This window comes from Narcine bancroftii, unplaced genomic scaffold (genome assembly GCF_036971445.1).
Source record: "Narcine bancroftii isolate sNarBan1 unplaced genomic scaffold, sNarBan1.hap1 Scaffold_296, whole genome shotgun sequence".
Taxonomy (NCBI): domain Eukaryota; kingdom Metazoa; phylum Chordata; class Chondrichthyes; order Torpediniformes; family Narcinidae; genus Narcine; species Narcine bancroftii.
In genome coordinates, this window is record NW_027212032.1 from 251,131 (window position 1) to 322,114 (window position 70,984).

Here is a 70,984-nt window from a genome sequence, read left to right on the forward strand (position 1 = left end):
TGGAGGGGACGGGGCTGTCACTGTGTAACATAGGGGTCCAGTCCTGGAGGGGACGGGGCTGTCACTGTGTAACATAGGGGTCCAGTCCTGGAGGGGACGGGGCTGTCACTGTGTAACATAGGGGTCCAGTCCTGGAGGGGACGGGGCTGTCACTGTGTAACATAGGGGTCCAGTCCTGGAGGGGACGGGGCTGTCACTGTGTAACATAGGGGTCCAGTCCTGGAGGGGACGGGGCTGTCACTGTGTAACATAGGGGTCCAGTCCTGGAGGGGACGAGGCTGTCACTGTGTAACATAAGGGTCCAGTGCTGGAGGGGACGGGGCTGTCACTGTGTAACATAGGGGTCCAGTCCTGGAGGGGACGGGGCTGTCACTGTGTAACATAGGGGTCCAGTCCTGGAGGGGACGGGGCTGTCACTGTGTAACATAAGGGTCCAGTCCTGGAGGGGACGGGGCTGTCACTGTGTAACATAGGCTTCCCGTCCTGGAGGGGACGGGGCTGTCACTGTGTAACATAGGGGTCCAGTCCTGGAGGGGACGAGGCTGTCACTGTGTAACATAGGGGTCCAGTCCTGGAGGGGACGGGGCTGTCACTGTGTAACATAGGCTTCCCGTCCTGGAGGGGACGGGGCTGTCACTGTGTAACATAGGGGTCCAGTGATGGAGGGGACGGGGCTGTCACTGTGTAACATAGGGGTCCAGTCCTGGTGGGGACAGGGCTGTCACTGTGTAACATAGGGGTCCAGTCCTGGAGGGGACGGGGCTGTCACTGTGTAACATAGGGGTCCAGTCCTGGAGGGGACGGGGCTGTCACTGTGTAACATAGGGGTCCAGTCCTGGAGGGGACGGGGCTGTCACTGTGTAACATAGGGGTCCAGTCCTGGAGGGGACGGGGCTGTCACTGTGTTACATAGGGGTCCAGTCCTGGTGGGGACGGGGCTGTCACTGTGTAACATAGGGGTCCAGTCCTGGAGGGGACGGGGCTGTCACTGTGTAACATAGGGGTCCAGTCCTGGAGGGGACGGGGCTGTCACTGTGTAACATAGGGGTCCAGTGCTGGAGGGGACGGGGCTGTCACTGTGTAACATAGGGTTCCCGTCCTGGAGGGGACGGGGCTGTCACTGTGTAACATAGGGGTCCAGTCCTGGAGGGGACGGGGCTGTCACTGTGTAACATAGGGGTCCAGTCCTGGAGGGGACGCGGCTGTCACTGTGTAACATAAGGGTCCAGTCCTGGAGGGGATGGGGCTGTCACTGTGTAACATAGGGGTCCAGTCCTGGAGGGGACGGGGCTGTCACTGTGTAACATAGGGGTCCAGTCCTGGAGGGGACGGGGCTGTCACTGTGTAACATAAGGGTCCAGTCCTGGAGGGGACGGGGCTGTCACTGTGTAACATAGGGGTCCAGTGATGGAGGGGACGGGGCTGTCACTGTGTAACATAGGGTTCCCGTCCTGGAGGGGACGGGGCTGTCACTGTGTAACATAGGGGTCCAGTCCTGGAGGGGACGGGGCTGTCACTGTGTAACATAGGGGTCCAGTGCTGGAGGGGACGGGGCTGTCACTGTGTAACATAGGGGTCCAGTCCTGGAGGGGACGGGGCTGTCACTGTGTAACATAGGGGTCCAGTCCTGGAGGGGACGGGGCTGTCACTGTGTAACATAGGGGTCCAGTCCTGGAGGGGACGGGGCTGTCACTGTGTAACATAGGGGTCCAGTGCTGGAGGGGACGGGGCTGTCACTGTGTAACATAGGGTTCCCGTCCTGGAGGGGACGGGGCTGTCACTGTGTAACATAGGGGTCCAGTCCTGGAGGGGACGGGGCTGTAACTGTGTAACATAGGGGTCCAGTCCTGGAGGGGACGGGGCTGTCACTGTGTAACATAAGGGTCCAGTCCTGGAGGGGATGGGGCTGTCACTGTGTAACATAGGGGTCCAGTCCTGGAGGGGACGGGGCTGTCACTGTGTAACATAGGGGTCCAGTCCTGGAGGGGACGGGGCTGTCACTGTGTAACATAAGGGTCCAGTCCTGGAGGGGACGGGGCTGTCACTGTGTAACATAGGGGTCCAGTGCTGGAGGGGACGGGGCTGTCACTGTGTAACATAGGGTTCCCGTCCTGGAGGGGACGGGGCTGTCACTGTGTAACATAGGGGTCCAGTCCTGGAGGGGACGGGGCTGTCACTGTGTAACATAGGGGTCCAGTGCTGGAGGGGACGGGGCTGTCACTGTGTAACATAGGGGTCCAGTGCTGGAGGGGACGGGGCTGTCACTGTGTAACATAAGGGTCCAGTCCTGGAGGGGACGGGGCTGTCACTGTGTAACATAGGGGTCCAGTCCTGGAGGGGACGGGGCTGTCACTGTGTAACATAGGGGTCCAGTCCTGGAGGGGACGGGGCTGTCACTGTGTAACAAAGGGGTCCAGTCCTGGAGGGGACGGGGCTGTCACTGTGTAACATAGGGGTCCAGTCCTGGAGGGGACGGGGCTGTCACTGTGTAACATAGGGGTCCAGTCCTGGAGGGGACGGGGCTGTCACTGTGTAACATAAGGGTCCAGTCCTGGAGGGGACGGGGCTGTCACTGTGTAACATTGGGGTCCAGTCCTGGAGGGGACGGGGCTGTCACTGTGTAACATAAGGGTCCAGTCCTGGAGGGGACGGGGCTGTCACTGTGTAACATAGGGGTCCAGTCCTGGAGGGGACGGGGCTGTCACTGTGTAACATAGGGGTCCAGTCCTGGAGGGGACGGGGCTGTCACTGTGTAACATAGGGGTCCAGTCCTGGAGGGGACGGGGCTGTCACTGTGTAACATAGGGGTCCAGTCCTGGAGGGGACGGGGCTGTCACTGTGTAACATAGGGGTCCAGTCCTGGAGGGGACGGGGCTGTCACTGTGTAACATAGGGGTCCAGTCCTGGAGGGGACGGGGCTGTCACTGTGTAACATAGGGGTCCAGTCCTGGAGGGGACGGGGCTGTCACTGTGTAACATAGGGTTCCCGTCCTGGAGGGGACGGGGCTGTCACTGTGTAACATAGGGGTCCAGTCCTGGAGGGGACGGGGCTGTCACTGTGTAACATAGGGGTCCAGTCCTGGAGGGGACGGGGCTGTCACTGTGTAACATAGGTGTCTAGTTCTGGAGGGGACGGGGCTGTCACTGTGTAACATAAGGGTCCAGTCCTGGAGGGGACGGGGCTGTCACTGTGTAACATAGGGGTCCAGTGCTGGAGGGGACGGGGCTGTCACTGTGTAACATAGGGTTCCCGTCCTGGAGGGGACGGGGCTGTCACTGTGTAACATAGGGGTCCAGTCCTGGAGGGGACGGGGCTGTCACTGTGTAACATAGGGGTCCAGTGCTGGAGGGGACGGGGCTGTCACTGTGTAACATAGGGGTCCAGTGCTGGAGGGGACGGGGCTGTCACTGTGTAACATAAGGGGTCCAGTCCTGGAGGGGACGGGGCTGTCACTGTGTAACATAGGGGTCCAGTCCTGGAGGGGACGGGGCTGTCACTGTGTAACATAGGGGTCCAGTCCTGGAGGGGACGGGGCTGTCACTGTGTAACATAGGGGTCCAGTCCTGGAGGGGACGGGGCTGTCACTGTGTAACATAGGGGTCCAGTCCTGGAGGGGACGGGGCTGTCACTGTGTAACATAGGGGTCCAGTCCTGGAGGGGACGGGGCTGTCACTGTGTACCATAAGGGTCCAGTCCTGGAGGGGACGGGGCTGTCACTGTGTAACATAGGGGTCCAGTCCTGGAGGGGACGGGGCTGTCACTGTGTAACATAAGGGTCCAGTCCTGGAGGGGACGGGGCTGTCACTGTGTAACATAGGGGTCCAGTCCTGGAGGGGACGGGGCTGTCACTGTGTAACATAGGGGTCCAGTCCTGGAGGGGACGGGGCTGTCACTGTGTAACATAGGGGTCCAGTCCTGGAGGGGACGGGGCTGTCACTGTGTAACATAGGGGTCCAGTCCTGGAGGGGACGGGGCTGTCACTGTGTAACATAGGTGTCTAGTCTGGAGGGGACGGGGCTGTCACTGTGTAACATAGGGGTCCAGTCCTGGAGGGGACGGGGCTGTCACTGTGTAACATAGGGGTCCAGTCCTGGAGGGGACGGGGCTGTCACTGTGTAACATAAGGGTCCAGTCCTGGAGGGGACGGGGCTGTCACTGTGTAACATAGGGTTCCCGTCCTGGAGGGGACGGGGCTGTCACTGTGTAACATAAGGGTCCAGTCCTGGAGGGGACGGGGCTGTCACTGTGTAACATAGGGGTCCAGTCCTGGAGGGGACGGAGCTGTCACTGTGTAACATAGGGGTCCAGTCCTGGAGGGGACGGGGCTGTCACTGTGTAACATAAGGGTCCAGTCCTGGAGGGGACGGGGCTGTCACTGTGTAACATAGGGGTCCAGTCCTGGAGGGGACGGGGCTGTCACTGTGTAACATAGGGGTCCAGTCCTGGAGGGGACAGGGCTGTCACTGTGTAACATAGGGGTCCAGTCCTGGAGGGGACGGGGCTGTCACTGTGTAACATAGGGGTCCAGTCCTGGAGGGGACGGGGCTGTCACTGTGTAACATAGGGGTCCAGTCCTGGAGGGGACGGGGCTGTCACTGTGTAACATAGGGGTCCAGTCCTAGAGGGGACGGGGCTGTCACTGTGTAACATAGGGGTCCAGTCCTGGAGGGGACGGGGCTGTCACTGTGTAACATAAGGGTCCAGTCCTGGAGGGGACGGGGCTGTCACTGTGTAACATAGGGGTCCAGTCCTGGAGGGGACGGGGCTGTCACTGTGTAACATAGGGGTCCAGTCCTGGAGGGGACGGGGCTGTCACTGTGTAACATAGGGGTCCAGTCCTGGAGGGGACGGGGCTGTCACTGTGTAACATAGGGGTCCAGTCCTGGAGGGGACGGGGCTGTCACTGTGTAACATAGGGGTCCAGTCCTGGAGGGGACGGGGCTGTCACTGTGTAACATAGGGGTCCAGTCCTGGAGGGGACGGGGCTGTCACTGTGTAACATAGGGGTCCAGTCCTGGAGGGGACGGGGCTGTCACTGTGTAACATAGGGTTCCAGTCCTGGAGGGGACGGGGCTGTCACTGTGTAACATAAGGGTCCAATCCTGGAGGGGACAGGGCTGTCACTGTGTAACATAAGGGTCCAGTCCTGGAGGGGACGGGGCTGTCACTGTGTAACATAGGGGTCCAGTCCTGGAGGGGACGGGGCTGTCACTGTGTAACATAAGGGTCCAGTCCTGGAGGGGACGGGGCTGTCACTGTGTAACATAGGGGTCCAGTCCTGGAGGGGACGGGGCTGTCACTGTGTAACATAGGGGTCCAGTCCTGGAGGGGACGGGGCTGTCACTGTGTAACATAGGGGTCCAGTCCTGGAGGGGACGGGGCTGTCACTGTGTAACATAGGGGTCCAGTCCTGGAGGGGACGGGGCTGTCACTGTGTAACATAGGGTTCCCGTCCTGGAGGGGACGGGGCTGTCACTGTGTAACATAAGGGTCCAGTCCTGGAGGGGACGGGGCTGTCACTGTGTAACATAGGGGTCCAGTCCTGGAGGGGACGGGGCTGTCACTGTGTAACATAGGGGTCCAGTCCTGGAGGGGACGGGGCTGTCACTGTGTAACATAGGGGTCCAGTCCTGGAGGGGACGGGGCTGTCACTGTGTAACATAAGGGTCCAGTCCTGGAGGGGACGGGGCTGTCACTGTGTAACATAGGGGTCCAGTCCTGGAGGGGACGGGGCTGTCACTGTGTAACATAGGGGTCCAGTCCTGGAGGGGACGGGAATGTCACTGTGTAACATAGGGGTCCAGTCCTGGAGGGGACGGGGCTGTCACTGTGTAACATAGGGGTCCAGTCCTGGAGGGGACGGGGCTGTCACTGTGTAACATAGGGGTCCAGTCCTGGAGGGGACGGGGCTGTCACTGTGTAACATAGGGTTCCCGTCCTGGAGGGGACGGGGCTGTCACTGTGTAACATAAGGGTCCAGTCCTGGAGGGGACGGGGCTGTCTCTGTGTAACATAGGGGTCCAGTCCTGGAGGGGACGGGGCTGTCACTGTGTAACATAAGGGTCCAGTCCTGGAGGGGACGGGGCTGTCACTGTGTAACATAGGGGTCCAGTCCTGGAGGGGACGGGGCTGTCACTGTGTAACATAGGGGTCCAGTCCTGGAGGGGACGGGGCTGTCACTGTGTAACATAGGGGTCCAGTCCTGGAGGGGACGGGGCTGTCACTGTGTAACATAGGGGTCCAGTCCTGGAGGGGACGGGGCTGTCACTGTGTAACATAGGGGTCCAGTCCTGGAGGGGACGGGGCTGTCACTGTGTAACATAGGGGTCCAGTCCTGGAGGGGACGGGGCTGTCACTGTGTAACATAGGGTTCCCGTCCTGGAGGGGACGGGGCTGTCACTGTGTAACATAGGGGTCCAGTCCTGGAGGGGACGGGGCTGTCACTGTGTAACATAGGCGGTCCAGTCCTGGAGGGGACGGGGCTGTCACTGTGTAACATAGGGGTCCAGTCCTGGAGGGGACGGGGCTGTCACTGTGTAACATAGGGGTCCAGTCCTGGAGGGGACGGGGCTGTCACTGTGTAACATAGGGGTCCAGTCCTGGAGGGGACGGGGCTGTCACTGTGTAACATAGGGGTCCAGTCCTGGAGGGGACGGGGCTGTCACTGTGTAACATAGGGGTCCAGTCCTGGAGGGGACGGGGCTGTCACTGTGTAACATAGGGGTCCAGTCCTGGAGGGGACGGGGCTGTCACTGTGTAACATAGGGGTCCAGTCCTGGAGGGGACGGGGCTGTCACTGTGTAACATAGGGGTCCAGTCCTGGAGGGGACGGGGCTGTCACTGTGTAACATAGGGGTCCAGTCCTGGAGGGGACGGGGCTGTCACTGTGTAACATAGGGCTTCCCGTCCTGGAGGGGACGGGGCTGTCACTGTGTAACATAGGGGTCCAGTCCTGGAGGGGACGAGGCTGTCACTGTGTAACATAAGGGTCCAGTCCTGGAGGGGACGGGGCTGTCACTGTGTAACATAGGGGTCCAGTCCTGGAGGGGACGGGGCTGTCACTGTGTAACATAGGGGTCCAGTCCTGGAGGGGACGGGGCTGTCACTGTGTAACATAGGGGTCCAGTCCTGGAGGGGACGGGGCTGTCACTGTGTAACATAGGGGTCCAGTCCTGGAGGGGACGGGGCTGTCACTGTGTAACATAGGTGTCCAGTCCTGGAGGGGACGGGGCTGTCACTGTGTAACATAGGGGTCCAGTCCTGGAGGGGACGGGGCTGTCACTGTGTAACATACGGGTCCAGTCCTGGAGGGGACGGGGCTGTCACTGTGTAACATAAGGGGTCCAGTCCTGGAGGGGACGGGGCTGTCACTGTGTAACATAGGGTTCCCGTCCTGGAGGGGACGGGGCTGTCACTGTGTAACATAAGGGTCCAGTCCTGGAGGGGACGGGGCTGTCACTGTGTAACATAGGGGTCCAGTCCTGGAGGGGACGGGGCTGTCACTGTGTAACATAGGGGTCCAGTCCTGGAGGGGACGGGGCTGTCACTGTGTAACATCAGGGGTCCAGTCCTGGAGGGGACGGGGCTGTCACTGTGTAACATAGGGTTCCAGTCCTGGAGGGGACGGGGCTGTCACTGTGTAACATAGGGGTCCAGTCCTGGAGGGGACAGGGGCTGTCACTGTGTAACATAAGGGTCCAGTCCTGGAGGGGACGGGGCTGTCACTGTGTAACATAGGGGTCCAGTCCTGGAGGGGACGGGGCTGTCACTGTGTAACATAGGGGTCCAGTCCTGGAGGGGACGGGGCTGTCACTGTGTAACATAGGGGTCCAGTCCTGGAGGGGACGGGGCTGTCACTGTGTAACATAGGGGTCCAGTCCTGGAGGGGACGGGGCTGTCACTGTGTAACATAAGGGTCCAGTCCTGGAGGGGACGGGGCTGTCACTGTGTAACATAGGGGTCCAGTCCTGGAGGGGACGGGGCTGTCACTGTGTAACATAAGGGTCCAGTCCTGGAGGGGACGGGGCTGTCACTGTGTAACATAGGGGTCCAGTCCTGGAGGGGACGGGGCTGTCACTGTGTAACATAGGGGTCCAGTCCTGGAGGGGACGGGGCTGTCACTGTGTAACATAGGGGTCCAGTCCTGGAGGGGACGGGGCTGTCACTGTGTAACATAGGGGTCCAGTCCTGGAGGGGACGGGGCTGTCACTGTGTAACATAGGGGTCCAGTCCTGGAGGGGACGGGGCTGTCACTGTGTAACATAGGGTTCCCGTCCTGGAGGGGACGGGGCTGTCACTGTGTAACATAAGGGGTCCAGTCCTGGAGGGGACAGGGGCTGTCACTGTGTAACATAAGGGGTCCAGTCCTGGAGGGGACGGGGCTGTCACTGTGTAACATAGGGGTCCAGTCCTGGAGGGGACGGGGCTGTCACTGTGTAACATAAGGGTCCAGTCCTGGAGGGGACGGGGCTGTCACTGTGTAACATAGGGGTCCAGTCCTGGAGGGGACGGGGCTGTCACTGTGTAACATAGGGGTCCAGTCCTGGAGGGGACGGGGCTGTCACTGTGTAACATAGGGGTCCAGTCCTGGAGGGGACGGGGCTGTCACTGTGTAACATAGGGGTCCAGTCCTGGAGGGGACGGGGCTGTCACTGTGTAACATAGGGTTCCAGTCCTGGAGGGGACGGGGCTGTCACTGTGTAACATAAGGGTCCAGTCCTGGAGGGGACGGGGCTGTCACTGTGTAACATAGGGGTCCAGTCCTGGAGGGGACGGGGCTGTCACTGTGTAACATAGGGGTCCAGTCCTGGAGGGGACGGGGCTGTCACTGTGTAACATAGGGGTCCAGTCCTGGAGGGGACGGGGCTGTCACTGTGTAACATAGGGGTCCAGTCCTGGAGGGGACGGGGCTGTCACTGTGTAACATAGGGGTCCAGTCCTGGAGGGGACGGGGCTGTCACTGTGTAACATAGGGGTCCAGTCCTGGAGGGGACGGGGCTGTCACTGTGTAACATAGGGGTCCAGTCCTGGAGGGGACGGGGCTGTCACTGTGTAACATAGGGGTCCAGTCCTGGAGGGGACGGGGCTGTCACTGTGTAACATAGGGGTCCAGTCCTGGAGGGGACGGGGCTGTCACTGTGTAACATAGGGTTCCCGTCCTGGAGGGGACGGGGCTGTCACTGTGTAACATAAGGGTCCAGTCCTGGAGGGGACGGGGCTGTCACTGTGTAACATAGGGGTCCAGTCCTGGAGGGGACGGGGCTGTCACTGTGTAACATAGGGGTCCAGTCCTGGAGGGGACGGGGCTGTCACTGTGTAACATAGGGGTCCAGTCCTGGAGGGGACGGGGCTGTCACTGTGTAACATAGGGGTCCAGTCCTGGAGGGGACGGGGCTGTCACTGTGTAACATAGGGGTCCAGTCCTGGAGGGGACGGGGCTGTCACTGTGTAACATAGGGGTCCAGTCCTGGAGGGGACGGGGCTGTCACTGTGTAACATAGGGGTCCAGTCCTGGAGGGGACGGGGCTGTCACTGTGTAACATAGGGGTCCAGTCCTGGAGGGGACGGGGCTGTCACTGTGTAACATAGGGGTCCAGTCCTGGAGGGGACGGGGCTGTCACTGTGTAACATAGGGGTCCAGTCCTGGAGGGGACGGGGCTGTCACTGTGTAACATAGGGGTCCAGTCCTGGAGGGGACGGGGCTGTCACTGTGTAACATAGGGGTCCCGTCCTGGAGGGGACGGGGCTGTCACTGTGTAACATAGGGGTCCAGTCCTGGAGGGGACGGGGCTGTCACTGTGTAACATAGGGGTCCAGTCCTGGAGGGGACGGGGCTGTCACTGTGTAACATAGGGGTCCAGTCCTGGAGGGGACGGGGCTGTCACTGTGTAACATAGGGGTCCAGTCCTGGAGGGGACGGGGCTGTCACTGTGTAACATAGGGGTCCAGTCCTGGAGGGGACGGGGCTGTCACTGTGTAACATAGGGGTCCAGTCCTGGAGGGGACGGGGCTGTCACTGTGTAACATAGGGGTCCAGTCCTGGAGGGGACGGGGCTGTCACTGTGTAACATAGGGGTCCAGTCCTGGAGGGGACGGGGCTGTCACTGTGTAACATAGGGGTCCCGTCCTGGAGGGGACGGGGCTGTCACTGTGTAACATAGGGGTCCAGTCCTGGAGGGGACGGGGCTGTCACTGTGTAACATAGGGGTCCAGTCCTGGAGGGGACGGGGCTGTCACTGTGTAACATAGGGTTCCCGTCCTGGAGGGGACGGGGCTGTCACTGTGTAACATAAGGGTCCAGTCCTGGAGGGGACGGGGCTGTCACTGTGTAACATAGGGGTCCAGTCCTGGAGGGGACGGGGCTGTCACTGTGTAACATAAGGGTCCAGTCCTGGAGGGGACGGGGCTGTCACTGTGTAACATAGGGGTCCAGTCCTGGAGGGGACGGGGCTGTCACTGTGTAACATAGGGGTCCAGTCCTGGAGGGGACGGGGCTGTCACTGTGTAACATAGGGGTCCAGTCCTGGAGGGGACGGGGCTGTCACTGTGTAACATAGGGGTCCAGTCCTGGAGGGGACGGGGCTGTCACTGTGTAACATAGGGGTCCAGTCCTGGAGGGGACGGGGCTGTCACTGTGTAACATAGGGGTCCAGTCCTGGAGGGGACGGGGCTGTCACTGTGTAACATAGGGGTCCAGTCCTGGAGGGGACGGGGCTGTCACTGTGTAACATAGGGGTCCAGTCCTGGAGGGGACGGGGCTGTCACTGTGTAACATAGGTGTCCAGTCCTGGAGGGGACGGGGCTGTCACTGTGTAACATAGGGGTCCAGTCCTGGAGGGGACGGGGCTGTCACTGTGTAACATAGGGGTCCAGTCCTGGAGGGGACGGGGCTGTCACTGTGTAACATAGGGGTCCAGTCCTGGAGGGGACGGGGCTGTCACTGTGTAACATAGGGTTCCCGTCCTGGAGGGGACGGGGCTGTCACTGTGTAACATAAGGGTCCAGTCCTGGAGGGGACGGGGCTGTCACTGTGTAACATAGGGGTCCAGTCCTGGAGGGGACGGGGCTGTCACTGTGTAACATAAGGGTCCAGTCCTGGAGGGGACGGGGCTGTCACTGTGTAACATAGGGGTCCAGTCCTGGAGGGGACGGGGCTGTCACTGTGTAACATAGGGGTCCAGTCCTGGAGGGGACGGGGCTGTCACTGTGTAACATAGGGGTCCAGTCCTGGAGGGACGGGGCTGTCACTGTGTAACATAGGAGTCCAGTCCTGGAGGGGACGGGGCTGTCACTGTGTAACATAGGGGTCCAGTCCTGGAGGGGACGGGGCTGTCACTGTGTAACATAGGGGTCCAGTCCTGGAGGGGACGGGGCTGTCACTGTGTAACATAGGGTTCCCGTCCTGGAGGGGGACGGGGCTGTCACTGTGTAACATAGGGGTCCAGTCCTGGAGGGGACGGGGCTGTCACTGTGTAACATAGGGGTCCAGTCCTGGAGGGGACGGGGCTGTCACTGTGTAACATAGGGTTCCCGTCCTGGAGGGGACGGGGCTGTCCACTGTGTAACATAGGGTCCAGTCCTGGAGGGGACGGGGCTGTCACTGTGTAACATAGGGGTCCAGTCCTGGAGGGGACGGGGCTGTCACTGTGTAACATAGGGGTCCAGTCCTGGAGTGGGACGGGGGCTGTCACTGTGTAACATAGGGGTCCCGTCCTGGAGGGGACGGGGCTGTCACTGTGTAACATAGGGGTCCAGTCCTGGAGGGGACGGGGCTGTCACTGTGTAACATAGGGTTCCCGTCCTGGAGGGGACGGGGCTGTCACTGTGTAACATAGGGGTCCAGTCCTGGAGGGGACGGGGCTGTCACTGTGTAACATAAGGGTCCAGTCCTGGAGGGGACGGGGCTGTCACTGTGTAACATAAGGGTCCAGTCCTGGAGGGGACGGGGCTGTCACTGTGTAACATAGGGTTCCCGTCCTGGAGGGGACGGGGCTGTCACTGTGTAACATAGGGGTCCCGTCCTGGAGGGGACGGGGCTGTCACTGTGTAACATAAGGGTCCCCGTCCTGGAGGGGACGGGGCTGTCACTGTGTAACATAGGGGTCCCGTCCTGGAGGGGACGGGGCTGTCACTGTGTAACATAAGGGTCCAGTCCTGGAGGGGACGGGGCTGTCACTGTGTAACATAAGGGTCCAGTCCTGGAGGGGGACGGGGCTGTCACTGTGTAACATAGGGTTCCCGTCCTGGAGGGGACGGGGCTGTCACTGTGTAACATAAGGGTCCAGTCCTGGAGGGGACGGGGCTGTCACTGTGTAACATAAGGGTCCAGTCCTGGAGGGGACGGGGCTGTCACTGTGTAACATAGGGTTCCCGTCCTGGAGGGGACGGGGCTGTCACTGTGTAACATAGGGGGTCCCGTCCTGGAGGGGACGGGGCTGTCACTGTGTAACATAGGGGTCCCGTCCTGGAGGGGACGGGGCTGTCACTGTGTAACATAAGGGTCCAGTCCTGGAGGGACGGGGCTGTCACTGTGTAACATAAGGGTCCAGTCCTGGAGGGGACGGGGCTGTCACTGTGTAACATAGGGTTCCCGTCCTGGAGGGGACGGGGCTGTCACTGTGTAACATAGGGGTCCAGTCCTGGAGGGGACGGGGCTGTCACTGTGTAACATAAGGGTCCAGTCCTGGATGGGACGGGGCTGTCACTGTGTAACATAGGGGTCCAGTCCTGGAGGGGACGGGGCTGTCACTGTGTAACATAGGGTTCCCGTCCTGGAGGGGACGGGGCTGTCACTGTGTAACATAGGGGTCCAGTCCTGGAGGGTACGGGGCTGTCACTGTGTAACATAGGGGTCCAGTCCTGGAGGGGACGGGGCTGTCACTGTGTAACATAGGGGTCCAGTCCTGGAGGGGACGGGGCTGTCACTGTGTAACATAGGGGTCCAGTCCTGGAGGGGACGGGGCTGTCACTGTGTAACATAGGGGTCCAGTCCTGGAGGGGACGGGGCTGTCACTGTGTAACATAGGGGTCCAGTCCTGGTGGGGACGGGGCTGTCACTGTGTAACATAGGCTTCCCGTCCTGGAGGGGACGGGGCTGTCACTGTGTAACATAGGGGTCCAGTCCTGGAGGGGACGGGGCTGTCACTGTGTAACATAAGGGTCCAGTCCTGGAGGGGACGGGGCTGTCACTGTGTAACATAGGGGTCCAGTCCTGGAGGGGACGGGGCTGTCACTGTGTAACATAGGGTTCCCGTCCTGGAGGGGACGGGGCTGTCACTGTGTAACATAGGGGTCCAGTCCTGGAGGGGACGGGGCTGTCACTGTGTAACATAGGGGTCCAGTCCTGGAGGGGACGGGGCTGTCACTGTGTAACATAGGCTTCCCGTCCTGGAGGGGACGGGGCTGTCACTGTGTAACATAGGGGTCCAGTCCTGGAGGGGACGGGGCTGTCACTGTGTAACATAGGGGTCCCGTCCTGGAGGGGACGGGGCTGTCACTGTGTAACATAGGGGTCCCGTCCTGGAGGGGACGGGGCTGTCACTGTGTAACATAGGGGTCCCGTCCTGGAGGGGACGGGGCTGTCACTGTGTAACATAAGGGTCCAGTCCTGGAGGGGACGGGGCTGTCACTGTGTAACATAGGGGTCCAGTCCTGGAGGGGACGGGGCTGTCACTGTGTAACATAGGGTTCCCGTCCTGGAGGGGACGGGGCTGTCACTGTGTAACATAGGGGTCCAGTCCTGGAGGGGACGGGGCTGTCACTGTGTAACATAAGGGTCCAGTCCTGGAGGGGACGGGGCTGTCACTGTGTAACATAGGGGTCCAGTCCTGGAGGGGACGGGGCTGTCACTGTGTAACATAGGGTTCCCGTCCTGGAGGGGACGGGGCTGTCACTGTGTAACATAGGGGTCCAGTCCTGGAGGGGACGGGGCTGTCACTGAGTAACATAGGGGTCCAGTCCTGGAGGGGACGGGGCTGTCACTGTGTAACATAGGGGTCCAGTCCTGGAGGGGACGGGGCTGTCACTGTGTAACATAGGGGTCCAGTCCTGGAGGGGACGGGGCTGTCACTGTGTAACATAGGGGTCCAGTCCTGGAGGGGACGGGGCTGTCACTGTGTAACATAGGGGTCCAGTCCTGGTGGGGACGGGGCTGTCACTGTGTAACATAGGCTTCCCGTCCTGGAGGGGACGGGGCTGTCACTGTGTAACATAGGGGTCCAGTCCTGGAGGGGACGGGGCTGTCACTGTGTAACATAAGGGTCCAGTCCTGGAGGGGACGGGGCTGTCACTGTGTAACATAGGGGTCCAGTTCTGGAGGGGACGGGGCTGTCACTGTGTAACATAGGGTTCCCGTCCTGGAGGGGACGGGGCTGTCACTGTGTAACATAGGGGTCCAGTCCTGGAGGGGACGGGGCTGTCACTGTGTAACATAGGGGTCCAGTCCTGGAGGGGACGGGGCTGTCACTGTGTAACATAGGGGTCCAGTCCTGGTGGGGACGGGGCTGTCACTGTGTAACATAAGGGTCCAGTGCTGGAGGGGACGGGGCTGTCACTGTGTAACATAGGGGTCCAGTCCTGGAGGGGACGGGGCTGTCACTGTGTAACATAGGGGTCCAGTCCTGGAGGGGACGGGGCTGTCACTGTGTAACATAGGGGTCCAGTGCTGGAGGGGACGGGGCTGTCACTGTGTAACATAGGGGTCCAGTCCTGGAGGGGACGGGGCTGTCACTGTGTAACATAGGGGTCCAGTCCTGGAGGGGACGGGGCTGTCTCTGTGTAACATAAGGGTCCAGTCCTGGAGGGGACGGGGCTGTCACTGTGTAACATAGGGGTCCAGTCCTGGAGGGGACGGGGCTGTCACTGTGTAACATAGGGGTCCAGTGCTGGAGGGGATGGGGCTGTCACTGTGTAACATAGGGTTCCCCTCCTGGAGGGGACGGGGCTGTCACTGTGTAAAATAAGGGTCCAGTCCTGGAGGGGACGGGGCTGTCACTGTGTAACATAGGGGTCCAGTCCTGGAGGGGAATGGGCTGTCACTGTGTAACATAAGGGTCCAGTCCTGGAGGGGACGGGGCTGTCACTGTGTAACATAGGGGTCCAGTCCTGGAGGGGACGGGGCTGTCACTGTGTAACATAGGGGTCCAGTGCTGGAGGGGACGGGGCTGTCACTGTGTAACATAGGGTTCCCGTCCTGGAGGGGACGGGGCTGTCACTGTGTAACATAGGGGTCCAGTCCTGGAGGGGACGGGGCTGTCACTGTGTAACATAGGGATCCAGTCCTGGAGGGGACGGGGCTGTCACTGTGTAACATAAGGGTCCAGTGCTGGAGGGGACGGGGCTGTCACTGTGTAACATAGGGGTCCAGTCCTGGAGGGGACGGGGCTGTCACTGTGTAACATAGGGGTCCAGTCCTGGAGGGGACGGGGCTGTCACTGTGTAACATAAGGGTCCAGTCCTGGAGGGGACGGGGCTGTCACTGTGTAACATAGGGGTACAGTCCTGGAGGGGACGGGGCTGTCACTGTGTAACATAGGGGTCCAGTCCTGGAGGGGACGGGGCTGTCACTGTGTAACATAGGGGTCCCGTCCTGGAGGGGACGGGGCTGTCACTGTGTAACATAGGGGTCCAGTCCTGGAGGGGACGGGGCTGTCACTGTGTAACATAGGGGTCCAGTCCTGGAGGGGACGGGGCTGTCACTGTGTAACATAAGGGTCCAGTCCTGGAGGGGACGGGGCTGTCACTGTGTAACATAGGGGTCCAGTCCTGGAGGGGACGGGGCTGTCACTGTGTAACATAAGGGTCCAGTCCTGGAGGGGACGGGGCTGTCACTGTGTAACATAGGGGTCCAGTCCTGGAGGGGACGGGGCTGTCACTGTGTAACATAGGGGTCCAGTGCTGGAGGGGACGGGGCTGTCACTGTGTAACATAGGGTTCCCGTCCTGGAGGGGACTGGGCTGTCACTGTGTAACATAGGGGTCCAGTCCTGGAGGGGACATAGCTGTCACTGTGTAACATAGGGGTCCAGTCCTGGAGGGGACGGGGCTGTCACTGTGTAACATAGGGGTCCATTCCTGGAGGGGACGGGGCTGTCACTGTGTAACATAGGGGTCCAGTCCTGGAGGGGACGGGGCTGTCACTGTGTAACATAGGGGTCCAGTCCTGGAGGGGACGGGGCTGTCACTGTGTAACATAGGGGTCCAGTCCTGGAGGGGACGGGGCTGTCACTGTGTAACATAAGGGTCCAGTGCTGGAGGGGACGGGGCTGTCACTGTGTAACATAGGTGTCCAGTGCTGGAGGGGACGGGGCTGTCACTGTGTAACATAGGGTTCCCATCCTGGAGGGGACTGGGCTGTCACTGTGTAACATAGGGGTCCAGTCCTGGAGGGGACATAGCTGTCACTGTGTAACATAGGGGTCCAGTCCTGGAGGGGACGGGGCTGTCACTGTGTAACATAAGGGTCCAGTGCTGGAGGGGACGAGGCTGTCACTGTGTAACATAGGGGTCCAGTCCTGGAGGGGACGGGGCTGTCACTGTGTAACATAGGGGTCCAGTCCTGGAGGGGACGGGGCTGTCACTGTGTAACATAAGGGTCCAGTCCTGGAGGGGACGGGGCTGTCACTGTGTAACATAGGGGTCCAGTCCTGGAGGGGACGGGGCTGTCACTGTGTAACATAAGGGTCCAGTCCTGGAGGGGACTGGGCTGTCACTGTGTAACATAGGGGTCCAGTCCTGGAGGGGACGGGGCTGTCACTGTGTAACATAGGGTTCCCGTCCTGGAGGGGACGGGGCTGTCACTGTGTAACATAGGGGTCCAGTCCTGGAGGGGACGAGGCTGTCACTGTGTAACATAAGGGTCCAGTGCTGGAGGGGACGGGGCTGTCACTGTGTAACATAGGCTTCCCGTCCTGGAGGGGACGGGGCTGTCACTGTGTAACATAGGGGTCCAGTCCTGGAGGGGACGGGGCTGTCACTGTGTAACATAGGGGTCCAGTCCTGGAGGGGACGGGGCTGTCACTGTGTAACATAGGGGTCCAGTGCTGGAGGGGACGGGGCTGTCACTGTGTAACATAGGGGTCCAGTCCTGGAGGGGACGGGGCTGTCACTGTGTAACATAGGGGTCCAGTCCTGGAGGGGACGGGGCTGTCACTGTGTAACATAGGGGTCCAGTGCTGGAGGGGACGGGGCTGTCACTGTGTAACATAGGGGTCCAGTCCTGGAGGGGACGGGGCTGTCACTGTGTAACATAGGGGTCCAGTCCTGGAGGGGACGGGGCTGTCTATGTGTAACATAAGGGTCCAGTCCTGGAGGGGACGGGGCTGTCACTGTGTAACATAGGGGTCCAGTCCTGGAGGGGACGGGGCTGTCACTGTGTAACATAGGGGTCCAGTGCTGGAGGGGACGGGGCTGTCACTGTGTAACATAGGGTTCCCCTCCTGGAGGGGACTGGGCTGTCACTGTGTAACATAGGGGTCCAGTCCTGCAGGGGACATAGCTGTCACTGTGTAACATAGGGGTCCAGTCCTGGAGGGGACGGGGCTGTCACTGTGTAACATAGGGGTCCAGTCCTGGAGGGGACGGGGCTGTCACTGTGTAACATAGGGGTCCAGTCCTGGAGGGGACGGGGCTGTCACTGTGTAACATAGGGGTCCAGTCCTGGAGGGGACGAGGCTGTCACTGTGTAACATAAGGGTCCAGTGCTGGAGGGGACGGGGCTGTCACTGTGTAACATTGGCTTCCCGTCCTGGAGGGGACGGGGCTGTCACTGTGTAACATAGGGGTCCAGTCCTGGAGGGGACGGGGCTGTCACTGTGTAACATAGGGGTCCAGTCCTGGAGGGGACGGGGCTGTCACTGTGTAACATAGGGGTCCAGTCCTGGAGGGGACGGGGCTGTCACTGTGTAACATAGGGGTCCAGTCCTGGAGGGGACGGGGCTGTCACTGTGTAACATAGGGGTCCAGTCCTGGAGGGGACGGGGCTGTCACTGTGTAACATAGGGGTCCAGTCCTGGAGGGAACGAGGCTGTCACTGTGTAACATAAGGGTCCAGTGCTGGAGGGGACGGGGCTGTCACTGTGTAACATAGGCTTCCCGTCCTGGAGCGGACGGGGCTGTCACTGTGTAACATAGGGGTCCAGTCCTGGAGGGGACGGGGCTGTCACTGTGTAACATAGGGGTCCAGTCCTGGAGGGGACGGGGCTGTCACTGTGTAACATACGGGTCCAGTCCTGGAGGGGTCGGGGCTGTCACTGTGTAACATAGGGGTCCAGCCTGGAGGGGACGAGGCTGTCACTGTGTAACATAAGGGTCCAGTGCTGGAGGGGACGGGGCTGTCACTGTGTAACATAGGCTTCCCGTCCTGGAGGGGACGGGGCTGTCACTGTGTAACATAGGGGTCCAGTCCTGGAGGGGACGGGGCTGTCACTGTGTAACATAAGGGTCCAGTCCTGGAGGGGACGGGGCTGTCACTGTGTAACATAGGGGTCCAGTCCTGGAGGGGACGGGGCTGTCACTGTGTAACATAGGGGTCCAGTCCTGGAGGGGACGAGGCTGTCACTGTGTAACATAAGGGTCCAGTCCTGGAGGGGACGGGGCTGTCACTGTGTAACATAAGGGTCCAGTCCTGGAGGGGACGGGGCTGTCACTGTGTAACATAGGGGTCCAGTCCTGGAGGGGACGGGGCTGTCACTGTGTAACATAGGGGTCCAGTCCTGGAGCGGACGGGGCTGTCACTGTGTAACATAGGGGTCCAGTGCTGGAGGGGACGGGGCTGTCACTGTGTAACATAGGGTTCCCGTCCTGGAGGGGACGGGGCTGTCACTGTGTAACATAGGGGTCCAGTCCTGGAGGGGACGGGGCTGTCACTGTGTAACATAGGGGTCCAGTCCTGGAGGGGACGGGGCTGTCACTGTGTAACATAAGGGTCCAGTCCTGGAGGGGACGGGGCTGTCACTGTGTAACATAGGGGTCCAGTCCTGGAGGGGACGGGGCTGTCACTGTGTAACATAGGGGTCCAGTCCTGGAGGGGACGGGGCTGTCACTGTGTAACATAAGGGTCCAGTCCTGGAGGGGACGGGGCTGTCACTGTGTAACATAGGGGTCCAGTGCTGGAGGGGACGGGGCTGTCACTGTGTAACATAGGGTTCCCGTCCTGGAGGGGACGGGGCTGTCACTGTGTAACATAGGGGTCCAGTCCTGGAGGGGACGGGGCTGTCACTGTGTAACATAGGGGTCCAGTGCTGGAGGGGACGGGGCTGTCACTGTGTAACATAGGGGTCCAGTGCTGGAGGGGACGGGGCTGTCACTGTGTAAAATAAGGGACCAGTCCTGGAGGGGACGGGGCTGTCACTGTGTAACATAGGGGTCCAGTCCTGGAGGGGACGGGGCTGTCACTGTGTAACATAAGGGTCCAGTCCTGGAGGGGACGGGGCTGTCACTGTGTAACATAGGGGTCCAGTCCTGGAGGGGACGGGGCTGTCACTGTGTAACATAGGGGTCCAGTGCTGGAGGGGACGGGGCTGTCACTGTGTAACATAGGGTTCCCGTCCTGGAGGGGACGGGGCTGTCACTGTGTAACATAGGGTTCCAGTCCTGGAGGGGACGGGGCTGTCACTGTGTAACTTAGGGATCCAGTCCTGGAGGGGACGGGGCTGTCACTGTGTAACATAAGGGTCCAGTGCTGGAGGGGACGGGGCTGTCACTGTGTAACATAGGGGTCCAGTCCTGGAGGGGACGGGGCTGTCACTGTGTAACATAGGGGTCCAGTCCTGGAGGGGACGGGGCTGTCACTGTGTAACATAGGGTTCCCGTCCTGGAGGGGACGGGGCTGTCACTGTGTAACATAGGGGTCCAGTCCTGGAGGGGACGGGGCTGTCACTGTGTAACATAGGGGTCCCGTCCTGCAGGGGACGGGGCTGTCACTGTGTAACATAGGGGTCCAGTCCTGGAGGGGACGGGGCTGTCACTGTGTAACATAAGGGTCCAGTCCTGGAGGGGACGGGGCTGTCACTGTGTAACATAGGGGTCCAGTCCTGGAGGGGACGGGGCTGTCACTGTGTAACATAGGGTTCCCGTCCTGGAGGGGACGGGGCTGTCACTGTGTAACATAGGGGTCCAGTCCTGGAGGGGACGGGGCTGTCACTGTGTAACATAGGGGTCCAGTCCTGGAGGGGACGGGGCTGTCACTGTGTAACATAGGGGTCCAGTCCTGGTGGGGACAGGGCTGTCACTGTGTAACATAGGCTTCCCGTCCTGGAGGGGACGGGGCTGTCACTGTGTAACATAGGGGTCCAGTCCTGGAGGGGACGGGGCTGTCACTGTGTAACATAGGGGTCCCGTCCTGGAGGGGACGGGGCTGTCACTATGTAACATAGGGGTCCCGTCCTGGAGGGGACGGGGCTGTCACTGTGTAACATAGGGGTCCCGTCCTGGAGGGGACGGGGCTGTCACTGTGTAACATAAGGGTCCAGTCCTGGAGGGGACGGGGCTGTCACTGTGTAACATAGGGGTCCAGTCCTGGAGGGGACGGGGCTGTCACTGTGTAACATAGGGTTCCCGTCCTGGAGGGGACGGGGCTGTCACTGTGTAACATAGGGGTCCAGTCCTGGAGGGGACGGGGCTGTCACTGTGTAACATAAGGGTCCAGTCCTGGAGGGGACGGGGCTGTCACTGTGTAACATAGGGGTCCAGTCCTGGAGGGGACGGGGCTGTCACTGTGTAACATAGGGTTCCCGTCCTGGAGGGGACGGGGCTGTCACTGTGTAACATAGGGGTCCAGTCCTGGAGGGGACGGGGCTGTCACTGTGTAACATAGGGGTCCAGTCCTGGAGGGGACGGGGCTGTCACTGTGTAACATAGGGGTCCAGTCCTGGAGGGGACGGGGCTGTCACTGTGTAACATAGGGGTCCAGTCCTGGAGGGGACGGGGCTGTCACTGTGTAACATAGGGGTCCAGTCCTGGAGGGGACGGGGCTGTCACTGTGTAACATAGGGGTCCAGTCCTGGTGGGGACGGGGCTGTCACTGTGTAACATAGGCTTCCCGTCCTGGAGGGGACGGGGCTGTCACTGTGTAACATAGGGGTCCAGTCCTGGAGGGGACGGGGCTGTCACTGTGTAACATAAGGGTCCAGTCCTGGAGGGGACGGGGCTGTCACTGTGTAACATAGGGGTCCAGTCCTGGAGGGGACGGCGCTGTCACTGTGTAACATAGGGTTCCCGTCCTGGAGGGGACGGGGCTGTCACTGTGTAACATAGGGGTCCAGTGCTGGAGGGGACGGGGCTGTCACTGTGTAACATAGGGTTCCCCTCCTGGAGGGGACTGGGCTGTCACTGTGTAACATTGGGGTCCAGTCCTGCAGGGGACATAGCTGTCACTGTGTAACATAGGGGTCCAGTCCTGGAGGGGACGGGGCTGTCACTGTGTAACATAGGGGTCCAGTCCTGGAGGGGACGGGGCTGTCACTGTGTAACATAGGGGTCCAGTCCTGGAGGGGACGGGGCTGTCACTGTGTAACATAGGGGTCCAGTCCTGGAGGGGACGAGGCTGTCACTGTGTAACATAAGGGTCCAGTGCTGGAGGGGACGGGGCTGTCACTGTGTAACATTGGCTTCCCGTCCTGGAGGGGACGGGGCTGTCACTGTGTAACATAGGGGTCCAGTCCTGGAGGGGACGGGGCTGTCACTGTGTAACATAGGGGTCCAGTCCTGGAGGGGACGGGGCTGTCACTGTGTAACATAGGGGTCCAGTCCTGGAGGGGACGGGGCTGTCACTGTGTAACATAGGGGTCCAGTCCTGGAGGGGACGGGGCTGTCACTGTGTAACATAGGGGTCCAGTCCTGGAGGGGACGGGGCTGTCACTGTGTAACATAGGGGTCCAGTCCTGGAGGGAACGAGGCTGTCACTGTGTAACATAAGGGTCCAGTGCTGGAGGGGACGGGGCTGTCACTGTGTAACATAGGCTTCCCGTCCTGGAGCGGACGGGGCTGTCACTGTGTAACATAGGGGTCCAGTCCTGGAGGGGACGGGGCTGTCACTGTGTAACATAGGGGTCCAGTCCTGGAGGGGACGGGGCTGTCACTGTGTAACATACGGGTCCAGTCCTGGAGGGGTCGGGGCTGTCACTGTGTAACATAGGGGTCCAGCCTGGAGGGGACGAGGCTGTCACTGTGTAACATAAGGGTCCAGTGCTGGAGGGGACGGGGCTGTCACTGTGTAACATAGGCTTCCCGTCCTGGAGGGGACGGGGCTGTCACTGTGTAACATAGGGGTCCAGTCCTGGAGGGGACGGGGCTGTCACTGTGTAACATAAGGGTCCAGTCCTGGAGGGGACGGGGCTGTCACTGTGTAACATAGGGGTCCAGTCCTGGAGGGGACGGGGCTGTCACTGTGTAACATAGGGGTCCAGTCCTGGAGGGGACGAGGCTGTCACTGTGTAACATAAGGGTCCAGTCCTGGAGGGGACGGGGCTGTCACTGTGTAACATAAGGGTCCAGTCCTGGAGGGGACGGGGCTGTCACTGTGTAACATAGGGGTCCAGTCCTGGAGGGGACGGGGCTGTCACTGTGTAACATAGGGGTCCAGTCCTGGAGCGGACGGGGCTGTCACTGTGTAACATAGGGGTCCAGTGCTGGAGGGGACGGGGCTGTCACTGTGTAACATAGGGTTCCCGTCCTGGAGGGGACGGGGCTGTCACTGTGTAACATAGGGGTCCAGTCCTGGAGGGGACGGGGCTGTCACTGTGTAACATAGGGGTCCAGTCCTGGAGGGGACGGGGCTGTCACTGTGTAACATAAGGGTCCAGTCCTGGAGGGGACGGGGCTGTCACTGTGTAACATAGGGGTCCAGTCCTGGAGGGGACGGGGCTGTCACTGTGTAACATAGGGGTCCAGTCCTGGAGGGGACGGGGCTGTCACTGTGTAACATAGGGGTCCAGTGCTGGAGGGGACGGGGCTGTCACTGTGTAACATAGGGGTCCAGTGCTGGAGGGGACGGGGCTGTCACTGTGTAAAATAAGGGACCAGTCCTGGAGGGGACGGGGCTGTCACTGTGTAACATAGGGGTCCAGTCCTGGAGGGGACGGGGCTGTCACTGTGTAACATAAGGGTCCAGTCCTGGAGGGGACGGGGCTGTCACTGTGTAACATAGGGGTCCAGTCCTGGAGGGGACGGGGCTGTCACTGTGTAACATAGGGGTCCAGTGCTGGAGGGGACGGGGCTGTCACTGTGTAACATAGGGTTCCCGTCCTGGAGGGGACGGGGCTGTCACTGTGTAACATAGGGTTCCAGTCCTGGAGGGGACGGGGCTGTCACTGTGTAACTTAGGGATCCAGTCCTGGAGGGGACGGGGCTGTCACTGTGTAACATAAGGGTCCAGTGCTGGAGGGGACGGGGCTGTCACTGTGTAACATAGGGGTCCAGTCCTGGAGGGGACGGGGCTGTCACTGTGTAACATAGGGGTCCAGTCCTGGAGGGGACGGGGCTGTCACTGTGTAACATAGGGGTCCAGTGCTGGAGGGGACGGGGCTGTCACTGTGTAACATAGGGTTCCCGTCCTGGAGGGGACGGGGCTGTCACTGTGTAACATAGGGGTCCAGTCCTGGAGGGGACGGGGCTGTCACTGTGTAACATAGGGGTCCAGTCCTGGAGGGGACGGGGCTGTCACTGTGTAACATAAGGGTCCAGTGCTGGAGGGGACGGGGCTGTCACTGTGTAACATAGGCTTCCCGTCCTGGAGTGGACGGGGCTGTCACTGTGTAACATAGGGGTCCAGACCTGGAGGGGACGGGGCTGTCACTTTGTAACATAGGGGTCCAGTCCTGGAGGGGACGGGGCTGTCACTGTGTAACATAGGGGTCCAGTGCTGGAGGGGATGGGGCTGTCATTGTGTAACATAAGGGTCCAGTCCTGGAGGGGACGGGGCTGTCACTGTGTAACATAGGGGTCCAGTCCTGGAGGGGACGGGGCTGTCACTGTGTAACATAGGGGTCCAGTCCTGGAGGGGACGGGGCTGTCACTGTGTAACATAGGGGTCCAGTGCTGGAGGGGACGGGGCTGTCACTGTGTAACATAGGGTTCCCGTCCTGGAGGGGACGGGGCTGTCACTGTGTAACATAGGGGTCCAGTCCTGGAGGGGACGGGGCTGTCACTGTGTAACATAGGGGTCCCGTCCTGGAGGGGACGGGGCTGTCACTGTGTAACATAGGGGTCCAGTCCTGGAGGGGACGGGGCTGTCACTGTGTAACATAAGGGTCCAGTCCTGGAGGGGACGGGGCTGTCACTGTGTAACATAGGGGTCCAGTCCTGGAGGGGACGGGGCTGTCACTGTGTAACATAGGGTTCCCGTCCTGGAGGGGACGGGGCTGTCACTGTGTAACATAGGGGTCCAGTCCTGGAGGGGACGGGGCTGTCACTGTGTAACATAGGGGTCCAGTCCTGGAGGGGACGGGGCTGTCACTGTGTAACATAGGGGTCCAGTCCTGGTGGGGACAGGGCTGTCACTGTGTAACATAGGCTTCCCGTCCTGGAGGGGACGGGGCTGTCACTGTGTAACATAGGGGTCCAGTCCTGGAGGGGACGGGGCTGTCACTGTGTAACATAGGGGTCCCGTCCTGGAGGGGACGGGGCTGTCACTATGTAACATAGGGGTCCCGTCCTGGAGGGGACGGGGCTGTCACTGTGTAACATAGGGGTCCCGTCCTGGAGGGGACGGGGCTGTCACTGTGTAACATAAGGGTCCAGTCCTGGAGGGGACGGGGCTGTCACTGTGTAACATAGGGGTCCAGTCCTGGAGGGGACGGGGCTGTCACTGTGTAACATAGGGTTCCCGTCCTGGAGGGGACGGGGCTGTCACTGTGTAACATAGGGGTCCAGTCCTGGAGGGGACGGGGCTGTCACTGTGTAACATAAGGGTCCAGTCCTGGAGGGGACGGGGCTGTCACTGTGTAACATAGGGGTCCAGTCCTGGAGGGGACGGGGCTGTCACTGTGTAACATAGGGTTCCCGTCCTGGAGGGGACGGGGCTGTCACTGTGTAACATAGGGGTCCAGTCCTGGAGGGGACGGGGCTGTCACTGTGTAACATAGGGGTCCAGTCCTGGAGGGGACGGGGCTGTCACTGTGTAACATAGGGGTCCAGTCCTGGAGGGGACGGGGCTGTCACTGTGTAACATAGGGGTCCAGTCCTGGAGGGGACGGGGCTGTCACTGTGTAACATAGGGGTCCAGTCCTGGAGGGGACGGGGCTGTCACTGTGTAACATAGGGGTCCAGTCCTGGTGGGGACGGGGCTGTCACTGTGTAACATAGGCTTCCCGTCCTGGAGGGGACGGGGCTGTCACTGTGTAACATAGGGGTCCAGTCCTGGAGGGGACGGGGCTGTCACTGTGTAACATAAGGGTCCAGTCCTGGAGGGGACGGGGCTGTCACTGTGTAACATAGGGGTCCAGTCCTGGAGGGGACGGCGCTGTCACTGTGTAACATAGGGTTCCCGTCCTGGAGGGGACGGGGCTGTCACTGTGTAACATAGGGGTCCAGTCCTGGAGGGGACGGGGCTGTCACTGTGTAACATAGGGGTCCAGTCCTGGAGGGGACGGGGCTGTCACTGTGTAACATAGGGGTCCAGTCCTGGTGGGGACGGGGCTGTCACTGTGTAACATAAGGGTCCAGTGCTGGAGGGGACGGGGCTGTCACTGTGTAACATAGGGGTCCAGTCCTGGAGGGGACGGGGCTGTCACTGTGTAACATAGGGTTCCCGTCCTGGAGGGGACGGGGCTGTCACTGTGTAACATAGCGGTCCAGTCCTGGATGGGACGGGGCTGTCACTGTGTAACATAGGGGTCCAGTCCTGGAGGGGACGGGGCTGTCACTGTGTAACATAAGGGTCCAGTGCTGGAGGGGACGAGGCTGTCACTGTGTAACATAGGCTTCCCGTCCTGGAGGGGACGGGGCTGTCACTGTGTAACATAGGGGTCCAGTCCTGGAGGGGACGGGGCTGTCACTGTGTAACATAGGGGTCCAGTCCTGGAGGGGACGGGGCTGTCACTGTGTAACATAAGGGTCCAGTCCTGGAGGGGACGGGGCTGTCACTGTGTAACATAGGGGTCCAGTCCTGGAGGGGACGGGGCTGTCACTGTGTAACATAAGGGTTCAGTCCTGGAGGGGACGGGGCTGTCACTGTGTAACATAGGGGTCCAGTCCTGGAGGGGACGGGGCTGTCACTGTGTAACATAGGGGTCCAGTCCTGGAGGGGACGGGGCTGTCACTGTGTAACATAGGGGTCCAGTCCTGGAGGGAATGGGGCTGTCACTGTGTAACATAAGGGTCCAGTCCTGGAGGGGTCGGGGCTGTCACTGTGTAACATAGGCTTCCCGTCCTGGAGCGGACGGGGCTGTCACTGTGTAACATAGGGGTCCAGTCCTGGAGGGGACGGGGCTGTCACTGTGTAACATAGGCGTCCAGTCCTGGAGGGGACGGGGCTGTCACTGTGTAACATAAGGGTCCAGTCCTGGAGGGGACGGGGCTGTCACTGTGTAACATAGGGGTCCAGTCCTGGAGGGGACGGGGCTGTCACTGTGTAACATAGGGGTCCAGTCCTGGAGGGGACGGGGCTGTCTCTGTGTAACATAAGGGTCCAGTCCTGGAGGGGACGGGGCTGTCACTGTGTAACATAGGGGTCCAGTCCTGGAGGGGACGGGGCTGTCACTGTGTAACATAGGGGTCCAGTGCTGGAGGGGACGGGGCTGTCACTGTGTAACATAGGGTTCCCCTCCTGGAGGGGACTGGGCTGTCACTGTGTAACATAGGGGTCCAGTCCTGCAGGGGACATAGCTGTCACTGTGTAACATAGGGGTCCAGTCCTGGAGGGGACGGGGCTGTCACTGTGTAACATAGGGGTCCAGTCCTGGAGGGGACGGGGCTGTCACTGTGTAACATAGGGGTCCAGTCCTGGAGGGGACGGGGCTGTCACTGTGTAACATAGGGGTCCAGTCCTGGAGGGGACGAGGCTGTCACTGTGTAACATAAGGGTCCAGTGCTGGAGGGGACGGGGCTGTCACTGTGTAACATTGGCTTCCCGTCCTGGAGGGGACGGGGCTGTCACTGTGTAACATAGGGGTCCAGTCCTGGAGGGGACGGGGCTGTCACTGTGTAACATAGGGGTCCAGTCCTGGAGGGGACGGGGCTGTCACTGTGTAACATAGGGGTCCAGTCCTGGAGGGGACGGGGCTGTCACTGTGTAACATAGGGGTCCAGTCCTGGAGGGGACGGGGCTGTCACTGTGTAACATAGGGGTCCAGTCCTGGAGGGGACGGGGCTGTCACTGTGTAACATAGGGGTCCAGTCCTGGAGGGGACGAGGCTGTCACTGTGTAACATAAGGGTCCAGTGCTGGAGGGGACGGGGCTGTCACTGTGTAACATTGGCTTCCCGTCCTGGAGGGGACGGGGCTGTCACTGTGTAACATAGGGGTCCCGTCCTGGAGGGGACGGGGCTGTCACTGTGTAACATAGGGTCCAGTCCTGGAGGGGACGGGGCTGTCACTGTGTAACATAAGGGTCCAGTCCTGGAGGGGACGGGGCTGTCACTGTGTAACATAGGGGTCCAGTCCTGGAGGGGACGGGGCTGTCACTGTGTAACATAGGGTTCCCGTCCTGGAGGGGACGGGGCTGTCACTGTGTAACATAGGGGTCCAGTCCTGGAGGGGACGGGGCTGTCACTGTGTAACATAGGGGTCCAGTCCTGGAGGGGACGGGGCTGTCACTGTGTAACATAGGGGTCCAGTCCTGGTGGGGACAGGGCTGTCACTGTGTAACATAGGCTTCCCGTCCTGGAGGGGACGGGGCTGTCACTGTGTAACATAGGGGTCCAGTCCTGGAGGGGACGGGGCTGTCACTGTGTAACATAGGGGTCCCGTCCTGGAGGGGACGGGGCTGTCAATATGTAACATAGGGGTCCCGTCCTGGAGGGGACGGGGCTGTCACTGTGTAACATAGGGGTCCAGTCCTGGAGGGGACGGGGCTGTCACTGTGTAACATAAGGGTCCAGTCCTGGAGGGGACGGGGCTGTCACTGTGTAACATAGGGGTCCAGTCCTGGAGGGGACGGGGCTGTCACTGTGTAACATAGGGTTCCCGTCCTGGAGGGGACGGGGCTGTCACTGTGTAACATAGGGGTCCAGTCCTGGAGGGGACGGGGCTGTCACTGTGTAACATAAGGGTCCAGTCCTGGAGGGGACGGGGCTGTCACTGTGTAACATAGGGGTCCAGTCCTGGAGGGGACGGGGCTGTCACTGTGTAACATAGGGTTGCCGTCCTGGAGGGGACGGGGCTGTCACTGTGTAACATAGGGGTCCAGTCCTGGAGGGGACGGGGCTGTCACTGTGTAACATAGGGGTCCAGTCCTGGAGGGGACGGGGCTGTCACTGTGTAACATAGGGGTCCAGTCCTGGAGGGGACGGGGCTGTCACTGTGTAACATAGGGGTCCAGTCCTGGAGGGGACGGGGCTGTCACTGTGTAACATAGGGGTCCAGTCCTGGAGGGGACGGGGCTGTCACTGTGTAACATAGGCTTCCCGTCCTGGAGCGGACGGGGCTGTCACTGTGTAACATAGGGGTCCAGTCCTGGAGGGGACGGGGCTGTCACTGTGTAACATAGGCGTCCAGTCCTGGAGGGGACGGGGCTGTCACTGTGTAACATAAGGGTCCAGTCCTGGAGGGGACGGGGCTGTCACTGTGTAACATAGGGGTCCAGTCCTGGAGGGGACGGGGCTGTCACTGTGTAACATAGGGGTCCAGTCCTGGAGGGGACGGGGCTGTCTCTGTGTAACATAAGGGTCCAGTCCTGGAGGGGACGGGGCTGTCACTGTGTAACATAGGGGTCCAGTCCTGGAGGGGACGGGGCTGTCACTGTGTAACATAGGGGTCCAGTGCTGGAGGGGACGGGGCTGTCACTGTGTAACATAGGGTTCCCCTCCTGGAGGGGACTGGGCTGTCACTGTGTAACATAGGGGTCCAGTCCTGCAGGGGACATAGCTGTCACTGTGTAACATAGGGGTCCAGTCCTGGAGGGGACGGGGCTGTCACTGTGTAACATAGGGGTCCAGTCCTGGAGGGGACGGGGCTGTCACTGTGTAACATAGGGGTCCAGTCCTGGAGGGGACGGGGCTGTCACTGTGTAACATAGGGGTCCAGTCCTGGAGGGGACGAGGCTGTCACTGTGTAACATAAGGGTCCAGTGCTGGAGGGGACGGGGCTGTCACTGTGTAACATTGGCTTCCCGTCCTGGAGGGGACGGGGCTGTCACTGTGTAACATAGGGGTCCAGTCCTGGAGGGGACGGGGCTGTCACTGTGTAACATAGGGGTCCAGTCCTGGAGGGGACGGGGCTGTCACTGTGTAACATAGGGGTCCAGTCCTGGAGGGGACGGGGCTGTCACTGTGTAACATAGGGGTCCAGTCCTGGAGGGGACGGGGCTGTCACTGTGTAACATAGGGGTCCAGTCCTGGAGGGGACGGGGCTGTCACTGTGTAACATAGGGGTCCAGTCCTGGAGGGGACGAGGCTGTCACTGTGTAACATAAGGGTCCAGTGCTGGAGGGGACGGGGCTGTCACTGTGTAACATTGGCTTCCCGTCCTGGAGGGGACGGGGCTGTCACTGTGTAACATAGGGGTCCCGTCCTGGAGGGGACGGGGCTGTCACTGTGTAACATAGGGTCCAGTCCTGGAGGGGACGGGGCTGTCACTGTGTAACATAAGGGTCCAGTCCTGGAGGGGACGGGGCTGTCACTGTGTAACATAGGGGTCCAGTCCTGGAGGGGACGGGGCTGTCACTGTGTAACATAGGGTTCCCGTCCTGGAGGGGACGGGGCTGTCACTGTGTAACATAGGGGTCCAGTCCTGGAGGGGACGGGGCTGTCACTGTGTAACATAGGGGTCCAGTCCTGGAGGGGACGGGGCTGTCACTGTGTAACATAGGGGTCCAGTCCTGGTGGGGACAGGGCTGTCACTGTGTAACATAGGCTTCCCGTCCTGGAGGGGACGGGGCTGTCACTGTGTAACATAGGGGTCCAGTCCTGGAGGGGACGGGGCTGTCACTGTGTAACATAGGGGTCCCGTCCTGGAGGGGACGGGGCTGTCAATATGTAACATAGGGGTCCCGTCCTGGAGGGGACGGGGCTGTCACTGTGTAACATAGGGGTCCAGTCCTGGAGGGGACGGGGCTGTCACTGTGTAACATAAGGGTCCAGTCCTGGAGGGGACGGGGCTGTCACTGTGTAACATAGGGGTCCAGTCCTGGAGGGGACGGGGCTGTCACTGTGTAACATAGGGTTCCCGTCCTGGAGGGGACGGGGCTGTCACTGTGTAACATAGGGGTCCAGTCCTGGAGGGGACGGGGCTGTCACTGTGTAACATAAGGGTCCAGTCCTGGAGGGGACGGGGCTGTCACTGTGTAACATAGGGGTCCAGTCCTGGAGGGGACGGGGCTGTCACTGTGTAACATAGGGTTGCCGTCCTGGAGGGGACGGGGCTGTCACTGTGTAACATAGGGGTCCAGTCCTGGAGGGGACGGGGCTGTCACTGTGTAACATAGGGGTCCAGTCCTGGAGGGGACGGGGCTGTCACTGTGTAACATAGGGGTCCAGTCCTGGAGGGGACGGGGCTGTCACTGTGTAACATAGGGGTCCAGTCCTGGAGGGGACGGGGCTGTCACTGTGTAACATAGGGGTCCAGTCCTGGAGGGGACGGGGCTGTCACTGTGTAACATAGGGGTCCAGTCCTGGTGGGGACGGGGCTGTCACTGTGTAACATAGGCTTCCCGTCCTGGAGGGGACGGGGCTGTCACTGTGTAACATAGGGGTCCAGTCCTGGAGGGGACGGGGCTGTCACTGTGTAACATAAGGGTCCAGTCCTGGAGGGGACGGGGCTGTCACTGTGTAACATAGGGGTCCAGTCCTGGAGGGGACGGGGCTGTCACTGTGTAACATAGGGTTCCCGTCCTGGAGGGGACGGGGCTGTCACTGTGTAACATAGGGGTCCAGTCCTGGAGGGGACGGGGCTGTCACTGTGTAACATAGGGGTCCAGTCCTGGAGGGGACGGGGCTGTCACTGTGTAACATAGGGGTCCAGTCCTGGTGGGGACGGGGCTGTCACTGTGTAACATAAGGGTCCAGTGCTGGAGGGGACGGGGCTGTCACTGTGTAACATAGGGGTCCAGTCCTGGAGGGGACGGGGCTGTCACTGTGTAACATAGGGTTCCCGTCCTGGAGGGGACGGGGCTGTCACTGTGTAACATAGCGGTCCAGTCCTGGATGGGACGGGGCTGTCACTGTGTAACATAGGGGTCCAGTCCTGGAGGGGACGGGGCTGTCACTGTGTAATATAAGGGTCCAGTGCTGGAGGGGACGAGGCTGTCACTGTGTAACATAGGCTTCCCGTCCTGGAGGGGACGGGGCTGTCACTGTGTAACATAGGGGTCCAGTCCTGGAGGGGACAGGGCTGTCACTGTGTAACATAGGGGTCCAGTCCTGGAGGGGACGGGGCTGTCACTGTGTAACATAAGGGTCCAGTCCTGGAGGGGACGGGGCTGTCACTGTGTAACATAGGGGTCCAGTCCTGGAGGGGACGGGGCTGTCACTGTGTAACATAAGGGTTCAGTCCTGGAGGGGACGGGGCTGTCACTGTGTAACATAGGGGTCCAGTCCTGGAGGGGACGGGGCTGTCACTGTGTAACATAGGGGTCCAGTCCTGGAGGGGACGGGGCTGTCACTGTGTAACATAGGGGTCCAGTCCTGGAGGGGATGGGGCTGTCACTGTGTAACATAAGGGTCCAGTCCTGGAGGGGTCGGGGCTGTCACTGTGTAACATAGGCTTCCCGTCCTGGAGCGGACGGGGCTGTCACTGTGTAACATAGGGGTCCAGTCCTGGAGGGGACGGGGCTGTCACTGTGTAACATAGGGGTCCAGTCCTGGAGGGGACGGGGCTGTCACTGTGTAACATAAGGGTCCAGTCCTGGAGGGGACGGGGCTGTCACTGTGTAACATAGGGGTCCAGTCCTGGAGGGGACGGGGCTGTCACTGTGTAACATAGGGGTCCAGTCCTGGAGGGGACGGGGCTGTCTCTGTGTAACATAAGGGTCCAGTCCTGGAGGGGACGGGGCTGTCACTGTGTAACATAGGGGTCCAGTCCTGGAGGGGACGGGGCTGTCACTGTGTAACATAGGGGTCCAGTGCTGGAGGGGACGGGGCTGTCACTGTGTAACATAGGGTTCCCCTCCTGGAGGGGACTGGGCTGTCACTGTGTAACATAGGGGTCCAGTCCTGCAGGGGACATAGCTGTCACTGTGTAACATAGGGGTCCAGTCCTGGAGGGGACGGGGCTGTCACTGTGTAACATAGGGGTCCAGTCCTGGAGGGGACGGGGCTGTCACTGTGTAACATAGGGGTCCAGTCCTGGAGGGGACGGGGCTGTCACTGTGTAACATAGGGGTCCAGTCCTGGAGGGGACGAGGCTGTCACTGTGTAACATAAGGGTCCAGTGCTGGAGGGGACGGGGCTGTCACTGTGTAACATTGGCTTCCCGTCCTGGAGGGGACGGGGCTGTCACTGTGTAACATAGGGGTCCAGTCCTGGAGGGGACGGGGCTGTCACTGTGTAACATAGGGGTCCAGTCCTGGAGGGGACGGGGCTGTCACTGTGTAACATAGGGGTCCAGTCCTGGAGGGGACGGGGCTGTCACTGTGTAACATAGGGGTCCAGTCCTGGAGGTGACGGGGCTGTCACTGTGTAACATAGGGGTCCAGTCCTGGAGGGGACGGGGCTGTCACTGTGTAACATAGGGGTCCAGTCCTGGAGGGAACGAGGCTGTCACTGTGTAACATAAGGGTCCAGTGCTGGAGGGGACGGGGCTGTCACTGTGTAACATAGGCTTCCCGTCCTGGAGCGGACGGGGCTGTCACTGTGTAACATAGGGGTCCAGTCCTGGAGGGGACGGGGCTGTCACTGTGTAACATAGGGGTCCAGTCCTGGAGGGGACGGGGCTGTCACTGTGTAACATACGGGTCCAGTCCTGGAGGGGACGGGGCTGTCACTGTGTAACATAGGGGTCCAGTCCTGGTGGGGACGGGGCTGTCACTGTGTAACATAGGGGTCCAGTCCTGGAGGGGACGGGGCTGTCACTATGTAACATAGGGGTCCAGTCCTGGAGGGGACGGGGCTGTCACTGTGTAACATAGGGGTCCCGTCCTGGAGGGGACGGGGCTGTCACTGTGTAACATAAGGGTCCAGTCCTGGAGGGGACGGGGCTGTCACTGTGTAACATAGGGTCCAGTCCTGGAGGGGACGGGGCTGTCACTGTGTAACATAAGGGTCCAGTCCTGGAGGGGACGGGGCTGTCACTGTGTAACATAGGGGTCCAGTCCTGGAGGGGACGGGGCTGTCACTGTGTAACATAGGGTTCCCGTCCTGGAGGGGACGGGGCTGTCACTGTGTAACATAGGGGTCCAGTCCTGGAGGGGACGGGGCTGTCACTGTGTAACATAGGGGTCCAGTCCTGGAGGGGACGGGGCTGTCACTGTGTAACATAGGGGTCCAGTCCTGGTGGGGACAGGGCTGTCACTGTGTAACATAGGCTTCCCGTCCTGGAGGGGACGGGGCTGTCACTGTGTAACATAGGGGTCCAGTCCTGGAGGGGACGGGGCTGTCACTGTGTAACATAGGGGTCCCGTCCTGGAGGGGACGGGGCTGTCAATATGTAACATAGGGGTCCCGTCCTGGAGGGGACGGGGCTGTCACTGTGTAACATAGGGGTCCAGTCCTGGAGGGGACGGGGCTGTCACTGTGTAACATAAGGGTCCAGTCCTGGAGGGGACGGGGCTGTCACTGTGTAACATAGGGGTCCAGTCCTGGAGGGGACGGGGCTGTCACTGTGTAACATAGGGTTCCCGTCCTGGAGGGGACGGGGCTGTCACTGTGTAACATAGGGGTCCAGTCCTGGAGGGGACGGGGCTGTCACTGTGTAACATAAGGGTCCAGTCCTGGAGGGGACGGGGCTGTCACTGTGTAACATAGGGGTCCAGTCCTGGAGGGGACGGGGCTGTCACTGTGTAACATAGGGTTGCCGTCCTGGAGGGGACGGGGCTGTCACTGTGTAACATAGGGGTCCAGTCCTGGAGGGGACGGGGCTGTCACTGTGTAACATAGGGGTCCAGTCCTGGAGGGGACGGGGCTGTCACTGTGTAACATAGGGGTCCAGTCCTGGAGGGGACGGGGCTGTCACTGTGTAACATAGGGGTCCAGTCCTGGAGGGGACGGGGCTGTCACTGTGTAACATAGGGGTCCAGTCCTGGAGGGGACGGGGCTGTCACTGTGTAACATAGGCTTCCCGTCCTGGAGCGGACGGGGCTGTCACTGTGTAACATAGGGGTCCAGTCCTGGAGGGGACGGGGCTGTCACTGTGTAACATAGGCGTCCAGTCCTGGAGGGGACGGGGCTGTCACTGTGTAACATAAGGGTCCAGTCCTGGAGGGGACGGGGCTGTCACTGTGTAACATAGGGGTCCAGTCCTGGAGGGGACGGGGCTGTCACTGTGTAACATAGGGGTCCAGTCCTGGAGGGGACGGGGCTGTCTCTGTGTAACATAAGGGTCCAGTCCTGGAGGGGACGGGGCTGTCACTGTGTAACATAGGGGTCCAGTCCTGGAGGGGACGGGGCTGTCACTGTGTAACATAGGGGTCCAGTGCTGGAGGGGACGGGGCTGTCACTGTGTAACATAGGGTTCCCCTCCTGGAGGGGACTGGGCTGTCACTGTGTAACATAGGGGTCCAGTCCTGCAGGGGACATAGCTGTCACTGTGTAACATAGGGGTCCAGTCCTGGAGGGGACGGGGCTGTCACTGTGTAACATAGGGGTCCAGTCCTGGAGGGGACGGGGCTGTCACTGTGTAACATAGGGGTCCAGTCCTGGAGGGGACGGGGCTGTCACTGTGTAACATAGGGGTCCAGTCCTGGAGGGGACGAGGCTGTCACTGTGTAACATAAGGGTCCAGTGCTGGAGGGGACGGGGCTGTCACTGTGTAACATTGGCTTCCCGTCCTGGAGGGGACGGGGCTGTCACTGTGTAACATAGGGGTCCAGTCCTGGAGGGGACGGGGCTGTCACTGTGTAACATAGGGGTCCAGTCCTGGAGGGGACGGGGCTGTCACTGTGTAACATAGGGGTCCAGTCCTGGAGGGGACGGGGCTGTCACTGTGTAACATAGGGGTCCAGTCCTGGAGGGGACGGGGCTGTCACTGTGTAACATAGGGGTCCAGTCCTGGAGGGGACGGGGCTGTCACTGTGTAACATAGGGGTCCAGTCCTGGAGGGGACGAGGCTGTCACTGTGTAACATAAGGGTCCAGTGCTGGAGGGGACGGGGCTGTCACTGTGTAACATTGGCTTCCCGTCCTGGAGGGGACGGGGCTGTCACTGTGTAACATAGGGGTCCCGTCCTGGAGGGGACGGGGCTGTCACTGTGTAACATAGGGTCCAGTCCTGGAGGGGACGGGGCTGTCACTGTGTAACATAAGGGTCCAGTCCTGGAGGGGACGGGGCTGTCACTGTGTAACATAGGGGTCCAGTCCTGGAGGGGACGGGGCTGTCACTGTGTAACATAGGGTTCCCGTCCTGGAGGGGACGGGGCTGTCACTGTGTAACATAGGGGTCCAGTCCTGGAGGGGACGGGGCTGTCACTGTGTAACATAGGGGTCCAGTCCTGGAGGGGACGGGGCTGTCACTGTGTAACATAGGGGTCCAGTCCTGGTGGGGACAGGGCTGTCACTGTGTAACATAGGCTTCCCGTCCTGGAGGGGACGGGGCTGTCACTGTGTAACATAGGGGTCCAGTCCTGGAGGGGACGGGGCTGTCACTGTGTAACATAGGGGTCCCGTCCTGGAGGGGACGGGGCTGTCAATATGTAACATAGGGGTCCCGTCCTGGAGGGGACGGGGCTGTCACTGTGTAACATAGGGGTCCAGTCCTGGAGGGGACGGGGCTGTCACTGTGTAACATAAGGGTCCAGTCCTGGAGGGGACGGGGCTGTCACTGTGTAACATAGGGGTCCAGTCCTGGAGGGGACGGGGCTGTCACTGTGTAACATAGGGTTCCCGTCCTGGAGGGGACGGGGCTGTCACTGTGTAACATAGGGGTCCAGTCCTGGAGGGGACGGGGCTGTCACTGTGTAACATAAGGGTCCAGTCCTGGAGGGGACGGGGCTGTCACTGTGTAACATAGGGGTCCAGTCCTGGAGGGGACGGGGCTGTCACTGTGTAACATAGGGTTGCCGTCCTGGAGGGGACGGGGCTGTCACTGTGTAACATAGGGGTCCAGTCCTGGAGGGGACGGGGCTGTCACTGTGTAACATAGGGGTCCAGTCCTGGAGGGGACGGGGCTGTCACTGTGTAACATAGGGGTCCAGTCCTGGAGGGGACGGGGCTGTCACTGTGTAACATAGGGGTCCAGTCCTGGAGGGGACGGGGCTGTCACTGTGTAACATAGGGGTCCAGTCCTGGAGGGGACGGGGCTGTCACTGTGTAACATAGGGGTCCAGTCCTGGTGGGGACGGGGCTGTCACTGTGTAACATAGGCTTCCCGTCCTGGAGGGGACGGGGCTGTCACTGTGTAACATAGGGGTCCAGTCCTGGAGGGGACGGGGCTGTCACTGTGTAACATAAGGGTCCAGTCCTGGAGGGGACGGGGCTGTCACTGTGTAACATAGGGGTCCAGTCCTGGAGGGGACGGGGCTGTCACTGTGTAACATAGGGTTCCCGTCCTGGAGGGGACGGGGCTGTCACTGTGTAACATAGGGGTCCAGTCCTGGAGGGGACGGGGCTGTCACTGTGTAACATAGGGGTCCAGTCCTGGAGGGGACGGGGCTGTCACTGTGTAACATAGGGGTCCAGTCCTGGTGGGGACGGGGCTGTCACTGTGTAACATAAGGGTCCAGTGCTGGAGGGGACGGGGCTGTCACTGTGTAACATAGGGGTCCAGTCCTGGAGGGGACGGGGCTGTCACTGTGTAACATAGGGTTCCCGTCCTGGAGGGGACGGGGCTGTCACTGTGTAACATAGCGGTCCAGTCCTGGATGGGACGGGGCTGTCACTGTGTAACATAGGGGTCCAGTCCTGGAGGGGACGGGGCTGTCACTGTGTAATATAAGGGTCCAGTGCTGGAGGGGACGAGGCTGTCACTGTGTAACATAGGCTTCCCGTCCTGGAGGGGACGGGGCTGTCACTGTGTAACATAGGGGTCCAGTCCTGGAGGGGACAGGGCTGTCACTGTGTAACATAGGGGTCCAGTCCTGGAGGGGACGGGGCTGTCACTGTGTAACATAAGGGTCCAGTCCTGGAGGGGACGGGGCTGTCACTGTGTAACATAGGGGTCCAGTCCTGGAGGGGACGGGGCTGTCACTGTGTAACATAAGGGTTCAGTCCTGGAGGGGACGGGGCTGTCACTGTGTAACATAGGGGTCCAGTCCTGGAGGGGACGGGGCTGTCACTGTGTAACATAGGGGTCCAGTCCTGGAGGGGACGGGGCTGTCACTGTGTAACATAGGGGTCCAGTCCTGGAGGGGATGGGGCTGTCACTGTGTAACATAAGGGTCCAGTCCTGGAGGGGTCGGGGCTGTCACTGTGTAACATAGGCTTCCCGTCCTGGAGCGGACGGGGCTGTCACTGTGTAACATAGGGGTCCAGTCCTGGAGGGGACGGGGCTGTCACTGTGTAACATAGGGGTCCAGTCCTGGAGGGGACGGGGCTGTCACTGTGTAACATAAGGGTCCAGTCCTGGAGGGGACGGGGCTGTCACTGTGTAACATAGGGGTCCAGTCCTGGAGGGGACGGGGCTGTCACTGTGTAACATAGGGGTCCAGTCCTGGAGGGGACGGGGCTGTCTCTGTGTAACATAAGGGTCCAGTCCTGGAGGGGACGGGGCTGTCACTGTGTAACATAGGGGTCCAGTCCTGGAGGGGACGGGGCTGTCACTGTGTAACATAGGGGTCCAGTGCTGGAGGGGACGGGGCTGTCACTGTGTAACATAGGGTTCCCCTCCTGGAGGGGACTGGGCTGTCACTGTGTAACATAGGGGTCCAGTCCTGCAGGGGACATAGCTGTCACTGTGTAACATAGGGGTCCAGTCCTGGAGGGGACGGGGCTGTCACTGTGTAACATAGGGGTCCAGTCCTGGAGGGGACGGGGCTGTCACTGTGTAACATAGGGGTCCAGTCCTGGAGGGGACGGGGCTGTCACTGTGTAACATAGGGGTCCAGTCCTGGAGGGGACGAGGCTGTCACTGTGTAACATAAGGGTCCAGTGCTGGAGGGGACGGGGCTGTCACTGTGTAACATTGGCTTCCCGTCCTGGAGGGGACGGGGCTGTCACTGTGTAACATAGGGGTCCAGTCCTGGAGGGGACGGGGCTGTCACTGTGTAACATAGGGGTCCAGTCCTGGAGGGGACGGGGCTGTCACTGTGTAACATAGGGGTCCAGTCCTGGAGGGGACGGGGCTGTCACTGTGTAACATAGGGGTCCAGTCCTGGAGGTGACGGGGCTGTCACTGTGTAACATAGGGGTCCAGTCCTGGAGGGGACGGGGCTGTCACTGTGTAACATAGGGGTCCAGTCCTGGAGGGAACGAGGCTGTCACTGTGTAACATAAGGGTCCAGTGCTGGAGGGGACGGGGCTGTCACTGTGTAACATAGGCTTCCCGTCCTGGAGCGGACGGGGCTGTCACTGTGTAACATAGGGGTCCAGTCCTGGAGGGGACGGGGCTGTCACTGTGTAACATAGGGGTCCAGTCCTGGAGGGGACGGGGCTGTCACTGTGTAACATACGGGTCCAGTCCTGGAGGGGACGGGGCTGTCACTGTGTAACATAGGGGTCCAGTCCTGGTGGGGACGGGGCTGTCACTGTGTAACATAGGGGTCCAGTCCTGGAGGGGACGGGGCTGTCACTATGTAACATAGGGGTCCAGTCCTGGAGGGGACGGGGCTGTCACTGTGTAACATAGGGGTCCAGTCCTGGTGGGGACGGGGCTGTCACTGTGTAACATAGGGGTCCAGTCCTGGAGGGGACGGGGCTGTCACTGTGTAACATAGGGGTCCAGTCCTGGAGGGGACGGGGCTGTCACTGTGTAACATAGGGGTCCAGTCCTGGAGGGGACGGGGCTGTCACTGTGTAACATAGGGGTCCAGTCCTGGAGGGGACGAGGCTGTCACTGTGTAACATAAGGGTCCAGTGCTGGAGGGGACGGGGCTGTCACTGTGTAACATAGGCTTCCCGTCCTGGAGGGGACGGGGCTGTCACTGTGTAACATAGGGGTCCAGTCCTGGAGGGGACGGGGCTGTCACTGTGTAACATAAGGGTCCAGTCCTGGAGGGGACGGGGCTGTCACTGTGTAACATAGGGGTCCAGTCCTGGAGGGGACGGGGCTGTCACTGTGTAACATAGGGGTCCAGTCCTGGAGGGGACGAGGCTGTCACTGTGTAACATAAGGGTCCAGTCCTGGAGGGGACGGGGCTGTCACTGTGTAACATAGGGGTCCAGTCCTGGAGGGGACGGGGCTGTCACTGTGTAACATAGGGTTCCCGTCCTGGAGGGGACGGGGCTGTCACTGTGTAACATAGGGGTCCAGTCCTGGAGGGGACGAGGCTGTCACTGTGTAACATAAGTGTCCAGTGCTGGAGGGGACGGGGCTGTCACTGTGTAACATAGGCTTCCCGTCCTGGAGGGGACGGGGCTGTCACTGTGTAACATAGGGGTCCAGTCCTGGAGGGGACGGGGCTGTCACTGTGTAACATAGGGGTCCAGTCCTGGAGGGGACGGGGCTGTCACTGTGTAACATTGGGTCCAGTCCTGGAGGGGACGGGGCTGTCACTGTGTAACATAGGGGTCCAGTCCTGGAGGGGACGGGACTGTCACTGTGTAACATAAGGGTCCAGTCCTGGAGGGGACGGGGCTGTCACTGTGTAACATAGGGGTCCAGTCCTGGAGGGGACGGGGCTGTCACTGTGTAACATAGGGGTCCAGTCCTGGAGGGGACGGGGCTGTCACTGTGTAACATAGGGGTCCAGTCCTGGTGGGGACAGGGCTGTCACTGTGTAACATAGGCTTCCCGTCCTGGAGGGGACGGGGCTGTCACTGTGTAACATAGGGGTCCAGTCCTGGAGGGGACGGGGCTGTCACTGTGTAACATAGGGGTCCCGTCCTGGAGGGGACGGGGCTGTCAATATGTAACATAGGGGTCCCGTCCTGGAGGGGACGGGGCTGTCACTGTGTAACATAGGGGTCCAGTCCTGGAGGGGACGGGGCTGTCACTGTGTAACATAAGGGTCCAGTCCTGGAGGGGACGGGGCTGTCACTGTGTAACATAGGGGTCCAGTCCTGGAGGGGACGGGGCTGTCACTGTGTAACATAGGGTTCCCGTCCTGGAGGGGACGGGGCTGTCACTGTGTAACATAGGGGTCCAGTCCTGGAGGGGACGGGGCTGTCACTGTGTAACATAAGGGTCCAGTCCTGGAGGGGACGGGGCTGTCACTGTGTAACATAGGGGTCCAGTCCTGGAGGGGACGGGGCTGTCACTGTGTAACATAGGGTTGCCGTCCTGGAGGGGACGGGGCTGTCACTGTGTAACATAGGGGTCCAGTCCTGGAGGGGACGGGGCTGTCACTGTGTAACATAGGGGTCCAGTCCTGGAGGGGACGGGGCTGTCACTGTGTAACATAGGGGTCCAGTCCTGGAGGGGACGGGGCTGTCACTGTGTAACATAGGGGTCCAGTCCTGGAGGGGACGGGGCTGTCACTGTGTAACATAGGGGTCCAGTCCTGGAGGGGACGGGGCTGTCACTGTGTAACATAGGGGTCCAGTCCTGGTGGGGACGGGGCTGTCACTGTGTAACATAGGCTTCCCGTCCTGGAGGGGACGGGGCTGTCACTGTGTAACATAGGGGTCCAGTCCTGGAGGGGACGGGGCTGTCACTGTGTAACATAAGGGTCCAGTCCTGGAGGGGACGGGGCTGTCACTGTGTAACATAGGGGTCCAGTCCTGGAGGGGACGGGGCTGTCACTGTGTAACATAGGGTTCCCGTCCTGGAGGGGACGGGGCTGTCACTGTGTAACATAGGGGTCCAGTCCTGGAGGGGACGGGGCTGTCACTGTGTAACATAGGGGTCCAGTCCTGGAGGGGACGGGGCTGTCACTGTGTAACATAGGGGTCCAGTCCTGGTGGGGACGGGGCTGTCACTGTGTAACATAAGGGTCCAGTGCTGGAGGGGACGGGGCTGTCACTGTGTAACATAGGGGTCCAGTCCTGGAGGGGACGGGGCTGTCACTGTGTAACATAGGGTTCCCGTCCTGGAGGGGACGGGGCTGTCACTGTGTAACATAGCGGTCCAGTCCTGGATGGGACGGGGCTGTCACTGTGTAACATAGGGGTCCAGTCCTGGAGGGGACGGGGCTGTCACTGTGTAATATAAGGGTCCAGTGCTGGAGGGGACGAGGCTGTCACTGTGTAACATAGGCTTCCCGTCCTGGAGGGGACGGGGCTGTCACTGTGTAACATAGGGGTCCAGTCCTGGAGGGGACAGGGCTGTCACTGTGTAACATAGGGGTCCAGTCCTGGAGGGGACGGGGCTGTCACTGTGTAACATAAGGGTCCAGTCCTGGAGGGGACGGGGCTGTCACTGTGTAACATAGGGGTCCAGTCCTGGAGGGGACGGGGCTGTCACTGTGTAACATAAGGGTTCAGTCCTGGAGGGGACGGGGCTGTCACTGTGTAACATAGGGGTCCAGTCCTGGAGGGGACGGGGCTGTCACTGTGTAACATAGGGGTCCAGTCCTGGAGGGGACGGGGCTGTCACTGTGTAACATAGGGGTCCAGTCCTGGAGGGGATGGGGCTGTCACTGTGTAACATAAGGGTCCAGTCCTGGAGGGGTCGGGGCTGTCACTGTGTAACATAGGCTTCCCGTCCTGGAGCGGACGGGGCTGTCACTGTGTAACATAGGGGTCCAGTCCTGGAGGGGACGGGGCTGTCACTGTGTAACATAGGGGTCCAGTCCTGGAGGGGACGGGGCTGTCACTGTGTAACATAAGGGTCCAGTCCTGGAGGGGACGGGGCTGTCACTGTGTAACATAGGGGTCCAGTCCTGGAGGGGACGGGGCTGTCACTGTGTAACATAGGGGTCCAGTCCTGGAGGGGACGGGGCTGTCTCTGTGTAACATAAGGGTCCAGTCCTGGAGGGGACGGGGCTGTCACTGTGTAACATAGGGGTCCAGTCCTGGAGGGGACGGGGCTGTCACTGTGTAACATAGGGGTCCAGTGCTGGAGGGGACGGGGCTGTCACTGTGTAACATAGGGTTCCCCTCCTGGAGGGGACTGGGCTGTCACTGTGTAACATAGGGGTCCAGTCCTGCAGGGGACATAGCTGTCACTGTGTAACATAGGGGTCCAGTCCTGGAGGGGACGGGGCTGTCACTGTGTAACATAGGGGTCCAGTCCTGGAGGGGACGGGGCTGTCACTGTGTAACATAGGGGTCCAGTCCTGGAGGGGACGGGGCTGTCACTGTGTAACATAGGGGTCCAGTCCTGGAGGGGACGAGGCTGTCACTGTGTAACATAAGGGTCCAGTGCTGGAGGGGACGGGGCTGTCACTGTGTAACATTGGCTTCCCGTCCTGGAGGGGACGGGGCTGTCACTGTGTAACATAGGGGTCCAGTCCTGGAGGGGACGGGGCTGTCACTGTGTAACATAGGGGTCCAGTCCTGGAGGGGACGGGGCTGTCACTGTGTAACATAGGGGTCCAGTCCTGGAGGGGACGGGGCTGTCACTGTGTAACATAGGGGTCCAGTCCTGGAGGTGACGGGGCTGTCACTGTGTAACATAGGGGTCCAGTCCTGGAGGGGACGGGGCTGTCACTGTGTAACATAGGGGTCCAGTCCTGGAGGGAACGAGGCTGTCACTGTGTAACATAAGGGTCCAGTGCTGGAGGGGACGGGGCTGTCACTGTGTAACATAGGCTTCCCGTCCTGGAGCGGACGGGGCTGTCACTGTGTAACATAGGGGTCCAGTCCTGGAGGGGACGGGGCTGTCACTGTGTAACATAGGGGTCCAGTCCTGGAGGGGACGGGGCTGTCACTGTGTAACATACGGGTCCAGTCCTGGAGGGGACGGGGCTGTCACTGTGTAACATAGGGGTCCAGTCCTGGTGGGGACGGGGCTGTCACTGTGTAACATAGGGGTCCAGTCCTGGAGGGGACGGGGCTGTCACTATGTAACATAGGGGTCCAGTCCTGGAGGGGACGGGGCTGTCACTGTGTAACATAGGGGTCCAGTCCTGGTGGGGACGGGGCTGTCACTGTGTAACATAGGGGTCCAGTCCTGGAGGGGACGGGGCTGTCACTGTGTAACATAGGGGTCCAGTCCTGGAGGGGACGGGGCTGTCACTGTGTAACATAGGGGTCCAGTCCTGGAGGGGACGGGGCTGTCACTGTGTAACATAGGGGTCCAGTCCTGGAGGGGACGAGGCTGTCACTGTGTAACATAAGGGTCCAGTGCTGGAGGGGACGGGGCTGTCACTGTGTAACATAGGCTTCCCGTCCTGGAGGGGACGGGGCTGTCACTGTGTAACATAGGGGTCCAGTCCTGGAGGGGACGGGGCTGTCACTGTGTAACATAAGGGTCCAGTCCTGGAGGGGACGGGGCTGTCACTGTGTAACATAGGGGTCCAGTCCTGGAGGGGACGGGGCTGTCACTGTGTAACATAGGGGTCCAGTCCTGGAGGGGACGAGGCTGTCACTGTGTAACATAAGGGTCCAGTCCTGGAGGGGACGGGGCTGTCACTGTGTAACATAGGGGTCCAGTCCTGGAGGGGACGGGGCTGTCACTGTGTAACATAGGGTTCCCGTCCTGGAGGGGACGGGGCTGTCACTGTGTAACATAGGGGTCCAGTCCTGGAGGGGACGAGGCTGTCACTGTGTAACATAAGTGTCCAGTGCTGGAGGGGACGGGGCTGTCACTGTGTAACATAGGCTTCCCGTCCTGGAGGGGACGGGGCTGTCACTGTGTAACATAGGGGTCCAGTCCTGGAGGGGACGGGGCTGTCACTGTGTAACATAGGGGTCCAGTCCTGGAGGGGACGGGGCTGTCACTGTGTAACATTGGGTCCAGTCCTGGAGGGGACGGGGCTGTCACTGTGTAACATAGGGGTCCAGTCCTGGAGGGGACGGGACTGTCACTGTGTAACATAAGGGTCCAGTCCTGGAGGGGACGGGGCTGTCACTGTGTAACATAGGGGTCCAGTCCTGGAGGGGACGGGGCTGTCACTGTGTAACATAGGGGTCCAGTCCTGGAGGGGACGGGGCTGTCACTGTGTAACATAGGGGTCCAGTCCTGGAGGGGACGGGGCTGTCACTGTGTAACATAAGGGTCCAGTCCTGGAGGGGACGGGGCTGTCACTGTGTAACATAGGGGTCCAGTCCTGGAGGGGACGGGGCTGTAACTGTGTAACATAGGGGTCCAGTCCTGGAGCGGACGGGGCTGTCACTGTGTAACATAGGGGTCCAGTGCTGGAGGGGACGGGGCTGTCACTGTGTAACATAGGGTTCCCGTCCTGCAGGGGTCGGGGCTGTCACTGTGTAACATAGGGGTCCAGTCCTGGAGGGGACGGGGCTGTCACTGTGTAACATAGGGGTCCAGTCCTGGAGGGGACGGGGCTGTCACTGTGTAACATAAGGGTCCAGTCCTGCAGGGGACGGGGCTGTCACTGTGTAACATAGGGGTCCAGTCCTGGAGGGGACGGGGCTGTCACTGTGTAACATAGGGGTCCAGTCCTGGAGGGGACGGGGCTGTCACTGTGTAACATAAGGGTCCAGTCCTGGAGGGGACGGGGCTGTCACTGTGTAACATAGGGGTCCAGTGCTGGAGGGGACGGGGCTGTCACTGTGTAACATAGGGTTCCCGTCCTGGAGGGGACGGGGCTGTCACTGTGTAACATAGGGGTCCAGTCCTGGAGGGGACGGGGCTGTCACTGTGTAACATAGGGGTCCAGTGCTGGAGGGGACGGGGCTGTCACTGTGTATCATAGGGGTCCAGTGCTGGAGGGGACGGGGCTGTCACTGTGTAAAATAAGGGTCCAGTCCTGGAGGGGACGGGGCTGTCACTGTGTAACATAGGGGTCCAGTCCTGGAGGGGACGGGGCTGTCACTGTGTAACATAAGGGTCCAGTCCTGGAGGGGACGGGGCTGTCACTGTGTAACATAGGGGTCCAGTCCTGGAGGGGACGGGGCTGTCACTGTGTAACATAGGGGTCCAGTGCTGGAGGGGACGGGGCTGTCACTGTGTAACATAGGGTTCCCGTCCTGGAGGGGACGGGGCTGTCACTGTGTAACATAGGGGTCCAGTCCTGGAGGGGACGGGGCTGTCACTGTGTAACATAGGGATCCAGTCCTGGAGGGGACGGGGCTGTCACTGTGTAACATAAGGGTCCAGTGCTGGAGGGGACGGGGCTGTCACTGTGTAACATAGGGTTCCAGTCCAGGAGGGGACGGGGCTGTCACTGTGCAACATAGGGGTCCAGTCCTGGAGGGGACGGGGCTGTCACTGTGTAACATAGGGGTCCAGTGCTGGAGGGGACGGGGCTGTCACTGTGTAACATAGGGTTCCCGTCCTGGAGGGGACGGGGCTGTCACTGTGTAACATAGGGGTCCAGTCCTGGAGGGGACGGGGCTGTCACTGTGTAACATAGGGGTCCAGTCCTGGAGGGGACGGGGCTGTCACTGTGTAACATAAGGGTCCAGTGCTGGAGGGGACGGGGCTGTCACTGTGTAACATAGGCTTCCCGTCCTGGAGTGGACGGGGCTGTCACTGTGTAACATAGGGGTCCAGTCCTTGAGGGGACGGGGCTGTCACTGTGTAACATAGGGGTCCAGTCCTGGAGGGGACGGGGCTGTCACTGTGTAACATAGGGGTCCATTGCTGGAGGGGATGGGGCTGTCACTGTGTAACATAAGGGTCCAGTCCTGGAGGGGACGGGGCTGTCACTGTGTAACATAGGGGTCCAGTCCTGGAGGGGACGGGGCTGTCACTGTGTAACATAGGGGTCCAGTCCTGGAGGGGACGGGGCTGTCACTGTGTAACATAGGGGTCCAGTGCTGGAGGGGACGGGGCTGTCACTGTGTAACATAGGGTTCCCGTCCTGGAGGGGACGGGGCTGTCACTGTGTAACATAGGGGTCCAGTCCTGGAGGGGACGGGGCTGTCACTGTGTAACATAGGGGTCCAGTCCTGGAGGGGACGGGGCTGTCACTGTGTAACATAAGGGTCCAGTCCTGGAGGGGACGGGGCTGTCACTGTGTAACATAGGGGTCCAGTCCTGGAGGGGACGGGGCTGTCACTGTGTAACATAGGGGTCCAGTCCTGGAGGGGACGGGGCTGTCACTGTGTAACATAAGGGTCCAGTCCTGGAGGGGACGGGGCTGTCACTGTGTAACATAGGGGTCCAGTCCTGGAGGGGACGGGGCTGTCACTGTGTAACATAGGGGTCCAGTGCTGGAGGGGACGGGGCTGTCACTGTGTAACATAGGGTTCCCGTCCTGGAGGGGACTGGGCTGTCACTGTGTAACATAGGAGTCCAGTCCTGGAGGGGACATAGCTGTCACTGTGTAACATAGGGGTCCAGTCCTGGAGGGGACGGGGCTGTCACTGTGTAACATAGGGGTCCAGTCCTGGAGGGGACGGGGCTGTCACTGTGTAACATAGGGGTCCAGTCCTGGAGGGGACGGGGCTGTCACTGTGTAACATAGGGGTCCAGTCCTGGAGGGGACGGGGCTGTCACTGTGTAACATAGGGGTCCAGTCCTGGAGGGGACGGGGCTGTCACTGTGTAACATAGGGGTCCAGTCCTGGAGGGGACGGGGCTGTCACTGTGTAACATAAGTGTCCAGTCCTGGAGGGGACGGGCCTGTCACTGTGTAACATAAGGGTCCAGTGCTGGAGGGGACGGGGCTGTCACTGTGTAACATAGGGTTCCCGTCCTGGAGGGGACGGGACTGTCACTGTGTAACATAGGGGTCCAGTCCTGGAGGGGACGGGGCTGTCACTGTGTAACATAAGGGTCCAGTCCTGGAGGGGACGGGGCTGTCACTGTGTAACATAGGGGTCCAGTCCTGGAGGGGACGGGGCTGTCACTGTGTAACATATGGGTCCAGTCCTGGAGGGGACGGGGCTGTCACTGTGTAACATAGGGGTCCAGTCCTGGAGGGGACGGGGCTGTCACTGTGTAACATAAGGGTCCAGTGCTGGAGGGGACGGGGCTGTCACTGTGTAACATAGGCTTCCCGTCCTGGAGGGGACGGGGCTGTCACTGTGTAACATAGGGGTCCAGTCCTGGAGGGGACGGGGCTGTCACTGTGTAACAGAGGGGTCCAGTCCTGGAGGGGACGGGGCTGTCACTGTGTAACATAGGGGTCCAGTGCTGGAGGGGACGGGGCTGTCACTGTGTAACATAGGCTTCCCGTCCTGGAGGGGACAGGGCTGTCACTGTGTAACATAGGGATCCAGTCCTGGAGGGGACATAGCTGTCACTGTGTAACATAGGGGTCCAGTCCTGGAGGGGACGGGGCTGTCACTGTGTAACATAGGGGTCAAGTACTGGTGGGGACGGGTCTGTCACTGTGTAACATAGGGGTCCAGTCCTGGAGGGGACGGGGCTGTCATTGTGTAACATGGGGGTCCAGTCCTGGAGGGGACGGGGCTGTCACTGTGTAACATAGGGGTCCAGTCCTGGAGGGGACGAGGCTGTCACTGTGTAACATAAGGGTCCAGTGCTGGAGGGGACGGGGCTGTCACTGTGTAACATAGGGGTCCAGTCCTGGAGGGGACGGGGCTGTCACTGTGTAACATAAGGGTCCAGTCCTGGAGGGGACGGGGCTGTCACTGTGTAACATAGGGGTCCCGTCCTGGAGGGGACGGGGCTGTCACTGTGTAACATAGCGGTCCAGTGCTGGAGGGGACGGGGCTGTCACTGTGTAACATAGGGTTCCCGTCCTGGAGGGGACGGGGCTGTCACTGTGTAACATAGGGGTCCAGTCCTGGAGGGGACGGGGCTGTCACTGTGTAACATAGGGGTCCAGTCCTGGAGGGGACGGGGCTGTCACTGTGTAACATAAGGGTCCAGTGCTGGAGGGGACGGGGCTGTCACTGTGTAACATAGGGGTCCAGTCCTGGAGGGGACGGGGCTGTCACTGTGTAACATAGGGGTCCAGTCCTGGAGGGGACGGGGCTGTCACTGTGTAACATAGGGGTCCAGTCCTGGAGGGGACGGGGCTGTCACTGTGTAACATAGGGTCCAGTGCTGGAGGGGACGGGGCTGTCACTGTGTAACATAGGGTTCCCGTCCTGGAGGGGACGGGGCTGTCACTGTGTAACATAGGGGTCCAGTCCTGGAGGGGACGGGGCTGTCACTGTGTACCATAGGTGTCTAGTTCTGGAGGGGACTGGGCTGTCACTGTGTAACATAGGGGTCCAGTCCTGGAGGGGACATAGCTGTCACTGTGTAACATAGGGGTCCAGTCCTGGAGGGGACGGGGCTGTCACTGTGTAACATAGGGGTCCAGTCCTGGAGGGGACGAGGCTGTCACTGTGTAACATAAGGGTCCAGTGCTGGAGGGGACGGGGCTGTCACTGTGTAACATAGGCTTCCCGTCCTGGAGGGGACGGGGCTGTCACTGTGTAACATAGGGGTCCAGTCCTGGAGGGGACGGGGCTGTCACTGTGTAACATAGGGGTCCAGTGCTGGAGGGGACGGGGCTGTCACTGTGTAACATAGGGTTTCCGTTCTGGAGGGGACGGGGCTGTCACTGTGTAACATAGGGGTCCAGTCCTGGAGGGGACGGGGCTGTCACTGTGTAACATAGGGGTCCAGTCCTGGAGGGGACGGGGCTGTCACTGTGTAACATAAGGGTCCAGTCCTGGAGGGGACGGGGCTGTCACTGTGTAACATAGGGGTCCACTCCTGGAGGGGACGGGGCTGTCACTGTGTAACATAAGGGTCCAGTCCTGGAGGGGACGGGGCTGTCACTGTGTAACATAGGGGTCCAGTCCTGGAGGGGACGGGGCTGTCACTGTGTAACATAGGGGTCCAGTGCTGGAGGGGACGGGGCTGTCACTGTGTAACATAGGGTTCCCGTCCTGGAGGGGACTGGGCTGTCACTGTGTAACATAGGGGTCCAGTCCTGGAGGGGACATAGCTGTCACTGTGTAACATAGGGGTCCAGTCCTGGAGGGGACGGGGCTGTCACTGTGTAACATAGGGGTCCATTCCTGGAGGGGACGGGGCTGTCACTGTGTAACATAGGGGTCCAGTCCTGGAGGGGACGGGGCTGTCACTGTGTAACATAGGGGTCCAGTCCTGGAGGGGACGGGGCTGTCACTGTGTAACATAGGGGTCCAGTCCTGGAGGGGACGGGGCTGTCACTGTGTAACATAAGGGTCCAGTGCTGGAGGGGACGGGGCTGTCACTGTGTAACATAGGTGTCCAGTGCTGGAGGGGACGGGGCTGTCACTGTGTAACATAGGGTTCCCATCCTGGAGGGGACTGGGCTGTCACTGTGTAACATAGGGGTCCAGTCCTGGAGGGGACATAGCTGTCACTGTGTAACATAGGGGTCCAGTCCTGGAGGGGACGGGGCTGTCACTGTGTAACATAAGGGTCCAGTGCTGGAGGGGACGAGGCTGTCACTGTGTAACATAGGGGTCCAGTCCTGGAGGGGACGGGGCTGTCACTGTGTAACATAGGGGTCCAGTCCTGGAGGGGACGGGGCTGTCACTGTGTAACATAAGGGTCCAGTCCTGGAGGGGACGGGGCTGTCACTGTGTAACATAGGGGTCCAGTCCTGGAGGGGACGGGGCTGTCACTGTGTAACATAAGGGTCCAGTCCTGGAGGGGACGGGGCTGTCACTGTGTAACATAGGGGTCCAGTCCTGGAGGGGACGGGGCTGTCACTGTGTAACATAGGGTTCCCGTCCTGGAGGGGACGGGGCTGTCACTGTGTAACATAGGGGTCCAGTCCTGGAGGGGACGAGGCTGTCACTGTGTAACATAAGGGTCCAGTGCTGGAGGGGACGGGGCTGTCACTGTGTAACATAGGCTTCCCGTCCTGGAGGGGACGGGGCTGTCACTGTGTAACATAGGGGTCCAGTCCTGGAGGGGACGGGGCTGTCACTGTGTAACATAGGGGTCCAGTCCTGGAGGGGACGGGGCTGTCACTGTGTAACATAGGGGTCCAGTGCTGGAGGGGACGGGGCTGTCACTGTGTAACATAGGGGTCCAGTCCTGGAGGGGACGGGGCTGTCACTGTGTAACATAGGGGTCCAGTCCTGGAGGGGACGGGGCTGTCACTGTGTAACATAGGGGTCCAGTGCTGGAGGGGACGGGGCTGTCACTGTGTAACATAGGGGTCCAGTCCTGGAGGGGACGGGGCTGTCACTGTGTAACATAGGGGTCCAGTCCTGGAGGGGACGGGGCTGTCTATGTGTAACATAAGGGTCCAGTCCTGGAGGGGACGGGGCTGTCACTGTGTAACATAGGGGTCCAGTCCTGGAGGGGACGGGGCTGTCACTGTGTAACATAGGGGTCCAGTGCTGGAGGGGACGGGGCTGTCACTGTGTAACATAGGGTTCCCCTCCTGGAGGGGACTGGGCTGTCACTGTGTAACATAGGGGTCCAGTCCTGCAGGGGACATAGCTGTCACTGTGTAACATAGGGGTCCAGTCCTGGAGGGGACGGGGCTGTCACTGTGTAACATAGGGGTCCAGTCCTGGAGGGGACGGGGCTGTCACTGTGTAACATAGGGGTCCAGTCCTGGAGGGGACGGGGCTGTCACTGTGTAACATAGGGGTCCAGTCCTGGAGGGGACGGGACTGTCACTGTGTAACATAGGGGTCCAGTCCTGGAGGGGACGGGGCTGTCACTGTGTAACATAGGGGTCCAGTCCTGGAGGGGACGGGGCTGTCACTGTGTAACATAGGGGTCCAGTCCTGGAGGGGACGGGGCTGTCACTGTGTAACATAGGGGTCCAGTCCTGGAGGGGACGGGGCTGTCACTGTGTAACATAGGGGTCCAGTCCTGGAGGGAACGAGGCTGTCACTGTGTAACATAAGGGTCCAGTGCTGGAGGGGACGGGGCTGTCACTGTGTAACATAGGCTTCCCGTCCTGGAGCGGACGGGGCTGTCACTGTGTAACATAGGGGTCCAGTCCTGGAGGGGACGGGGCTGTCACTGTGTAACATAGGGGTCCAGTCCTGGAGGGGACGGGGCTGTCACTGTGTAACATACGGGTCCAGTCCTGGAGGGGACGGGGCTGTCACTGTGTAACATAGGGGTCCAGCCTGGAGGGGACGAGGCTGTCACTGTGTAACATAAGGGTCCAGTGCTGGAGGGGACGGGGCTGTCACTGTGTAACATAGGCTTCCCGTCCTGGAGGGGACGGGGCTGTCACTGTGTAACATAGGGGTCCAGTCCTGGAGGGGACGGGGCTGTCACTGTGTAACATAAGGGTCCAGTCCTGGAGGGGACGGGGCTGTCACTGTGTAACATAGGGGTCCAGTCCTGGAGGGGACGGGGCTGTCACTGTGTAACATAGGGGTCCAGTCCTGGAGGGGACGAGGCTGTCACTGTGTAACATAAGGGTCCAGTCCTGGAGGGGACGGGGCTGTCACTGTGTAACATAAGGGTCCAGTCCTGGAGGGGACGGGGCTGTCACTGTGTAACATAGGGGTCCAGTCCTGGAGGGGACGGGGCTGTCACTTTGTAACATAGGGGTCCAGTCCTGGAGCGGACGGGGCTGTCACTGTGTAACATAGGGGTCCAGTGCTGGAGGGGACGGGGCTGTCACTGTGTAACATAGGGTTCCCGTCCTGGAGGGGACGGGGCTGTCACTGTGTAACATAGGGGTCCAGTCCTGGAGGGGACGGGGCTGTCACTGTGTAACATAGGGGTCCAGTCCTGGAGGGGACGGGGCTGTCACTGTGTAACATAAGGGTCCAGTCCTGGAGGGGACGGGGCTGTCACTGTGTAACATAGGGGTCCAGTCCTGGAGGGGACGGGGCTGTCACTGTGTAACATAGGGGTCCAGTCCTGGAGGGGACGGGGCTGTCACTGTGTAACATAAGGGTCCAGTCCTGGAGGGGACGGGGCTGTCACTGTGTAACATAGGGGTCCAGTGCTGGAGGGGACGGGGCTGTCACTGTGTAACATAGGGTTCCCGTCCTGGAGGGGACGGGGCTGTCACTGTGTAACATAGGGGTCCAGTCCTGGAGGGGACGGGGCTGTCACTGTGTAACATAGGGGTCCAGTGCTGGAGGGGACGGGGCTGTCACTGTGTAACATAGGGGTCCAGTGCTGGAGGGGACGGGGCTGTCACTGTGTAAAATAAGGGTCCAGTCCTGGAGGGGACGGGGCTGTCACTGTGTAACATAGGGGTCCAGTCCTGGAGGGGACGGGGCTGTCACTGTGTAACATAAGGGTCCAGTCCTGGAGGGGACGGGGCTGTCACTGTGTAACATAGGGGTCCAGTCCTGGAGGGGACGGGGCTGTCACTGTGTAACATAGGGGTCCAGTGCTGGAGGGGACGGGGCTGTCACTGTGTAACATAGGGTTCCCGTCCTGGAGGGGACGGGGCTGTCACTGTGTAACATAGGGTTCCAGTCCTGGAGGGGACGGGGCTGTCACTGTGTAACTTAGGGATCCAGTCCTGGAGGGGACGGGGCTGTCACTGTGTAACATAAGGGTCCAGTGCTGGAGGGGACGGGGCTGTCACTGTGTAACATAGGGGTCCAGTCCTGGAGGGGATGGGGCTGTCACTGTGTAACATAGGGGTCCAGTCCTGGAGGGGACGGGGCTGTCACTGTGTAACATAGGGGTCCAGTGCTGGAGGGGACGGGGCTGTCACTGTGTAACATAGGGTTCCCGTCCTGGAGGGGACGGGGCTGTCACTGTGTAACATAGGGGTCCAGTCCTGGAGGGGACGGGGCTGTCACTCTGTAACATAGGGGTCCAGTCCTGGAGGGGACGGGGCTGTCACTGTGTAACATAAGGGTCCAGTGCTGGAGGGGACGGGGCTGTCACTGTGTAACATAGGCTTCCCGTCCTGGAGTGGACGGGGCTGTCACTGTGTAACATAGGGGTCCAGACCTGGAGGGGACGGGGCTGTCACTTTGTAACATAGGGGTCCAGTCCTGGAGGGGACGGGGCTGTCACTGTGTAACATAGGGGTCCAGTGCTGGAGGGGATGGGGCTGTCACTGTGTAACATAAGGGTCCAGTCCTGGAGGGGACGGGGCTGTCACTGTGTAACATAGGGGTCCAGTCCTGGAGGGGACGGGGCTGTCACTGTGTAACATAGGGGTCCAGTCCTGGAGGGGACGGGGCTGTCACTGTGTAACATAGGGGTCCAGTGCTGGAGGGGACGGGGCTGTCACTGTGTAACATAGGGTTCCCGTCCTGGAGGGGACGGGGCTGTCACTGTGTAACATAGGGATCCAGTCCTGGAGGGGACGGGGCTGTCACTGTGTAACATAGGGGTCCCGTCCCGGAGGGGACGGGGCTGTCACTATGTAACATAGGGGTCCAGTCCTGGAGGGGACGGGGCTGTCACTGTGTAACATAAGGGTCCAGTCCTGGAGGGGACGGGGCTGTCACTGTGTAACATAGGGGTCCAGTCCTGGAGGGGACGGGGCTGTCACTGTGTAACATAGGGTTCCCGTCCTGGAGGGGACGGGGCTGTCACTGTGTAACATAGGGGTCCAGTCCTGGAGGGGACGGGGCTGTCACTGTGTAACATAGGGGTCCAGTCCTGGAGGGGACGGGGCTGTCACTGTGTAACATAGGGGTCCAGTCCTGGTGGGGACAGGGCTGTCACTGTGTAACATAGGCTTCCCGTCCTGGAGGGGACGGGGCTGTCACTGTGTAACATAGGGGTCCAGTCCTGGAGGGGACGGGGCTGTCACTGTGTAACATAGGGGTCCCGTCCTGGAGGGGACGGGGCTGTCACTATGTAACATAGGGGTCCCGTCCTGGAGGGGACGGGGCTGTCACTGTGTAACATAGGGGTCCCGTCCTGGAGGGGACGGGGCTGTCACTGTGTAACATAAGGGTCCAGTCCTGGAGGGGACGGGGCTGTCACTGTGTAACATAGGGGTCCAGTCCTGGAGGGGACGGGGCTGTCACTGTGTAACATAGGGTTCCCGTCCTGGAGGGGACGGGGCTGTCACTGTGTAACATAGGGGTCCAGTCCTGGAGGGGACGGGGCTGTCACTGTGTAACATAAGGGTCCAGTCCTGGAGGGGACGGGGCTGTCACTGTGTAACATAGGGGTCCAGTCCTGGAGGGGACGGGGCTGTCACTGTGTAACATAGGGTTCCCGTCCTGGAGGGGACGGGGCTGTCACTGTGTAACATAGGGGTCCAGTCCTGGAGGGGACGGGGCTGTCACTGTGTAACATAGGGGTGCAGTCCTGGAGGGGACGGGGCTGTCACTGTGTAACATAGGGGTCCAGTCCTGGAGGGGACAGGGCTGTCACTGTGTAACATAGGGGTCCAGTCCTGGAGGGGACGGGGCTGTCACTGTGTAACATAGGGGTCCAGTCCTGGAGGGGACGGGGCTGTCACTGTGTAACATAGGGGTCCAGTCCTGGTGGGGACGGGGCTGTCACTGTGTAACATAGTCTTCCCGTCCTGGAGGGGACGGGGCTGTCACTGTGTAACATAGGGGTCCAGTCCTGGAGGGGACGGGGCTGTCACTGTGTAACATAAGGGTCCAGTCCTGGAGGGGACGGGGCTGTCACTGTGTAACATAGGGGTCCAGTCCTGGAGGGGACGGGGCTGTCACTGTGTAACATAGGGTTCCCGTCCTGGAGGGGACGGGGCTGTCACTGTGTAACATAGGGGTCCAGTCCTGGAGGGGACGGGGCTGTCACTGTGTAACATAGGGTTCCCGTCCTGGAGGGGACGGGGCTGTCACTGTGTAACATAGGGGTCCAGTCCTGGAGGGGACGGGGCTGTCACTGTGTAACATAGGGGTGCAGTCCTGGAGGGGACGGGGCTGTCACTGTGTAACATAGGGGTCCAGTCCTGGAGGGGACAGGGCTGTCACTGTGTAACATAGGGGTCCAGTCCTGGAGGGGACGGGGCTGTCACTGTGTAACATAGGGGTCCAGTCCTGGAGGGGACGGGGCTGTCACTGTGTAACATAGGGGTCCAGTCCTGGTGGGGACGGGGCTGTCACTGTGTAACATAGGCTTCCCGTCCTGGAGGGGACGGGGCTGTCACTGTGTAACATAGGGGTCCAGTCCTGGAGGGGACGGGGCTGTCACTGTGTAACATAAGGGTCCAGTCCTGGAGGGGACGGGGCTGTCACTGTGTAACATAGGGGTCCAGTCCTGGAGGGGACGGGGCTGTCACTGTGTAACATAGGGTTCCCGTCCTGGAGGGGACGGGGCTGTCACTGTGTAACATAGGGGTCCAGTCCTGGAGGGGACGGGGCTGTCACTGTGTAACATAGGGGTCCAGTCCTGGAGGGGACGGGGCTGTCACTGTGTAACATAGGGGTCCAGTCCTGGTGGGGACGGGGCTGTCACTGTGTAACATAAGGGTCCAGTGCTGGAGGGGACGGGGCTGTCACTGTGTAACATAGGGGTCCAGTCCTGGAGGGGACGGGGCTGTCACTGTGTAACATAGGGTTCCCGTCCTGGAGGGGACGGGGCTGTCACTGTGTAACATAGCGGTCCAGTCCTGGATGGGACGGGGCTGTCACTGTGTAACATAGGGGTCCAGTCCTGGAGGGGACGGGGCTGTCACTGTGTAACATAAGGGTCCAGTGCTGGAGGGGACGAGGCTGTCACTGTGTAACATAGGCTTCCCGTCCTGGAGGGGACGGGGCTGTCACTGTGTAACATAGGGGTCCAGTCCTGGAGGGGACGGGGCTGTCACTGTGTAACATAGGGGTCCAGTCCTGGAGGGGACGGGGCTGTCACTGTGTAACATAAGGGTCCAGTCCTGGAGGGGACGGGGCTGTCACTGTGTAACATAGGGGTCCAGTCCTGGAGGGGACGGGGCTGTCACTGTGTAACATAAGGGTTCAGTCCTGGAGGGGACGGGGCTGTCACTGTGTAACATAGGGGTCCAGTCCTGGAGGGGACGGGGCTGTCACTGTGTAACATAGGGGTCCAGTCCTGGAGGGGACGGGGCTGTCACTGTGTAACATAGGGGTCCAGTCCTGGAGGGGATGGGGCTGTCACTGTGTAACATAAGGGTCCAGTCCTGGAGGGGTCGGGGCTGTCACTGTGTAACATAGGCTTCCCGTCCTGGAGCGGACGGGGCTGTCACTGTGTAACATAGGGGTCCAGTCCTGGAGGGGACGGGGCTGTCACTGTGTAACATAGGGGTCCAGTCCTGGAGGGGACGGGGCTGTCACTGTGTAACATAAGGGTCCAGTCCTGGAGGGGACGGGGCTGTCACTGTGTAACATAGGGGTCCAGTCCTGGAGGGGACGGGGCTGTCACTGTGTAACATAGGGGTCCAGTCCTGGAGGGGACGGGGCTGTCTCTGTGTAACATAAGGGTCCAGTCCTGGAGGGGACGGGGCTGTCACTGTGTAACATAGGGGTCCAGTCCTGGAGGGGACGGGGCTGTCACTGTGTAACATAGGGGTCCAGTGCTGGAGGGGACGGGGCTGTCACTGTGTAACATAGGGTTCCCCTCCTGGAGGGGACTGGGCTGTCACTGTGTAACATAGGGGTCCAGTCCTGCAGGGGACATAGCTGTCACTGTGTAACATAGGGGTCCAGTCCTGGAGGGGACGGGGCTGTCACTGTGTAACATAGGGGTCCAGTCCTGGAGGGGACGGGGCTGTCACTGTGTAACATAGGGGTCCAGTCCTGGAGGGGACGGGGCTGTCACTGTGTAACATAGGGGTCCAGTCCTGGAGGGGACGAGGCTGTCACTGTGTAACATAAGGGTCCAGTGCTGGAGGGGACGGGGCTGTCACTGTGTAACATTGGCTTCCCGTCCTGGAGGGGACGGGGCTGTCACTGTGTAACATAGGGGTCCAGTCCTTGAGGGGACGGGGCTGTCACTGTGTAACATAGGGGTCCAGTCCTGGAGGGGACGGGGCTGTCACTGTGTAACGTAGGGGTCCAGTCCTGGAGGGGACGGGGCTGTCACTGTGTAACATAGGGGTCCAGTCCTGGAGGGGACGGGGCTGTCACTGTGTAACATAGGGGTCCAGTCCTGGAGGGGACGGGGCTGTCACTGTGTAACATAAGTGTCCAGTCCTGGAGGGGACAGGCCTGTCACTGTGTAACATAAGGGTCCAGTGCTGGAGGGGACGGGGCTGTCACTGTGTAACATAGGGTTCCCGTCCTGGAGGGGACGGGGCTGTCACTGTGTAACATAGGGGTCCAGTCCTGGAGGGGACGGGGCTGTCACTGTGTAACATAAGGGTCCAGTCCTGGAGGGGACGGGGCTGTCACTGTGTAACATAGGGGTCCAGTCCTGGAGGGGACGGGGCTGTCACTGTGTAACATAGGGGTCCAGTCCTGGAGGGGACGGGGCTGTCACTGTGTAACATAGGGGTCCAGTCCTGGAGGGGACGGGGCTGTCACTGTGTAACATAAGGGTCCAGTGCTGGAGGGGACGGGGCTGTCACTGTGTAACATAGGCTTCCCGTCCTGGAGGGGACGGGGCTGTCACTGTGTAACATAGGGGTCCAGTCCTGGAGGGGACGGGGCTGTCACTGTGTAACAGAGGGGTCCAGTCCTGGAGGGGACGGGGCTGTCACTGTGTAACATAGGGGTCCAGTGCTGGAGGGGACGGGGCTGTCACTGTGTAACATAGGCTTCCCGTCCTGGAGGGGACAGGGCTGTCACTGTGTAACATAGGGGTCCAGTCCTGGAGGGGACATAGCTGTCACTGTGTAACATAGGGGTCCAGTCCTGGAGGGGACGGGGCTGTCACTGTGTAACATAGGGGTCAAGTACTGGTGGGGACGGGTCTGTCACTGTGTAACATAGGGGTCCAGTCCTGGAGGGGACGGGGCTGTCATTGTGTAACATGGGGTTCCAGTCCTGGAGGGGACGGGGCTGTCACTGTGTAACATAGGGGTCCAGTCCTGGAGGGGACGAGGCTGTCACTGTGTAACATAAGGGTCCAGTGCTGGAGGGGACGGGGCTGTCACTGTGTAACATAGGGGTCCAGTCCTGGAGGGGACGGGGCTGTCACTGTGTAACATAAGGGTCCAGTCCTGGAGGGGACGGGGCTGTCACTGTGTAACATAGGGGTCCCGTCCTGGAGGGGACGGGGCTGTCACTGTGTAACATAGCGGTCCAGTGCTGGAGGGGACGGGGCTGTCACTGTGTAACATAGGGTTCCCGTCCTGGAGGGGACGGGGCTGTCACTGTGTAACATAGGGGTCCAGTCCTGGAGGGGACGGGGCTGTCACTGTGTAACATAGGGGTCCAGTCCTGGAGGGGACGGGGCTGTCACTGTGTAACATAAGGGTCCAGTGCTGGAGGGGACGGGGCTGTCACTGTGTAACATAGGGGTCCAGTCCTGGAGGGGACGGGGCTGTCACTGTGTAACATAGGGGTCCAGTCCTGGAGGGGACAGGGCTGTCACTGTGTAACATAGGGGTCCAGTCCTGGAGGGGACGGGGCTGTCACTGTGTAACATAGGGGTCCAGTCCTGGAGGGGACGGGGCTGTCACTGTGTAACATAGGGGTCCAGTCCTGGTGGGGACGGGGCTGTCACTGTGTAACATAGGCTTCCCGTCCTGGAGGGGACGGGGCTGTCACTGTGTAACATAGGGGTCCAGTCCTGGAGGGGACGGGGCTGTCACTGTGTAACATAAGGGTCCAGTGCTGGAGGGGACGGGGCTGTCACTGTGTAACATAGGGTTCCCGTCCTGGAGGGGACGGGGCTGTCACTGTGTAACATAGGGGTCCAGTCCTGGAGGGGACGGGGCTGTCACTGTGTAACATAGGGGTCCAGTCCTGGAGGGGACGGGGCTGTCACTGTGTAACATAGGCTTCCCGTCCTGGAGGGGACGGGGCTGTCACTGTGTAACATAGGGGTCCAGTCCTGGAGGGGACGGGGCTGTCACTGTGTAACATAGGGGTCCAGTCCTGGAGGGGACGGGGCTGTCACTGTGTAACATAAGGGTCCAGTCCTGGAGGGGACGGGGCTGTCACTGTGTAACATAGGGGTCCAGTCCTGGAGGGGACGGGGCTGTCACTGTGTAACATAAGGGTCCAGTCCTGGAGGGGACGGGGCTGTCACTGTGTAACATAGGGGTCCAGTCCTGGAGGGGACGGGGCTGTCACTGTGTAACATAGGGGTCCAGTCCTGGAGGGGACGGGGCTGTCACTGTGTAACATAGGGGTCCAGTGCTGGAGGGGATGGGGCTGTCACTGTGTAACATAAGGGTCCAGTCCTGGAGGGGACGGGGCTGTCACTGTGTAACATAGGGGTCCAGTCCTGGAGGGGACGGGGCTGTCACTGTGTAACATAGGGGTCCAGTCCTGGAGGGGACGGGGCTGTCACTGTGTAACATAGGGGTCCAGTGCTGGAGGGGACGGGGCTGTCACTGTGTAACATAGGGTTCCCGTCCTGGAGGGGACGGGGCTGTCACTGTGTAACATAGGGGTCCAGTCCTGGAGGGGACGGGGCTGTCACTGTGTAACATAGGGGTCCAGTCCTGGAGGGGACGGGGCTGTCACTGTGTAACATAAGGGTCCAGTCCTGGAGGGGACGTGGCTGTCACTGTGTAACATAGGGGTCCAGTCCTGGAGGGGACGGGGCTGTCACTGTGTAACATAGGGGTCCAGTCCTGGAGGGGACGGGGCTGTCACTGTGTAACATAAGGGTCCAGTCCTGGAGGGGACGGGGCTGTCACTGTGTAACATAGGGGTCCAGTCCTGGAGGGGACGGGGCTGTCACTGTGTAACATAGGGGTCCAGTGCTGGAGGGGACGGGGCTGTCACTGTGTAACATAGGGTTCCCGTCCTGGAGGGGACTGGGCTGTCACTGTGTAACATAGGGGTCCAGTCCTGGAGGGGACATAGCTGTCACTGTGTAACATAGGGGTCCAGTCCTGGAGGGGACGGGGCTGTCACTGTGTAACATAGGGGTCCAGTCCTGGAGGGGACGGGGCTGTCACTGTGTAACATAGGGGTCCAGTCCTGGAGGGGACGGGGCTGTCACTGTGTATCATAGGGGTCCAGTCCTGGAGGGGACGGGGCTGTCACTGTGTAACATAGGGGTCCAGTCCTGGAGGGGACGGGGCTGTCACTGTGTAACATAGGGGTCCAGTCCTGGAGGGGACGGGGCTGTCACTGTGTAACATAAGGGTCCAGTCCTGGAGGGGACGGGGCTGTCACTGTGTAACATAAGGGTCCAGTGCTGGAGGGGACGGGGCTGTCACTGTGTAACATAGGGGTCCAGTCCTGGAGGGGACGGGGCTGTCACTGTGTAACATAAGGGTCCAGTCCTGGAGGGGACGGGGCTGTCACTGTGTAACATAGGGGTCCAGTCCTGGAGGGGACGGGGCTGTCACTGTGTAACATAGGGGTCCAGTGCTGGAGGGGACGGGGCTGTCACTGTGTAACATAGGGTTCCCGTCCTGGAGGGGACGGGGCTGTCACTGTGTAACATAGGGGTCCAGTCCTGGAGGGGACGGGGCTGTCACTGTGTAACATAGGGATCCAGTCCTGGAGGGGACGGGGCTGTCACTGTGTAACATAAGGGTCCAGTGCTGGAGGGGACGGGGCTGTCACTGTGTAACATAGGGGTCCAGTCCTGGAGGGGACGGGGCTGTCACTGTGTAACATAGGGGTCCAGTCCTGGAGGGGACGGGGCTGTCACTGTGTAACATAGTGGTCCAGTGCTGGAGGGGACGGGGCTGTCACTGTGTAACATAGGGTTCCCGTCCTGGAGGGGACGGGGCTGTCACTGTGTAACATAGGGGTCCAGTCCTGGAGGGGACGGGGCTGTCACTGTGTAACATAAGGGTCCAGTCCTGGAGGGGACGGGGCTGTCACTGTGTAACATAGGGGTCCAGTCCTGGAGGGGACGGGGCTGTCACTGTGTAACATAAGGGTCCAGTCCTGGAGGGGACGGGGCTGTCACTGTGTAACATAGGGGTCCAGTCCTGGAGGGGACGGGGCTGTCACTGTGTAACATAGGGGTCCAGTCCTGGAGGGGACGGGGCTGTCACTGTGTAACATAGGGGTCCAGTGCTGGAGGGGACGGGGCTGTCACTGTGTAACATAAGGGTCCAGTCCTGGAGGGGACGGGGCTGTCACTGTGTAACATAGGGGTCCAGTCCTGGAGGGGACGGGGCTGTCACTGTGTAACATAGGGGTCCAGTGCTGGAGGGGACGGGGCTGTCACTGTGTAACATAGGGTTCCCGTCCTGGAGGGGACGGGGCTGTCACTGTGTAACATAGGGGTCCAGTCCTGGAGGGGACGGGGCTGTCACTGTGTAACATAGGGGTCCAGTCCTGGAGGGGACGGGGCTGTCACTGTGTAACATAAGGGTCCAGTCCTGGAGGGGACGGGGCTGTCACTGTGTAACATAGGGGTCCAGTCCTGGAGGGGACGGGGCTGTCACTGTGTAACATAAGGGTCCAGTCCTGGAGGGGACGGGGCTGTCACTGTGTAACATAGGGGTCCAGTCCTGGAGGGGACGGGGCTGTCACTGTGTAACATAGGGGTCCAGTGCTGGAGGGGACGGGGCTGTCACTGTGTAACATAGGGTTCCCGTCCTGGAGGGGACTGGGCTGTCACTGTGTAACATAGGGGTCCAGTCCTGGAGGGGACATAGCTGTCACTGTGTAACATAGGGGTCCAGTCCTGGAGGGGACGGGGCTGTCACTGTGTAACATAGGGGTCCATTCCTGGAGGGGACGGGGCTGTCACTGTGTAACATAGGGGTCCAGTCCTGGAGGGGACGGGGCTGTCACTGTGTAACATAGGGGTCCAGTCCTGGAGGGGACGGGGCTGTCACTGTGTAACATAGGGGTCCAGTCCTGGAGGGGACGGGGCTGTCACTGTGTAACATAGGGGTCCAGTCCTGGAGGGGACGGGGCTGTCACTGTGTAACATAGGTGTCCAGTGCTGGAGGGGACGGGGCTGTCACTGTGTAACATAGGGTTCCCATCCTGGAGGGGACTGGGCTGTCACTGTGTAACATAGGGGTCCAGTCCTGGAGGGGACATAGCTGTCACTGTGTAACATAGGGGTCCAGTCCTGGAGGGGACGGGGCTGTCACTGTGTAACATAAGGGTCCAGTGCTGGAGGGGACGAGGCTGTCACTGTGTAACATAGGCTTCCCGTCCTGGAGGGGACGGGGCTGTCACTGTGTAACATAGGGGTCCAGTGCTGGAGGGGACGGGGCTGTCACTGTGTAACATAGGGTTCCCGTCCTGGAGGGGACGGGGCTGTCACTGTGTAACATAGGGGTCCAGTCCTGGAGGGGACGGGGCTGTCACTCTGTAACATAGGGGTCCAGTCCTGGAGGGGACGGGGCTGTCACTGTGTAACATAAGGGTCCAGTGCTGGAGGGGACGGGGCTGTCACTGTGTAACATAGGCTTCCCGTCCTGGAGTGGACGGGGCTGTCACTGTGTAACATAGGGGTCCAGACCTGGAGGGGACGGGGCTGTCACTTTGTAACATAGGGGTCCAGTCCTGGAGGGGACGGGGCTGTCACTGTGTAACATAGGGGTCCAGTGCTGGAGGGGATGGGGCTGTCACTGTGTAACATAAGGGTCCAGTCCTGGAGGGGACGGGGCTGTCACTGTGTAACATAGGGGTCCAGTCCTGGAGGGGACGGGGCTGTCACTGTGTAACATAGGGGTCCAGTCCTGGAGGGGACGGGGCTGTCACTGTGTAACATAGGGGTCCAGTGCTGGAGGGGACGGGGCTGTCACTGTGTAACATAGGGTTCCCGTCCTGGAGGGGACGGGGCTGTCACTGTGTAACATAGGGGTCCAGTCCTGGAGGGGACGGGGCTGTCACTGTGTAACATAGGGGTCCCGTCCTGGAGGGGACGGGGCTGTCACTATGTAACATAGGGGTCCAGTCCTGGAGGGGACGGGGCTGTCACTGTGTAACATAAGGGTCCAGTCCTGGAGGGGACGGGGCTGTCACTGTGTAACATAGGGGTCCAGTCCTGGAGGGGACGGGGCTGTCACTGTGTAACATAGGGTTCCCGTCCTGGAGGGGACGGGGCTGTCACTGTGTAACATAGGGGTCCAGTCCTGGAGGGGACGGGGCTGTCACTGTGTAACATAGGGGTCCAGTCCTGGAGGGGACGGGGCTGTCACTGTGTAACATAGGGGTCCAGTCCTGGTGGGGACAGGGCTGTCACTGTGTAACATAGGCTTCCCGTCCTGGAGGGGACGGGGCTGTCACTGTGTAACATAGGGGTCCAGTCCTGGAGGGGACGGGGCTGTCACTGTGTAACATAGGGGTCCCGTCCTGGAGGGGACGGGGCTGTCACTATGTAACATAGGGGTCCCGTCCTGGAGGGGACGGGGCTGTCACTGTGTAACATAGGGGTCCCGTCCTGGAGGGGACGGGGCTGTCACTGTGTAACATAAGGGTCCAGTCCTGGAGGGGACGGGGCTGTCACTGTGTAACATAGGGGTCCAGTCCTGGAGGGGACGGGGCTGTCACTGTGTAACATAGGGTTCCCGTCCTGGAGGGGACGGGGCTGTCACTGTGTAACATAGGGGTCCAGTCCTGGAGGGGACGGGGCTGTCACTGTGTAACATAAGGGTCCAGTCCTGGAGGGGACGGGGCTGTCACTGTGTAACATAGGGGTCCAGTCCTGGAGGGGACGGGGCTGTCACTGTGTAACATAGGGTTCCCGTCCTGGAGGGGACGGGGCTGTCACTGTGTAACATAGGGGTCCAGTCCTGGAGGGGACGGGGCTGTCACTGTGTAACATAGGGGTGCAGTCCTGGAGGGGACGGGGCTGTCACTGTGTAACATAGGGGTCCAGTCCTGGAGGGGACAGGGCTGTCACTGTGTAACATAGGGGTCCAGTCCTGGAGGGGACGGGGCTGTCACTGTGTAACATAGGGGTCCAGTCCTGGAGGGGACGGGGCTGTCACTGTGTAACATAGGGGTCCAGTCCTGGTGGGGACGGGGCTGTCACTGTGTAACATAGTCTTCCCGTCCTGGAGGGGACGGGGCTGTCACTGTGTAACATAGGGGTCCAGTCCTGGAGGGGACGGGGCTGTCACTGTGTAACATAAGGGTCCAGTCCTGGAGGGGACGGGGCTGTCACTGTGTAACATAGGGGTCCAGTCCTGGAGGGGACGGGGCTGTCACTGTGTAACATAGGGTTCCCGTCCTGGAGGGGACGGGGCTGTCACTGTGTAACATAGGGGTCCAGTCCTGGAGGGGACGGGGCTGTCACTGTGTAACATAGGGTTCCCGTCCTGGAGGGGACGGGGCTGTCACTGTGTAACATAGGGGTCCAGTCCTGGAGGGGACGGGGCTGTCACTGTGTAACATAGGGGTGCAGTCCTGGAGGGGACGGGGCTGTCACTGTGTAACATAGGGGTCCAGTCCTGGAGGGGACAGGGCTGTCACTGTGTAACATAGGGGTCCAGTCCTGGAGGGGACGGGGCTGTCACTGTGTAACATAGGGGTCCAGTCCTGGAGGGGACGGGGCTGTCACTGTGTAACATAGGGGTCCAGTCCTGGTGGGGACGGGGCTGTCACTGTGTAACATAGGCTTCCCGTCCTGGAGGGGACGGGGCTGTCACTGTGTAACATAGGGGTCCAGTCCTGGAGGGGACGGGGCTGTCACTGTGTAACATAAGGGTCCAGTCCTGGAGGGGACGGGGCTGTCACTGTGTAACATAGGGGTCCAGTCCTGGAGGGGACGGGGCTGTCACTGTGTAACATAGGGTTCCCGTCCTGGAGGGGACGGGGCTGTCACTGTGTAACATAGGGGTCCAGTCCTGGAGGGGACGGGGCTGTCACTGTGTAACATAGGGGTCCAGTCCTGGAGGGGACGGGGCTGTCACTGTGTAACATAGGGGTCCAGTCCTGGTGGGGACGGGGCTGTCACTGTGTAACATAAGGGTCCAGTGCTGGAGGGGACGGGGCTGTCACTGTGTAACATAGGGGTCCAGTCCTGGAGGGGACGGGGCTGTCACTGTGTAACATAGGGTTCCCGTCCTGGAGGGGACGGGGCTGTCACTGTGTAACATAGCGGTCCAGTCCTGGATGGGACGGGGCTGTCACTGTGTAACATAGGGGTCCAGTCCTGGAGGGGACGGGGCTGTCACTGTGTAACATAAGGGTCCAGTGCTGGAGGGGACGAGGCTGTCACTGTGTAACATAGGCTTCCCGTCCTGGAGGGGACGGGGCTGTCACTGTGTAACATAGGGGTCCAGTCCTGGAGGGGACGGGGCTGTCACTGTGTAACATAGGGGTCCAGTCCTGGAGGGGACGGGGCTGTCACTGTGTAACATAAGGGTCCAGTCCTGGAGGGGACGGGGCTGTCACTGTGTAACATAGGGGTCCAGTCCTGGAGGGGACGGGGCTGTCACTGTGTAACATAAGGGTTCAGTCCTGGAGGGGACGGGGCTGTCACTGTGTAACATAGGGGTCCAGTCCTGGAGGGGACGGGGCTGTCACTGTGTAACATAGGGGTCCAGTCCTGGAGGGGACGGGGCTGTCACTGTGTAACATAGGGGTCCAGTCCTGGAGGGGATGGGGCTGTCACTGTGTAACATAAGGGTCCAGTCCTGGAGGGGTCGGGGCTGTCACTGTGTAACATAGGCTTCCCGTCCTGGAGCGGACGGGGCTGTCACTGTGTAACATAGGGGTCCAGTCCTGGAGGGGACGGGGCTGTCACTGTGTAACATAGGGGTCCAGTCCTGGAGGGGACGGGGCTGTCACTGTGTAACATAAGGGTCCAGTCCTGGAGGGGACGGGGCTGTCACTGTGTAACATAGGGGTCCAGTCCTGGAGGGGACGGGGCTGTCACTGTGTAACATAGGGGTCCAGTCCTGGAGGGGACGGGGCTGTCTCTGTGTAACATAAGGGTCCAGTCCTGGAGGGGACGGGGCTGTCACTGTGTAACATAGGGGTCCAGTCCTGGAGGGGACGGGGCTGTCACTGTGTAACATAGGGGTCCAGTGCTGGAGGGGACGGGGCTGTCACTGTGTAACATAGGGTTCCCCTCCTGGAGGGGACTGGGCTGTCACTGTGTAACATAGGGGTCCAGTCCTGCAGGGGACATAGCTGTCACTGTGTAACATAGGGGTCCAGTCCTGGAGGGGACGGGGCTGTCACTGTGTAACATAGGGGTCCAGTCCTGGAGGGGACGGGGCTGTCACTGTGTAACATAGGGGTCCAGTCCTGGAGGGGACGGGGCTGTCACTGTGTAACATAGGGGTCCAGTCCTGGAGGGGACGAGGCTGTCACTGTGTAACATAAGGGTCCAGTGCTGGAGGGGACGGGGCTGTCACTGTGTAACATTGGCTTCCCGTCCTGGAGGGGACGGGGCTGTCACTGTGTAACATAGGGGTCCAGTCCTTGAGGGGACGGGGCTGTCACTGTGTAACATAGGGGTCCAGTCCTGGAGGGGACGGGGCTGTCACTGTGTAACATAGGGGTCCAGTCCTGGAGGGGACGGGGCTGTCACTGTGTAACATAGGGGTCCAGTCCTGGAGGGGACGGGGCTGTCACTGTGTAACATAGGGGTCCAGTCCTGGAGGGGACGGGGCTGTCACTGTGTAACATAAGTGTCCAGTCCTGGAGGGGACGGGCCTGTCACTGTGTAACATAAGGGTCCAGTGCTGGAGGGGACGGGGCTGTCACTGTGTAACATAGGGTTCCCGTCCTGGAGGGGACGGGGCTGTCACTGTGTAACATAGGGGTCCAGTCCTGGAGGGGACGGGGCTGTCACTGTGTAACATAAGGGTCCAGTCCTGGAGGGGACGGGGCTGTCACTGTGTAACATAGGGGTCCAGTCCTGGAGGGGACGGGGCTGTCACTGTGTAACATAGGGGTCCAGTCCTGGAGGGGACGGGGCTGTCACTGTGTAACATAGGGGTCCAGTCCTGGAGGGGACGGGGCTGTCACTGTGTAACATAAGGGTCCAGTGCTGGAGGGGACGGGGCTGTCACTGTGTAACATAGGCTTCCCGTCCTGGAGGGGACGGGGCTGTCACTGTGTAACATAGGGGTCCAGTCCTGGAGGGGACGGGGCTGTCACTGTGTAACAGAGGGGTCCAGTCCTGGAGGGGACGGGGCTGTCACTGTGTAACATAGGGGTCCAGTGCTGGAGGGGACGGGGCTGTCACTGTGTAACATAGGCTTCCCGTCCTGGAGGGGACAGGGCTGTCACTGTGTAACATAGGGGTCCAGTCCTGGAGGGGACATAGCTGTCACTGTGTAACATAGGGGTCCAGTCCTGGAGGGGACGGGGCTGTCACTGTGTAACATAGGGGTCAAGTACTGGTGGGGACGGGTCTGTCACTGTGTAACATAGGGGTCCAGTCCTGGAGGGGACGGGGCTGTCATTGTGTAACATGGGGTTCCAGTCCTGGAGGGGACGGGGCTGTCACTGTGTAACATAGGGGTCCAGTCCTGGAGGGGACGAGGCTGTCACTGTGTAACATAAGGGTCCAGTGCTGGAGGGGACGGGGCTGTCACTGTGTAACATAGGGGTCCAGTCCTGGAGGGGACGGGGCTGTCACTGTGTAACATAAGGGTCCAGTCCTGGAGGGGACGGGGCTGTCACTGTGTAACATAGGGGTCCCGTCCTGGAGGGGACGGGGCTGTCACTGTGTAACATAGCGGTCCAGTGCTGGAGGGGACGGGGCTGTCACTGTGTAACATAGGGTTCCCGTCCTGGAGGGGACGGGGCTGTCACTGTGTAACATAGGGGTCCAGTCCTGGAGGGGACGGGGCTGTCACTGTGTAACATAGGGGTCCAGTCCTGGAGGGGACGGGGCTGTCACTGTGTAACATAAGGGTCCAGTGCTGGAGGGGACGGGGCTGTCACTGTGTAACATAGGGGTCCAGTCCTGGAGGGGACGGGGCTGTCACTGTGTAACATAGGGGTCCAGTCCTGGAGGGGACAGGGCTGTCACTGTGTAACATAGGGGTCCAGTCCTGGAGGGGACGGGGCTGTCACTGTGTAACATAGGGGTCCAGTCCTGGAGGGGACGGGGCTGTCACTGTGTAACATAGGGGTCCAGTCCTGGTGGGGACGGGGCTGTCACTGTGTAACATAGGCTTCCCGTCCTGGAGGGGACGGGGCTGTCACTGTGTAACATAGGGGTCCAGTCCTGGAGGGGACGGGGCTGTCACTGTGTAACATAAGGGTCCAGTGCTGGAGGGGACGGGGCTGTCACTGTGTAACATAGGGTTCCCGTCCTGGAGGGGACGGGGCTGTCACTGTGTAACATAGGGGTCCAGTCCTGGAGGGGACGGGGCTGTCACTGTGTAACATAGGGGTCCAGTCCTGGAGGGGACGGGGCTGTCACTGTGTAACATAGGCTTCCCGTCCTGGAGGGGACGGGGCTGTCACTGTGTAACATAGGGGTCCAGTCCTGGAGGGGACGGGGCTGTCACTGTGTAACATAGGGGTCCAGTCCTGGAGGCGACGGGGCTGTCACTGTGTAACATAAGGGTCCAGTCCTGGAGGGGACGGGGCTGTCACTGTGTAACATAGGGGTCCAGTCCTGGAGGGGACGGGGCTGTCACTGTGTAACATAAGGGTCCAGTCCTGGAGGGGACGGGGCTGTCACTGTGTAACATAGGGGTCCAGTCCTGGAGGGGACGGGGCTGTCACTGTGTAACATAGGGGTCCAGTCCTGGAGGGGACGGGGCTGTCACTGTGTAACATAGGGGTCCAGTGCTGGAGGGGATGGGGCTGTCACTGTGTAACATAAGGGTCCAGTCCTGGAGGGGACGGGGCTGTCACTGTGTAACATAGGGGTCCAGTCCTGGAGGGGACGGGGCTGTCACTGTGTAACATAGGGGTCCAGTCCTGGAGGGGACGGGGCTGTCACTGTGTAACATAGGGGTCCAGTGCTGGAGGGGACGGGGCTGTCACTGTGTAACATAGGGTTCCCGTCCTGGAGGGGACGGGGCTGTCACTGTGTAACATAGGGGTCCAGTCCTGGAGGGGACGGGGCTGTCACTGTGTAACATAGGGGTCCAGTCCTGGAGGGGACGGGGCTGTCACTGTGTAACATAAGGGTCCAGTCCTGGAGGGGACGTGGCTGTCACTGTGTAACATAGGGGTCCAGTCCTGGAGGGGACGGGGCTGTCACTGTGTAACATAGGGGTCCAGTCCTGGAGGGGACGGGGCTGTCACTGTGTAACATAAGGGTCCAGTCCTGGAGGGGACGGGGCTGTCACTGTGTAACATAGGGGTCCAGTCCTGGAGGGGACGGGGCTGTCACTGTGTAACATAGGGGTCCAGTGCTGGAGGGGACGGGGCTGTCACTGTGTAACATAGGGTTCCCGTCCTGGAGGGGACTGGGCTGTCACTGTGTAACATAGGGGTCCAGTCCTGGAGGGGACATAGCTGTCACTGTGTAACATAGGGGTCCAGTCCTGGAGGGGACGGGGCTGTCACTGTGTAACATAGGGGTCCAGTCCTGGAGGGGACGGGGCTGTCACTGTGTAACATAGGGGTCCAGTCCTGGAGGGGACGGGGCTGTCACTGTGTATCATAGGGGTCCAGTCCTGGAGGGGACGGGGCTGTCACTGTGTAACATAGGGGTCCAGTCCTGGAGGGGACGGGGCTGTCACTGTGTAACATAGGGGTCCAGTCCTGGAGGGGACGGGGCTGTCACTGTGTAACATAAGGGTCCAGTCCTGGAGGGGACGGGGCTGTCACTGTGTAACATAAGGGTCCAGTGCTGGAGGGGACGGGGCTGTCACTGTGTAACATAGGGGTCCAGTCCTGGAGGGGACGGGGCTGTCACTGTGTAACATAAGGGTCCAGTCCTGGAGGGGACGGGGCTGTCACTGTGTAACATAGGGGTCCAGTCCTGGAGGGGACGGGGCTGTCACTGTGTAACATAGGGGTCCAGTGCTGGAGGGGACGGGGCTGTCACTGTGTAACATAGGGTTCCCGTCCTGGAGGGGACGGGGCTGTCACTGTGTAACATAGGGGTCCAGTCCTGGAGGGGACGGGGCTGTCACTGTGTAACATAGGGGTCAAGTCCTGGAGGGGACGGGGCTGTCACTGTGTAACATAGGGGTCCAGTCCTGGAGGGGATGGGGCTGTCACTGTGTAACATAGGGGTCCAGTCCTGGAGGGGACGGGGCTGTCACTGTGTAACATAGGGGTCCAGTCCTGGAGGGGACGGGGCTGTCACTGTGTAACATAGTGGTCCAGTGCTGGAGGGGACGGGGCTGTCACTGTGTAACATAGGGTTCCCGTCCTGGAGGGGACGGGGCTGTCACTGTGTAACATAGGGGTCCAGTCCTGGAGGGGACGGGGCTGTCACTGTGTAACATAAGGGTCCAGTCCTGGAGGGGACGGGGCTGTCACTGTGTAACATAGGGGTCCAGTCCTGGAGGGGACGGGGCTGTCACTGTGTAACATAAGGGTCCAGTCCTGGAGGGGACGGGGCTGTCACTGTGTAACATAGGGGTCCAGTCCTGGAGGGGACGGGGCTGTCACTGTGTAACATAGGGGTCCAGTCCTGGAGGGGACGGGGCTGTCACTGTGTAACATAGGGGTCCAGTGCTGGAGGGGACGGGGCTGTCACTGTGTAACATAAGGGTCCAGTCCTGGAGGGGACGGGGCTGTCACTGTGTAACATAGGGGTCCAGTCCTGGAGGGGACGGGGCTGTCACTGTGTAACATAGGGGTCCAGTGCTGGAGGGGACGGGGCTGTCACTGTGTAACATAGGGTTCCCGTCCTGGAGGGGAC